Source organism: Camelus bactrianus, chromosome 8 (assembly GCF_048773025.1).
Source record: "Camelus bactrianus isolate YW-2024 breed Bactrian camel chromosome 8, ASM4877302v1, whole genome shotgun sequence".
Taxonomy (NCBI): Eukaryota; Metazoa; Chordata; class Mammalia; order Artiodactyla; family Camelidae; genus Camelus; species Camelus bactrianus.
The window spans coordinates 10529201-10601289 of NC_133546.1; the positions used below are offsets into that span (position 1 = coordinate 10529201).

The window sequence follows — 72089 nt, forward strand, 5'->3', positions numbered from 1 at the left end:
AATTTGATCTCTACCTTAAACCATATACTGACATTCCTCTCAGAAGGATGAAGACCTAAGTATGCATTGTGTTTGTAATAAGCACACAATTTAATAATAAATACTTTTAATAATAAGTGAAATTATAAAACCTTCAGCATAGCTTGATGGCATTACAGGAGCAAATGATTTCTTAAAATGAAGAAAAATTCAGTAAATAGGACTTCATTGAAATATAAACCTTGAATTTGTAAAAGATACCAATGGAAAGGAAAGTCATTTATGAGAAGAGATATTTGTAACCAATACAACTAGCAAAGCATTTGAATATAGAGGATAAAAGAATATCTACAAATCAATAAGAAAAATGCAAAGAACCTACAGGAAAATTAACAAAGGATATTAACAAGCAACCCACAGAGCAAAAAATCTGAGTTGAAATTAAAAATGCATTAGCAAAATTTAAAGTGACAACAACAAATGCTGGTGGGAGTTGCTGGTGGAAGTGTAAACAAATCAAACTTTTTTGAAGAAAATTTAGCAATATTGAGCATGGTTTAATTTAGAAATATTCTATTATCAAACAGGTTTATTTCTAAACAACTGTCTTAGAAAATGTCTATCTGCAAAAGAAGACATACAAAAAGATAGTCATTGTCATCCAATTTGCAAAAACAAATTTAGGAACAAACTGTTTTGCAGTAAAGCATTCAATAGTTTATACATACAATTAAGTACTATATGACCATTTAAATGAACAAACTAGACACACGAATATCAACAGAAAAGATACACCTAAAATGTTAATATTAAGCAAAAAAACTATGCATGATTATGTTTACTATATATGAAAATTTTGGAAATTTAAAAAACAAAATAGTACATATTGATTTTTGATATATAAATTTATTAAAAATACATAGAATGATACATATCTATTCTTTTAGCAAGAGAAAGGTGAGAATAATTGATGAGCTTTGGCTTTACTGTTTCATTCCTTTAAAAACTAAAAATTAAATGAAAATATGACAGAATTCTGGTATCTATTAGCACTTAATCTTTACTGTGAGCATAGATATTCTTGCCATTCTCACTTTTTCTATACGTGTAAACATTTCAAAACTTAAAAAATTTAAATTATAAGGAGAAGAGAACAAAGTTTTTTTTTAATTTGGAAATAAATGACAGTGAAATATTTACCTATTGGAATCCATGGGATATTGACTAAGCAGTATTCAGGGGAAAATGAAGTCTTAATGCATAACAAATGGCCTTAAAATTAAATTGATTGATAATAAATGAAATAAGCATTCAAGTCAAGAGGATAGAAAATGAACAATAATTTAAATTCAAAGAAATTAAGTAGCAACAAAAGTAGAAAATTACATGGAAGGCAAAGAACAAACAGCAGACTTAACAACAAAAGTAATTATTTGTAAACTTTAAAATAACAACATAATAAGCCAAAGTCTGGCAAATCTAATCAGGAAAAAAAGCAAAAATCTGAGTTTAAAAAGAAAAAAAAATAAAAGGAGAAAGAAAGGAGATAAAGCAAAGGATTTGGGGGAGATCTTTTACATTTGAATTTCATTAAACAACTTTATACAAATAAGTTGTAAAATACTAAAATTGGGTCAAGAGAAAGTTAATTCCCACATCCCCAGAGCATAGATATGTGCAATAGCAATATTATCAACTTATTCTACAAGTCCTCTAGAGCTTAGGGTATAACCCTATAACCACAATTCACACATACACACACAAGCATAAAGCCAATCCTATGTGGCTTTTTAAAATACAGAAATCAAAATCCTAAATAAAATATCTTAAAATATATTCAGCAATATACTAGAAGTCAGGACAATTCATCTCAAGACATGAGTATACAGATCATTTGCCCTTATTACACCACCAAATGGTGTCTATTTCTAGACATTCTACTGTATTCTATTTTACATTAATTACTGAGGCATTATACTATATTTTTATGATTTCATGCTCTTTCTCAAGTCTAGAGTCAAATGTTATCATAAAAAAGCCTGAAACCAGGGTAACACTTACCCCTATAATCTGGCTGTAAAGATCAAAACTTGGTTAGCCTACATCTCAGTACTGATTACTCTAATGTTCTTTGGCATGCACTGTGTCTTTAAATATAAAAATACTTAAAAAAAACTGTTTAAATTACATCTTGAAATATTTGTTCCACTCCATTGTTCTTGTTTTTCTTTTTCAGACTCCAATTATGTGTATGTTGCACCTCCTTTGTCTTATACTATTATATTTTTATATATTTATAGTGTGTGTGTGTGTATATATATATCTATATATATAGATATATATATATGCTATATTTAGAATGTTCTCCCTACTCTCTTTATAGTTTTCCAGTTTATTTTGATCACTATTCTTGGTCTAGCCTTTAGGTCTCTGTCTGAACTTACTACCTTGTATGTTTTCCATTGAGCTTCTCACTATTTCCTGTCTGTTTCTCTAACATGGAACATCTAATATTGCTTTTTTCCTAAGTTCTGCCAGGTCATGCCTCAACTCTATTTTCTCACCATCTTTTCTTTGAGTTATTATGTTTCTGTTTTGTGGTGTTTTTAATTTTCAGCCCCCTTTTAAAGGATTTTTGTAGTGGCAAAATCTCAGGATTTTCATCTAGCCACAGCAATCTTTTCTAGTGAGTGTTCCTCATGGCAGGTTGTGCTGTGCTTTCCCAACTTCCCTAAAGTATCTGTGAATCAGTGCTATTACATCTCCTTTTTATAAAACTAGACCCAGCTTCATGCCAGCATTTTCTTAGACCGGTCATCTCATTTTACTCTGAACTTTCTCTCCCATGGACCTTCTGCTCTGTCTCCCTGTGATTCTTTCCAGGCCATGCAGGTTTTGTTGTATGTGAATGATACTGGCTTCTTACTTTAGAGTGATGCCTCCTCCCGATTACAGGAAATACGTTTTTCCTGATTTTTCTTGAGGTCTGCCACCATTGGATTATCTTACATTTTACTTTTTCCAACATGATTTCAGAAGGACTTCACTCCTGTGATTTTTGTACTAATTTTGATTACTTTTGGTAAACTTTGTGCATTTTTTTCTGTGTAATACAATATTTGATCTCCTAGTTTTGGTGAAGATGGAGCTTCCAGAAGTTCTATTATTAATATTACTAATCCATTGCTTTTGTATAATACTCATGACAGAAACTGATGTGTCAAGCTGCTATGCCCATATGGGAGGCTAGTCAGGACCCTGGAGCCCAACTACATGGTTTGAATTCTAGCTCTGCCATTTATTAGCCATGTGATCTTAGGCAAATTACTGATTCTCCACCACAGAATCTTCCTTTCTAAAATAATGATAATAATACTATGTGCCTCTTCGAGGTTTGTGATGTCACTACCAGTTGTAGATAACAAAATCCACTACAGATGGTTTAAGCAGAAATGGATCAACTGGTCACAATCATCACTCCCTGGTACTAGTGTGATATATTCACACATTTGCCATGATCTCATGAAGGCAGTATGTACTTTCCTACTCCATGACCTTGACTTAGCCATTTGACTTGCTTTGGTAAATAAAAATAGTGACATGTCTGAAAGGGGTTTGGAATGCGGTTATACACATGGGCTTCTGCTGTCTCTATGAGAACACACATCAGGTCACCAACATTCTTCCTACCTGAGCTTCAAGGTACAGCATGCCCAATCAGACTTATTGCAAGACACTTGCCTAGCCAACTTATAGACTTGCAAGCCTAGAGTCCCCCAGCCAACTGACAGAAAAAGATAAACATGAATTTATACTATTTTAAGTCCTCAACCCCAAAGATCACATGTGGTATATCAAGACTCAAGGCAAAGAATGTAGCACACCTTTCTCTGCTAAATTTTACATATTTTATGACAAAATTTGAAGATCTATAATCCATGAAAAGAATGTTCATGTTTCAAGAGTCAGATTCATGATGGGTGTGGAGTAATTTGGAAACTACTGTCAATTAGTTCTGATTTAGAGATAAAATTAATCCACTTTCATAATTCTTTAGACTGAAAAGTGAATCACAATGATAAATCAAAGGGAATCCTGTAAGGCAAAATATGAAAGCTGATGAAATCACCCCCAAAGTATCTGAGTTCTTCATTCACCTGTTCTAACCACAAAAAAGGGGGGAAGTAATATTTGTGAAAGGATTGATAATCTAAAGAGATGAATAACTTATTTAGAAATACCTGCTGACCATTGCTTCATTTGTCAATAATTTCCTTATCTCAGTCATTGGGAGATTAGAAAAGTAAACAGAGAAAATATTTGTATCCTACAGTGACTTAGTAGAACCAGTTGGTTGAATAAAAATGGAATGTAAAAGTGTAGATTTTATTTAATAAATAAATTTAATGAGTTGCAAAATTTAATGAGTTGCACTGTTTAGAAAATGGCAGTTTTTTCTTAAGGAAACCATGAAGTTGACTATGTATCTGAAATTTTAGAATTGTAACACTGATCTCTAATGTACTGCACTATTATGTCTATAAAAGGTGAAGTTTTATACATACACAGTACAGGAAAGCCCTTGACATGCACATGAGCATTGTTAATTATCAGTATCATTTGCTTGGAATAAAAAAGCACAACAATCTGTCTGACAAAGAACCAAATTGAAAATCATGCTTAAATCTTAGAAGGATTGCTATAGGGTGAATACAAAATATCTATGCTGTGTCTTGTTTTAAAAGAACAGTGATCAGCCATAATTCTTAGTCCCTAACAAAGGAGACCTGCCTTATAGCACTTTTATTTCATGTAGCAAAATGCTCGGAAGTTCTGAGTTAGGATCAGATTCTCACATCTTATAGCAACACAAAACTCACTGGCAACCGATGGAAGTTTCACATTTGGAACAATGGTGGGTTTAAAACAACATGGAGAGTATAATGCACTTCCTATAAAAAGCACACAGCCTCTCCCCGCGTGTCAGCATTCAGGGCTACACTAAAGGTTATGTTTGCTGCTGCTCTCTGTTGTCCTTAACCACTGACATTTTACAAAGTCTAAATGCACTGTGTCTTGGGACTCTTTTGTAAAGGGGGCTTTCTAAGCGTAAATGGTTGTTGGTACAACCTCTATTTGACTTCTGACTTTCACCTCCAGTTCCAAGCGGCACAAGTTTTGCTGCCTTTGCAGAGTCCTCAGCAGTCCTCAGGCTTCCTTGGGGAGTCCATATTCCATCTGGCAAAACCATCATTGTAATTTTTCAAAGTAAGAATTGTGCCCACAAAAGCACGTGTTCTAAAGAAATAAGAGAGTATTGTCTGCTTGCCTTCTCTAGTGTCAGCACATTCAAAAGCCTTCAGTAAGTGAATGATCAGCTGGACACAGGTAATGGTTTGGGGTAAATATGAACTTGTGCTGGTGTATGGTAGGAGGGTCCATTCGAATGGAAAATGGATGGGGCTTTTGCTACGCAAGAGGCATGTTCCATGAAGTAACACTGGTGCAGATGCTAGAGGACTGTCTTAACGTGGGATGGACATCTATGCTGATAAAGAAAGGGTCAAGGAACATGATCTGCTTCATTAATTTGAATCTTTTCTTTGTAATAATCACCTAAACAGAATAGTCAAATAACCATAACTCAATAGGTGGAAGTAAACACTGTTCTGTGCTTTTCCATGCAGTTGATAGAATCCTGCAAGTTGACCTCTTTCCAAAGAGATAGGTTGTTTATCTCTTTTTGAAGTTGAGTATTTTCAACGAATACCTCTGGAGATGATATCTGAGGAAGTTCCAGGTAGCAATCCTCTGCCACTGACATCACTGCCAACTTCGGTGCCAGATGAGCCCAGCTGTTAGTCTTGGCTCTGCCACTTAGAGAAACTCTGGGTCTTGGACAGCTATGGGTCCTTTCTAAGTCTCCATCCACCCAACTGTGAAATTTCGTCTTCTGTATAGATCGTAACATACATCAACATTTAGCACTTAGACACTTAGCGCTTAGTAAGCTTTCAATAAGCATTAAGTGATTGTTGGATTTATTGGCACCCCTTGAAAGAACTGGAAATCACTTGTAATGAAAAGCAAATATGCAATGAAAAGAAAAGATTTTTTAAAATTACAAGACAAAAGAGGAAATAATTATACCAAAAATATAGTCAAAAGATAGTTTCTGATGGCCAAAGTCAAAGCCAAGTGAGATGAGTCATTCAGGACTCCTGTATCTTATGATAGGACAGGAGCACTGTCTCAGCCACAGGGCTGCCCTGACATCCCTACCACTCCCAGCAGTGTTGCAGCATCACAGTGTTTTGCCATCAATGTTCCTCTAGACATCGAAAGATAAATGAATCACCAAGACCAAGAGGTTAGCACCAAAATGTCATTTTGTTTTTGTTTTTCTCAGAAAGTTTGCAGAAAAATAATTCACCTTTGTGTACATAAAAAAAAGTCAATCCTTTCCTTTGTATATACAACCTATAAAAAAGGAAATCAAGAATTCTACCAGGAAGATTTCAATATAATATTTATAATAGGGCTGACATTCTAACTAGAGAGAATTCTCAGTCTTTTTAATGCAACTTCTCAAAACTCAAGTTTTAGAGTCTACAGCCTTCAGGTAATAATAGCTGATTCTGGCTCCTTGCTGTTTAGCCATTGAATGAAGACCTGCAACTCCTGAGCTTAATATTGGGTAACTCTCCCCCAAGATGACAAATAGATCTATTATATCTGTGTAGAAAAGGCTTTTCTCCATATTCACTGAATAGGTGGGAGTTTTATAGATACCTGATGGATTCCAGAAGTAACTTCACTGCCAAAATTCTGTTCGGTGATTACTTTTATATTGCACATACCTCCTCCACAGTGAACAGAATTTTCTGTCATTGAGTATTCATTTATATAATCCCATATATAGGTGATAGATTAATTAGACAGTCATGGAAGATAATAGATGGAAAGTTGATTCCATAAGACAGTCATGTTAGACCGTGCTCAGAAAGCATAAGATAAATTGCAACAGATGAACAAGTTCTAAGTCTAGAAATAATGTACTTCTGATCTCTCTCCATGTATTATTAGTCTGCTTGGGCTGCCATAACAAAGTGTCATAGACTGAATGGCTTAAACAACAGACACTTATTTTCTTACAGTTCTGGAGGCTGGGAAGTCTAAGATCAAGGTGCCAGCTGATTTGGTTCCTGGTGAGAGCCCTCTTCCTGGCTTGCAGATGGTCACCTTCTTGCTGTGTCCACACACGGTAGGGAGAGGGAAAAGAGAGTGGAAAAAAAAAAAAAAAAGAGGGAAAAGAGGGCTAGTGAGGATAAGTCTCTGGCATCTCTTCTTATAAGTATACTAATCCTATTGGACCGGGGCCCCACCCTCGTGACCTCACTTAACCCTAATTACCTCCTTTTGGCCTATCTCCAACTACAGGCACATTGAGGGTTAAAGCTTCAACATATGAATTTGGTGGGATATAATTCTGTCCATAGGACTCCCTAACCCAAAATAGAAAACTCCCCCATTGGGTTTGGCCTCCTTTCGTGGTAGGTAAGTGGACCTACCAGCTGAGCCATAAGGTGACCCAGCCAGAGAGTCAGTTATAGTAAGAAAAACTGGAAGATCCAGAGCTTGATGTTAAAGTGCCAGCCAGTCAACATTAGATGGTCCCCAAAACGAAAAGCCATGTGGCTTAGCACATCCATCACACTTTGAGAAATTCAGGGACGCTGGAAATACACATTTTCAGTTAAGTTGCAACGTAGAACAGAAGTCCAAGGCTTCTGAAAGAGGTATTGGGTTGGGGGTGAGGGCAGGGGGCAGTCAGAGCCCAACAGATAAAATAGGAAGTGGTCCAAATAGATTCCCAAGACCAGGCAATGCCCTCAGATAGAACTGGACACGTTTTGCTATGTTAGAGCAGCTTAAGGACACCAGATGAAGCGAGCAAATAGATTGCTAAGTTTCCATCGTTAAACTCCAGGACCAGTCATATTTAAAACATCTTAGGTGATTAAGATCACATGCATTTAAAGCAGAAGAAACCTCCCGACATCTCTGTCTGAGTGGACAGTATATTTACAGGGTAATGTACGTTGTCCTTCACAGAGCTGGCACAGAATAGTTCTGCACTACATTAAATGTGAATAAAACCCTCCAATGATGATGGCTGAAAGCAAAAACAAAGTATATTTATTTGGGCAAAATAAAACTCCCACAGTATCTACTACATTTTAATAAGATGGCATTTAACTTTCATCAAATTAGAAGAATCTCAAGAGAGGGACTAATTTCTAAGCAAAATAAAAAGAAGCATTTCACATCTTTTCAATTCCCCCTTTGTCATTTTAATGGTTTAATAAATGCATATTTATAGATATAATAAAATCCCTTTCAAAAATTTTGGATCATACATTTCTTCCTCATTCATTTTTTTCCCTCAAGTTTTCTGTATTCATTTTTAATGTTGCTCTCTTTTATACAAATATCAGTGGAAGACTTTTATACCAGAACTCTGGCTAACATTTGTCAGCACCATCTATGAAAGTTAAAACTGCCACTGTCGGTGATTAATCAAATTTTCTCTAAATGGGATTAATTCAGGTGGATGCAAGAAAAAGATTGTCAGGGTGCGAGTCCTTCTTCCTGCCTGTCCTCCGGTCTTTTTTTTTTCCTTCCTTGCTGAATTAAAAATGAGGCTGAGCTATAATCTCGTGTGGCAGATACTGGATCCTTCTTCTGATAAACATCTCAAATGCTAATGAACGTGGGCTGCAGTTCTGAAGGAGCAAGCCAACGATTTGACAGGAATCTGGAGAGTAAAAAAACGAAGAACTTTCTGACTTAAAAGAACTCTTTTTGTTCGCATTCGGTATTGTTTCCCGGAGAAAAAATTTTGCTCCACGGAAAAACAGGAAAAAAAAAAAAAATTCTGCTACATCAAAATGCGGAAGCATGAAAACCTGATGAGCTTTCAGATTGTCCTCTTTTGCATGCAAATCATATCAGAAGTTCTCATTAGCATAAATGCATGAGCAACTCTAAATGCTTTTAATTTCCAATCTCAGCCAGCAGAGGAGTAATTTGTCACTGTCAGGGTGAAAATCTAAAAAGAAAAAAGGAGAGCGAGAAGGACTCCATGCTAAACTGGAATCATATAAATTTTTGATTTGCTAATTGACGGATGCTGCAGTTCAATCAACTGCCTTGAAGGTGTAAATAATTCAATGTACAGTCAGAAATAAAAGCGTAATGTGCCTCTACCCAAGGTATGTTAGTATTCAGTGTGGCAGAACATACAAGGTATGTTAGTATTCAGTGTGGCAGAACATACCTGACCATGTCTTTCTCACAGATACCCCTTTTTGTCAAATTACGTCTTCTGAAAGCACCTGCACTCATACAAACCAATAAAAACACCGCTCATATACCCCACACTTTGCAAGGAAGAGACATTAGGACCAAGGAAACAGAACTCAGCAATCTTTTCACCGTTAAGCATCCCAGCAGGTTACAACCACGGTTTCCTGAACCACCCTCCATCGGTAACTCACTAATGCAATCATAACAAGAAAAGAAAGAAGGTACCAAATAAAAATCTTATCTCTGCCCCTGCTAACTTGCAATCTTTCCTTTCCTTTAATCAACTGCTTTAAATGTCGTATGTAAAATGTATTTACTGCAAAAATATCTCATTAGTGCTGGTATGGTAGGGATATTTGGAAAGCTATTCCCTGTGGTGTACGTTTATCATGTAGTTCTATAATCTTAATATCCTTACCTTCAAATGTTTTAATTTGCACCCTCCGAAAGTTAGTTTATAAACATTTTAGGAAAATATTGCTTAAGTCAAATCAAATGGAATAAGCATGACTAAAGTTCCAACTTATTGGAACTGCATTTTACCTAGAAATCTGTTTTATTTAGTACTAATCGTAAAACAGAACGATTGAGAAGATATGCTATAGCCATGCTGAGGCATTGCATTACACAAAGTGAACTGATGCTGAAATGAGAATGCCAGACCTTGTGAGAACTGCAAGTAGAAATTAACTTTAGACTAATCACCCTGATGAGAAATTACAGAGGGTGCTTGTGCCAACATTCAGGGAAATTCATTTGAGCTACCTTTCAGTTTTAGGATACAGACGCGCGCCTTAATTAACGTATGCCCTCAAAGATCTATAGCATACCACAAGCTATGAGAAAACTGACGTGTGCAAACTGACAAGCATGCCTAGAAAAAAGACACAAAGCTAAATTCAGTAAACTTAATTCAGCAATTCATGTAGAACATGAAAAAAATTAAGCCAATCGTCTCTATTTCCATGTATCACCAGGTCTCATTCTAGACTCTGACCCAATATCCTGGCTCTAAGAACTTGTTCTTCAACAATCCATTCAATCATTCTAGGTTTGTTTGGAAGTTCTGAGTGAGACAGGAGGGAAGGGGGCAGGGCACAACCATTAAAAGAATGACACAGCAACTAGGCACAAGATGGTGAAAGATTCTGCTTCCAGTAGACCTTGAGCCTCATTACGTGCGCATTTTAATACATTAGCATGTTAAATGACACACCACAGGCACCATGACACTTCCCAGGCTGACCGTAAAAGGCCAAAAAGTGGGCAGGGCCCAATTCCTGGACATCCTTGCCCCTCCCCTAGCATAGTTAGAATGATCCTCCCACTTATTAGCATATGAAATTGCCCAGCTGGTAAAAACTAACCACCCCCACACGTTGTGGCCGCTCTCCCTTCTGAGTGAAAAGAACTGTACCTTGTCTGTGGGGTGTGTATCTACCTGATTAAACTTACTTTCACTCTACTATGCCTCCCCCTTGAATTTTTTCCTGTGCGAGGCAAGAACATACATTCTCCAGTATCGTAGGGAGAGCAACTTGATTTTACGTAATGCAAATATACTAAGTCTTATGTCGTTTGTGTTTGCTTTGAGCTGTTTAGTTTTTAATATCCTTTCACACATTGCCCTTTGCTGATTCCTTGTCATTACCTCTGGGAAGATGGAGTAAGGAGATCCAACGTGTGCAGTTCTTAGCTTTTGAAGGTTAAGGGTCAAGTCTCAGAATCAAGCATCAAAATCTTTAGCTATTTACATCATAAAATTTATGTTAGAAACAAACTTGAATGAATACAAGATCATTCAAAGGCAGTTTTTTTTCCTGTCCCCAGACCAGATCAAATAATTAGCGCTTAGAAAGGAAGAGATGAGAGGAAAAGCAAAGTCAGAGACAGAATCAGAAGATACAAATGGACAAAAGACAGACCATATGTGAAAACAGAATTTTGACCCTCAACCTGCAGCTACCTGCCCAGAAAAACAACCACTTATGTGCAATAAATTACCCAACAAGCCAATTTGTCCTAAGACAGTCTTTCAGGAAGCCATGTAACCATCTTTAGTAACAATTCAGGAAGCCAAACAAAAACTGTAATTAGTGGCCCCAAATGGCCAAGACTTGATTGATAACTGACAGCTTCCCTAATTTTTGTCTCCACTTACAGCATAGGACCAATTGAAAAAGCCCACTGCACACCCTGAACTGACCACATGGATCCCCTGCTTCTGGTTGGCCACCTCCAGCCTCTCGGTGCCCACAGCCTCCAGCGGGGCACACCCACAGCCTTCCCACCCTCAGCCTGTCATTGAGTCTCTGCCAAAACTCAGGTGATGGTGCCTGACTCTCTTGCCATAGCAAGCTCTGGATTAATAGCTTTTGCTTTTCTCATTTAGGTGGTCTTCATTCATAAATTCCACAAAAGGGAGCCAGGGTGCCCAAGCGGAGCCACCCCTTCCTTGGGGGGGGTGCTGTTCCACCTCTAGGTCAGGTTCTGGAACCCAAGAGCATGGAGGACTTGAGCCTAGTTTCCTAATGGTTCCCAGGAGTGAGAGGCTTTACAGAGAATCTGCCCAGGATGCGGGGAGAACAGAATAACACCTACAGCATTTTTGAGCACATTCTGCTGCCAATACAAGAGGCCCTAAAGGACTGACTAATTTCCATCTCCCCCTCGAGCTAACTTAGCCCTGCAGCTCTTCCTCCTTCTTCCTCTCAGTAAACCCTGAATCGCCCAGCCAGCAGTGGCTAGTCCAAAAGAGCAACCCCCCCCCCCCAAAGATCCCTTTTCAGCAACTAGTCCCCAAACTGGCTGAACTTCTGCTGACCTCTCTTGGCTACGGCTCTATAAAAATTCCACCCTTTTCCCTCAAGGCAGAACATTCCTTCGGCACCTCCTCTTGCTGTGGTGTTTTGAATAAAGGCACAGGGCTGGGCTAGATTCTCTTCCACACAGGTCTAAATGCTTTACATGCTTTATTTAATCGAATTTTCATAACAACTCTGGAGGTGGGTGTTATTACTATCCCCATTTTATGGAAGGAGAAACTCTGGCGTGAAAAACTTCCTTGGTGGTAGTTTCTAGGACTCAAGGTCTGCAAAGAAATATGCTGAATAAGTTAATATGATGCGAGGCTTTCTTTACCTCATCACTGTTGACATTTTGGGTAGCTAATCTTTTGTTGTGAGAGGGCCAAGGACTGGAAAGAAGGAGAAGATTAGCATTTCTTTCTTACATCCTTTTAAATATTTTGTTTTGGTTTCACTTTTTAAAACAAGCGTTTATTAGTTTTATAATTTGCAAAGCATCAACGAAGGAAAATTTCAAGAGAGAAGAAAAATCACCTTTGTGTTCTCTGCAGCCACATCGCATTACTGGTTTATACTGAGCTCATGATTAATTAAACTTTACAAGCCTTCTTTTACATAAATCGTTTTGTCTCCTCTAACCTGTACTCATAAAATTGATTTTTCAAACAAAATTCAGAGCCTTGTACTTAATCTGTGATAAATTTCACATCTTGTGTTTTGGTCTTTCACTGAAAGCCAGCAGTTGTTTAATTTTGACTCTTTCATTCAACTTACAATCTCTCTTTCCTGGTTATTTATCATCTGTGATTTTGGTCCTAGCATTTGATGCTGAAATAGTGCCTCTGAGACAGAACCTAGGAGCCCTGCGTTACTTACTAGAGACCTCCTGGCCGGAAGTGGTCATATGTGCATAAACATTATTTTAAATAGTTCCACCAGTGGACTGTCTCTGCACTTAATCATCTATCTGTGGGGCCCCAGTGCCCCATGACTAGTACCCTATGGGGTTGTGCATACCCCGCACGGTCGTAGGCGGTGGCCCTGATCACCCAGCTCACCATCCTCCAAGCATATCCCACCAGAATCATAAGTGCCATGAGGTGATGCTATCCAGAGAGAAAAACATTCTGAACCTAGAAATATCCCACCAAGAGCCAAAGGTGGGAGGAGGAGAGGTACCATCGGGAACTTTTCCTTCTGCATAGACAAAACCAGGTGTGAAATGGGCCTGTCTTCTACTTTGTAAGTGTCTCGTGCAAAGAGCATTAAATGTATGAGTCAAACAGATAAGATCTGGAAAATGAGGGGCAGTTCTTTCGCATGACCCTATTTTTGAAAATCAAATTTGTAACCATCTCCAGTCTACTGGAACCACTTCCAGTCACCATGGTTTCTCAAAAAACTGCCAGCAGTGGTGCTGTGCTTGACTAAGCAGATTCCCTCGGGAGCCCTTAATGTAATTTTTGGCCGACGAGCATGCGTTGTCCTCCATAAGCAGCATCCTCTTCCGTCACTACCTTCACTTTTCTACCCTGTTAAATCCTTCTCATCTGGGGGAACCCTGAGAATACTGTGACCTAACATCCTCCCTTCTTCACTTCAAGTTGGGCCCCCATTGAATCCAAACATGGCTCTAACCTGGTACATGGAACACCAGATGTATGAAGTCTCCCGGTGAATTTCACTTGCTTATTTCCACCAACGCATAAAGTCCGTGCAGAAACTGAGAGTGCCCGTGTCTCCCTTGCTCAGACCGGTGTATGAACGTGTTAGACAGTTAACACTTGATGAATGAATGAGCAAATAGATGAAACTGAATTTTCATACATTGAAAACAGGTGCTTTATGCTTTCTTCAATTTCTTAGGCTTTGATTTCTTTCAAAATATTTGTTCAAAGATATCTTCCCCATTGGAACACGATTTTCCTCGACGGAACAGGCTTAGCAGAATTGAAGCTGAGGTCCCGTGCTTTCCCTCTGCCATCTGTGAGCATCACACCATCTGCTGCAGGCAGAGAGCCTCTCTGTTTCTTTCTTGTTCCACACGTAGTTTTCAAGGGTTTTTTTTTGTTGTCTTTGGCTTTTTTTGCAAGCCTTGGCTCATTCTGGGCATCACCCCCAGAAATCACGTTTATAAACGTGCACCATTCATCAGGAGTCAGGATCAACTCCTGTCACGTCTTGTACGTGTCCTTCTACAACGTGAGCTCCTCAGGTAGCTGTAGGCAGCCCCTCGGCCACATGAAATTTAGCCAGTTCTCCTTTCTTTTTTCATCAGGATCCTTCGCAATTATACTGTTAGAATTTTACTTAGCAAAAACCTGAGCTTTACTTACTTATAAATGGTCTCTGACCATAATATTAATACCCATATTTTTCATATGGTATCACTATTTAAAATTCATTTCCTAAAATCTATGACCACTATTTTTGTTCTTGGCCATTAACAATTTTCTCTTTCAAAGTCTGTATCATTTCTACCTACCTAGGCAGTTTTTCTCCTGTTTGTCCAATTTAAGAATCATTCGTAGAGTCAAAAAGACATGCGTTATAATCTGACTCCCAACATTTTCCAAAGAAGAGCTAGTTTTGTTTCTCGCAAGGCTCATGGCCTGCGTTTTCCCCTCTGATGCTGACTCTGGAGTTACAGGCGGTGAAGGTAGAGGCCCCCACACCTTCTTTCAGGTGGGAGACCAAGTTACAGCCATCAGCTGTGTGTCAGGACTTGACACGGTTTTGACAAGGTAGTGAAAGTCACCTGGAAAACGAAGCACTAGATGTCCAGATCTCCCGCCACATCATAACCAAATTTGTGCAAAAGCTAAGTGGGCAAAATCAGCCTGAATATCTACTTTCCCCGTAACACACCCTATACAATGTTTATATAAATACATTTACTTGCTTTTCTTACACTTTTCCCTAAAAAAAAAAGAGTCACTATGTGTCACAGAAATTTATGTTGGTTTTCTAAGTAACTAAGTTCTTATTGTTCCAAATATATGAGGACAACCAAAATTATTTTAACTAGTTCTTTCAAATATAAAGTAGTACCAAGGAAATTACTACCATGCAGAAGTCCATGGTGAAGGCTAGGTTTGAGAGGAATAGCAAACATAAAGGTACACACCAAACAATTCTCTTATTTATTCTTTATTTCCTTTCTGGTTTCTCTTTCTAGGGCAATGACAATCCTAACAATTTTATGAAGCCAATAAAGGGTGACTGAAAGGGATCACAACTACAATGGTAGCTGATGAGCCAGAAAATCTGTGTGTGACAGGTACCACAGAATCATCTGTTTTAGAGGTCACGTAACATCCTAGCTCAAATAAGACAGACTGCATAGACAGTCAACACTCCAACTATAGGTGAAGGACTGAAGTCATCATTTAATTACCCACTACACATGCCAAAGAATTTCTTTGCAGATAGAAGGGAGATATTTCTTCTATTTACACACCAACAGAGTCAATAGAAAATTTAGATTGGAAAGCAAAAATTGATAATATATTTATTTACTCTTTTTTTAAAGTGAATGTAAAAATTTGGCTCTGTTTCCCAAGAGAGAGTTCCTGTAACTCCTTAAGCAAATTCCCCTGTAGGTGAATAATTTAGCAGAAAACTTCAGAAAAGGTAAGTGTTCATCACTAGAGGAATATGTGCCCTATTGGTCATCTATGAGAACTAGAATAAGTAAACATAAGTTAAAATTAATGATTAAGAGGCATCCAAATGTATTCAGATTAAATGAACTGAGAACTTTTTTCCTTTGGAGAGATAAAACAGTTGTTACACACCCCTCTGGCTTCTTTTTAACAATGGCTATAACATCCTTCCCTTTCATGAAGTGCAACTATACTTTCTAACCACAATAATAGGAATAATATAAATGTTATAATGAGTCTGGAGTTTAAGTGCATCACTGGGAAATCATTTGAATGTAGAAAAAGAGAGCTTTGTATAATAAGAGAAATTCAGTTTTATCGTATGAAGTTGTGTCATATTAAGAATATTCATATACTCTATTTTGCAAAAGACTTAGAGTCCTAATTCAACAGCCTATTGTAATCATGCATATAAACAATATTTTCTTTAATTTGGAGAGTAACATTTGTTTTGCAAAACAGAAACGAGATCTTTTAGTACAACTAGAACACACCGTATGTAGAATTAATCGGAGGATGCCCCCTTGTAATTGCACCAGTTTTAATTTATAGGACCCATTTATTATTTCCACTGTTTTGTTTTCTGATGAAAGTTTCATGCTCTGCAGAAATTCAGTGCAATGAGGCAGGTCTAGTATTATTTTTCGTTGTGCCGGGTTATATCCAATCTTTTTTATTTATACTAAGTTGTTGTTTCAGATGATTCTTAGCTTTTCTTTAATCTTATGGCTCACTCTTGCAGAAATGTATGCACATTTTTTATTTTATGAAAAATGGAAGGCAAAATTATGCATTATGCTGGTCTTGCAAAAAAAAAAATCATTAGCTTTTGCCAAAAGCAAAGCAGTTGATCTCTTGCCATGCTATTGTATACGACTGCTAATTTACTACCACGCATTGTCCTGTGATAAACAAAATGGTCCTTCAGTGATGCCAAAAGGCAGACAATTCTTTGATAACTCAGCAAGACTACCTCTAACTACTTCCCCAAAGGGTCTTTTCAAGGAAACCACATCCATGGCTTTTTCAGAAATGCCTGGGATTTAAGCATTCCTCGGGCAGATTTAATTGTAACATTAATTAAATGATCCTCTCGTTCACTAATTAATTATAGAATTATAGAATGATAGGGTTGAAAGGGACCTTGAGAGATCAAAAGAGTTAGCACCTACATCCTCTGCAGGGACCACATGTAAACGATTCTAGACCCATGGAAAACGATCTTATTTTTCAAACCTTAGCAAGGAAGTGTAGTTTACAAGATCTTTTCATGATCTAGTCCAGGGATGAATGCACGGAGCATGAGAAAGTCATTCCAGTACACTATTCAGTTGCCGTTTTCGGAGTAGCCTGAGAACATACCTGAAGCACATCCCCCAGGTCGGCCAACACTGTTTCCTTTCCCTCGGGGACTCTTCTCCGTCCAGGAAAAATATGCCCACTGTTTCATTTTGGAAGAGAACTGAGAGAAAATCAGGCAGGGGGAAAAAATGTTTACGTTTAAAATGACCAAACCACTTCTGAGGTTATGTGAATATTTTAAATTTACATATTCAAAAAGGTCAGAAAATCTCCCCAGAAAGGAAAACTCAAAGAAAATCATGCCTATTCACTTCATAGTTCAAACTGCAAAACACCAAAAGTATGAAGAAAAACTTGGAAGTCGTCGTCAGAAGAAGAAAAGGTGCAGTACATACAGTGGAGTCACAATGCAAAGAACCAGAAATTTGTCATCAGAAACCATGGAAACTAGAGATGGTGAAACAATATATTTAAAGTACTAAAATTTTAAAAAGTTGTCAATGCAGAAAATTCTATGCCAGGTGAAAAATATTCCTGGACATAAAAGTGAAACAAAGAAATTTTAAGATAAAGAAAAGCCAACAAAATACCTCACTAGCAGAACTTCACTATAAGAAAAGCTCAAGAAATGTTTCCAGGAAAAAATTTAGATCCTCAGGAAAAAATGAAAAGCGTTGGAAATGTTAAATATTGGACTATTTTGTCTCAGTTTCCATAAAATACCTATGACTGTAAATAAAAATTAAAACATTATTTTGTGAGGTTTTCAATGTTTGCAGTTGTAATATTTTACCACATATATACATAACCATTATATAAGTATTAAGGTGATCTATACGATTGCAAGTTTTCTAATTTTTACATTAAATGATACAGTGTTAACTCTCCTACATAGTCTGAGAAAGATTAGGGATATACATTGTTGTTCCCCAAAACAACCATTTGAAAAACTGCAATAAGATACAGCTAGAATGGCAATGATGTATAGCAATATGTAAATTAAAATAGAATTCTAAAAAATGTTCTTTTTTTTTCACCTTCATGCATTTATTTTATTGTACTAGGCCTTTTCCATTATGATTTAAGATCCCCAAAAGAGAGATCCCACATTTTCTTCATTTTTGTTATTTCAAAATATGGTCATTTATATAGGTAAAAAATATTCTAATAATCAAAAAAAAAATTTAGGGAAGGGAGAACATAAAAACAATAACAGCAAAGTAAACAAACAAAAAATTAAATGGATGACATATATCCAAGCATATAACTAATTATATTAAATGTTAATGATATAAACACTCTTAATTCCAAGTCAGAGATTGCCACAGTCAGTTAAAAAGTAAAACTACCACAAAATGCTGCCTATAAGAGGTGCATTTTATATATGAAAACACAGTTCAAGAAGAGAGAGAATTGAAATTACTATTATCAGAAATAAAAGAGGGATTATCAATTCAGATCATACAAATACTAAAAAGAATTTTTTAGTATTAATAAATTTGACAATTTAGGTAAAATAGACAAGTGCCTTGAAAAATACCACCATAAAAAATGACAAAAACCCCCAGAAAATTTGGATATTCCTATATCAATTAAAAAAATTGAATTTGTTACTTAAAAAAAGCACTTCAACAACAACAACAAAACACTCCAAAAATAATTTTATTGGTGAATCCCATCAAATATTCAGGGAAAAAATAATACCCAGCTTACACATTTTAAAAAACAAAAGGAAGAAATACTAACAAATTCATTTTCTGGGTCTATAAGCCCAAAATTTACAAAGCCAATATCCTTCATGAACATAGACACAAAAATCCTTTGCAAAATATCAGCAAATAAAATCCAACAATATATTAAAAATATAATACATTAACAAGTAGGTTTTATTGCAGGAATTCAAGGCTGGTTGAACATTTAAAAAATGTAATTTACTCTATTAAAATAACAAAGGAGAAACTTCATACAATTCCAGTAAATGCAGAAAAATCAGCTGACAGAATTCAACACATATTGACAATTAAAATTTTCAACAAACTGGGAATAGAAAGTTATTCATCAATCTGACTTAAAAACACACACACACACACATAGCTAATATTATACTTAATGGCAAAAATACTGGACATTTCCCCCTAAAATCATTGAGGCAAGAGTGCTCATATTCATGACTTCTATTCAACACTACAACTGAAGCCTTAGCCTTTGTGGTGAGGCAAGAAACAGAAATACAAGGCACCACAATCAGAAAGGGAAAAGTAAGACTGTTCCTGTTTGCAAAAATCCCAATGAATCTACAAAAACACTTACAGACCTAAGTGATGAAATATGACATGTTCATGGATTAGAAAACCCAATTATCACTAAGATGTTAGTTATAACTAAACTGATCGATGAACTTAACACAATTTCAATTAACGCTTTATTTTTGTAAAAAATGTCAAACTAATTTAAAAAATATATGACAACAAAAGAACCTAGATTAAAAGAAGAACAAAGTTGGAGGACTTCATCTGTTAAAAAAAAAAAAAAAGCTTTTTACCAAGCTACAATAATCAAGATAGCCAAACAGAGATAATAAAATACAATAAAGAGTGCATAAGTATATCCACACATATATTGTCATTAATTTTTGGAAAAGGTGCCAAGGCAATTCAGTGGAGGAGAAGAATCTCTTCACTCTATGATGCTTGAACAACTGGATATTCCAGATTTTTTCAATCAACATTGAACAATTCATCCCACAACAGATAAAAAACAATTCAACATAGATCATAGACCTAAATGTAAAACGTAATAGCATGAAGTTTCTATGAGAAATGGGAGCAGATCTTTGTGTCCTTGGGATAGGTAAAATTTCTCAGGTCACAAAACCCACAGTCCATAAAAATTTTTTGAAAAATTTGACCGCATCAAAATTAAGCTTTCATCTTTGAATAAATGACACTATCAAGTAAACAAACAGGCAAGTCTGGGAGAAACCATTTAGAAAACATGCAGAACAGAGGACTTGTATTTGGAACCCTATGTATAAAGAACACTTACGTTCAATAATAAATTAACAACTCAGTTTAAAAAATTGAGCAAAAGATTTGAAAAAGAAGACACTTCCCCAAAGGCAATATAGGAACGGCCAACATATTTGTTACTGAGTCCAAGCTCATACTGCTCACTGCACAGCCAGCCAATAAGTCAAGGGACACAGGCCAATAAATCGAGAGATGAGTTGTTGGGGCATCAGAAAGCCAGGAGACTGAGAAGACAGCGGAATAATGTCCCAAAGAACCATCTTACCCTAGTTAGAATTCAGGATTCTTTAACACTGAAAAGTTAGGGGGCGTTGTTGGTTGTTGCAAATGTCTTGGTGTCAGAATCCTTTGTTCTTGCAGCTATCCAGGTAGGTCAGGTCATAATGTTCCTGTAAACCTCCAACAAAACAAGCATTATTCTCTGTTCTGCAACATTTTATCTCTATATGAATGGAAAAGTGTTATACCTTGAGAACAGGCTATCTTGTATATTTCTGGCTATAGACAACATTCTTAACTTATGGAATACAAAGGTTCAAGTAAAAGAAACAGATCCAATACGGAGTCAGATGTGTTCTTGCCTATCACAGGAATGGCTAAGAAACATACAAAAAGAGATTCAATATCATTTGTTATCAGGGAAGTATAAACTCAAATCAAAACATGATACCACCTAAAACTAAAAGGCTGACAGTGCAGAGTGAAGGCTGGCATAGGGAGCAACTGAAACTCACACAATCAAAATATGTGCAGTTTATTGCATGTAAATTATCCTTCAATCAAGTTGGGAAACACCCCTACTCTACCTTGTCCTGGATGAAAAAGAATCCAGTATAACCAAGATAACAAAGACATATATTAGAGTCTGATAAAATAACCAAACTGTCATAAACAGGAAGTATTCTAACTTTGCTCAGCTATGCAAACAAAATAAAGCCACATGGTTAAAACACTTACATCGATGCTTTAACTGTCTTGGTTCTGCTTTTACTCAGAAGGTCCATGCGGTTTATATCTCCAGTAGGAACGCTGCAACCATGACTCATTCTGCAATTAGACTCCTCAGTGTGAACGTGGCAAAGCTAAAGAACTTGGCATCACTTTCCTGCAGGAAAAAAAAAAGAAAAAAAATCCCTGACAGAAACAGCACTTCTATTTTGTGTCCAGATGTTAAGTTTATTAAACTGAAAACATTCTCCTCCCTCTTCACATTTTGCAGGCAGTACTTCAGCTCTAATAAATGACCTATTTTATACTCACAACCAGACAATTAAATGTATCAAAAGCCTATAATAAAATAAAATTTTCAATGGTGAATTCCAGTCCCCTTTGGGTAAAAGAATTTAAATTTTTTTTCTTTCTGCCTCACAGATACACAGAATCGTTTATATAAACAAAATACGTTTATGCAAATGTTATAACTCATATTAATGAAGATAATGGGTCTCCTGAGAAAACAGTGGCCAAGGATCAGGCAACCTGAAATTTATTTTAATTTGTATTCTTCTGGAAAAGGCAGAAAAAAAACATTTTCTCATTTCCATACCAGTTAAGATTCAGTATTCACTGGTCAGACAAACAAATTACCTTATATTGATATGCTAATTAAGTCCTCAGTGCATATTACTCACACCTAGTGTGATATATAAATCTTATTAATGAAGAGAACAGAAAAAAGCTTAAAGATTCAGAATAAAGTAACAAAAATATTGTGACAGTGAGCATGATATAGTAGAATATATAGTTGTGGATCTGAGGCTGTTACCTGATTTCCTTGCTGTAATGTCATCTGCTAATAGTCATGATGGACCTCTCAGTTACGGCTTGGATGTTTTAGTCTGACTTTGTAATTCAAGCAAACTTGGCATGACAGGAATGATGGAAATGGAGTCCCAGCAACAGACATCTCAGGAGTGAGAGCAGGTACAGTAAGCTGGAGGCAGTGGTAGAGACATGGAGAAGACAAATATGAAAGCTCTGACATCCTCCAGATCTGAGCATCCTTGCATGGATTTAAGAATATGCAAACGTAGAGAGAGGCAAAGAAAAAAATTGGTCCTGTTAACTGAACCCAAACTCCAGCCCTAAACAGCCTGAAAGGATGAATTCTAAAGTCCAGCTTTAGGTGTGGCAACGATTCAGAGCCCGGGAGAAGGCAACTGACAGAAAATAACATTCTTTCAAAGCGATGTCTGGAATGTCTTAAGCAGAACAAGAAGTTTTTATTCCACAGTTTGAATTTTAACGCACGTGGAGAAACTTATTTATTCCCACTATCTATTGGATGTTTTTGTTTTTCTGCTATAACAGAATCCCTGGTTTTGGATTGGGAGCTTCCTTTTAGGTGTGGCCATTTGATCACATTCTGGACACTGGGACAGAGGTGAAGTGGGTGTGGAACTACAGGAAGGTCCTGAAAAAGAGAGACGTGTGTCCTTCTCCTCCCCTTTCCTCTTTCCTGCCAGCTGGAATGCACATGTGACAGCTGGACACGGCGCAGCTGCCCAGCACAGGATGCACCCTTGGAAATGTCCGTATGCAGCAGGGGAGGCAGAGAAGAGGAGGTTAACCTGGGTGCTGACGCGCTCACGGAGCAGAGCCTTCCCCGCGTGCTTACATCTAGTCTTTATAGCAAAAGAGAAATCAAAGAAACAAATAAGATAGGAGTTTATTTTGGAGATGATTCTTATTTGCAGCCAAATCTAATTCTAAATGACAAAAAGCCTAGAAGTGCAATTTCTCAAATGGGTTAATAGATGCGTAGGGGTGGGTTTCAGAAAATAGCACCTTAAATGTCTTCACTCTTTTGGGTGGTAGAGGACATGAGAAGAAAGGCTGTGGGTACGTTGATAAAAATTGGGAGTGATGAGAAAGGGAGGAGTGTAACAGGAAGGGTAGCAACTCTAAAGACAAATCTCAGGCTCCTAAAGTATGTTGCGATGAAGAGTCTCTATGAACAAAGGTTCTTTCTTGTGCCCCTTCCTTCTGTCCTGGGGGTGTATATGTATCTCCTTTCTCAGGAGGTTGTATTCAGACTGTTATTCATGAGGCCATATTTAATCAATTTAGTATGAATGATGACCACAGGCCTGCATGACTGTAAATAACGACATTTGCGTATGTCATGGAGGTGACATGGTGTAGGAGTTAAAAACAGATTGTGCTCTCAGACTGGCGGGGTTTGAATCATGGCTTCACCATATACATCTGTGAGATCTTGGGCAAATTCTTCACCTGTCTGATCCTTGGTTTCTTCATTGTAAATGAGGTTAATAATAGTATCAGCTATTAAGAACTGAAGAAGCTAAGCTGTTACACATAAAGCACTTTAGAAATGTCTGGCACAAAGTGCTTTAAACTATCTCAACATTATTTGGTGATAATGATATTGAATTATCAATACATTTCTGAGCTCCAAGGGAAACATTAAACCCACAGGATCCTATCTTTCTGTTCTTGAGAAATACAACTTTCCTCCCTTTTCCACCCCTCCATCCTCCCCACAGCTGTGTGGGTACAGAGGACCCAGCGAAAGACCCAAGGCCCTGGGACTGGTGAGGCCACGGCACAGGAAGAACCTGGGCCTCTGAATGGATGGAAGGCTGCCCTTCAATCAAAGCCATCAGCATCTGCAGGAGCAAGAAACAACCTTTCACCGTGTCCATGCACTGAGATTGGGAGGCTTGTTTACTGCACCAGCTGACACTACCCACCCTCACTGTGCTTGTCTGCTAGGGCTGCTGTAGTAAAGCACCCCAAACTGAGTGGCTTAACAGAAATCTATTTCCTTATGCCTCTGGAGACTAGGAGTCTGAGATCCAGGTGCTGGCAGGGCCATGCACCCACTGCAGAACCTAGAGAAAGATCTGTTCCAGGAGTGTCTCTCGGCTTCTGGAAGTTCCTTGGCTGTGGCAACAGACCTCCAATCTGCACATGAACTCCTAGTTCACATCACCACCTGAAGACTGTGTGTTCGTATCCCGAGTTCCCCCTTTTACAAGGCCACCAGTCGTATGGGATCAGGGCTCACCCTCGTGACCTCATTTTGACTTGACTACCTCTGTAAAGACCCTATTTCCGAGTGAGATCCCATTCTGAGGTAATGGGGGTTATATAAATAGCTAACTTCACATTGTCACTGGCACCTATTTCTCCAAATCAGTGGAATATTGGATGCCAGATATAAAACCTATCGTGGTCTTCCCTGGGTTATTGTTAAACTAGAGAAAATCTTGTTAGCTTAAACTAGTTGCTTTCCCTATCAGAGTCAGTCTCGAGCTATGTTTTATTCTGCATGTTAACACCTAGCCAGTGTTTTCTCTTCACTATCCATACACACGTAATCCTCTAAGCCTTCGGCACCATATGTGCCTAGCATTTACCGGTCCCTCCAATCTCAAAGAATTATGATGAAGGCTCTGAGAAGTAGTTCAGAAAACATTTTCATAACAATAATTAGGATTGCCTTTTATATCTTCTACAGAAAAAGTCAGACAACTAGAATTTCCATGTAAAAATAATAAGAAAGGAATACAGCTCTGAAAAAAACAATCATTTCATGGCATAAGAATAAAAGTAAATACTAAAATGGGTAAAGTATGACCAACACAATCACTCGAAGTCAAGGAGGCCACAGGGTTAAGTGGCACCGGAAACCTCTTGCATCCATGTCATGTGGCACATCCCACACATTCTGTAAGGAGAAAAAGAGAATTTCTGGAGCATAAGCATGTGTGTTTGTTCACTTAGTCTGTCTTGCTCCCACCAATAATTTTAGAGTCAACTTTCTTCTCCAAAAGACTGCCTTTCTTGCAAATCTATTCATAGTTTTGCAAAAGTTCATTGTTTAAATGTTCATCTTTGAAGCATTTAATACTCCCTAAAAAGTTTTATTTGGTCTTTATCTTAACATACAACAAAAATCAGAAGAGCTCAGATAACTGCTTTACCTACTGGCACAACAAACAAGAGGCTAACATACAGCTTATTCCTATAATTCACTTTAGAGAAGACCAAGTAGAGAAAATTCAGGCCTTAGGCAGGCTATTGCGTAGATCCATTGCATTTTAAGTCTAATAACTTTTTCCGAAGCACAATAAAAGAAGAGCAAACCATTTTTATTTGAATAAAATCTACTTCCACAAAACACAGAATTACCAAACTACTTCAAAGGCCATTCACTGAATACCCCAAGGATGATTTTAAGTTAAAATTTTGAGAAACAGTTGAATCAATGGTTCAGAAAGAGAGGCAAAAAGAATTTTACTTACAATGAAAAACATATTGAAGAAAGAAAAGGAAAAAAACAATCACCTTACTTATTTCTAGAAAGGAGTTCAGAGAAACCAGTGTATCACACAGAGTAGAACTTGCTGAATTTAGACCTTGAGGATACAAAGGCAGAAGAGAGTCCAAAATTCTCTCCTTGTTCCACAAATTTCATAGTGTAAATTAACTATTCACATATTAAGGCAATGACTAATTAGTGTCTCTCTTGTTCAAAGATCTGGGTTGGTTAACACGGTGGTCCCTCTGAATTGGGTTAGAAGATTGGAAAGAACAATATGATAGAAGGACATTACCAGCGTTAGAGCAAAGGGTGGACCACAATGGAATGAGAGGAAACATGAGAAGTGATGAGAGGGTTGAGTAGGAAATCTCCCTTTCTGAGCACAGCGCCTCATTTTGCCATCCTTTCTGTGATATATTTTAGTTCCCAGAATTTATGCAAAAAGAAATTGGTTTGAGGATGAACACAGTATAATCCTAATTGATAAATAACAACAGGAAGTTAAAGAACATATCCATTGAACTTATCTCAAGCTCCACCATTCTGAGCAAGAAGGGAAACCATTCTCCAAGCTGAACTGATATAAGTTGATGTGTTACAACTTATATCAGGGTAGCTGAGATAAAAGCGAGGATTATTCAGGTGTTCTCAATCACTTTCCATATAACACAAAGGCTGAAGGAGCAAAATCTTTAATACGTCTGATTTTATTTATAAGAACTATCTTTATCTTCTCTCTCTATACTACTTCCTTCCCCTCTGCGTACTGTCATGTTCGTCTTTCCTACCTTAAAAATATCTTCCCTCTTCAAGGAGACTCCCTTGGTTTTCATACAGCCTTTTACTTTCAGTTTATTACCATCACTTTCAAATGAAGTGGTCACCCTGTTTCTTTTCACTTGTGCCTCACCTAACTCTCCCCTAATCCTTTGCAATCAAACCTCTGCTACCACTCTGCTCTCACTTGCCGTCCCAACAGCCTTCTCTTAGGACACCTGCTCCTTGAAATTTTTCTGCAGCTTTTGATGCTGTAGCTCTTTTCCTCTTCATTTATACCTTTTCCCCCTTTCCTTTTCTGGTTTTAAAATTTCTGGTTCTCCCAATAGGTTTCTGATAGTACTCTCTCACCCCCTTCATCTCCTCATTCTCTTAATACAGACATTTCTCCCTAGCTTCTGTACATATCTTCCTCCCGTCTCTCCTAGAGGACCACAAGCTTCCCCAAATCTATATCTCTGCCTTCATTTCCCAGATTCTTCATTACCAACCACTGGTTGCACACCCATCTACCAACCCTCAACTTTTATTATGAGAGCAGTCACACCTCACTTAACTTCCACCTTGCCGATACTTCTGCTTAATCTTGAAGTTCTCATGGATGAATTCTTTTCCCCAATCAGTAGACGCCAGCTTTGGCTCGCCACTCTTTTCCTAGCTCACCTACTTTAGACAACCCCCTTCTTTATTCATTTATTTATTTAGCAGATGCCTAGGTAGCGTTTATCACGTACCAAGTATTCCAGGCATTGAGGCTACAATGTTAAACAAACCAGGCATGATTCTTTTCATTATTTCTTTGTGATCATTTGATTACAATCTGGAAGGAGTTTAAAGATAAATAAAAGCTTAGAACTCTGAGGTATACAATAAAGGACATGTGGTAATACTATTAGAATAATTAGGAGATTGACCTAATCCAGAAAGTCAGGGAAAGCGTTCCTGAAAGAAGACGGCTGAAGAAAAGTGGAGCCTGGGTGGGCTCGCTGCTCAAGCCCCCAGAAGCCTTAACCATGACTCCGGGGATAACTGCTCCTCAGACAGTAACATTTAAGGTAAGAAGATTGGAAAATTTTTTTTTCTATCAGTGCTTTGAATTCTTACAACCAGTAGGTTATTGTGATGGTTAGTATTATGGGTCAACTTGACTGGGCCACGGAGTACCCAGATATTTGGTCAACCTTATTCTGGGTGTTTCTGAAAGGATGTTTTTGGATGAGGTTAACATTTAAATCAGTAGTTCAAGTAAAACACACGGCCTTCCCTCATGTGGGTCGACCTCATTTAATTAGTTAAAGAGCTGAGGCGAACAAAACTGTTGACCCCTTCTCAAGTAAAAGAATTCTCCCTGACAGCTTTCAAACTGGGGCATCAGATTTTTCTTGCCTTCAGACTAGACCTAAAACATCAAGCCTGCTGGCCTTGGGACTGGAATTCAGTCACCAGCTCTCCTGATTCTCAGGCCTGCAGACTCAGACTGGACCTTACATCATCAGCTCTCCTGGGTTCCCAACTTGCCAGCTCACCCAGTGGATCTTGGAACTTGTCAGCCTTCATTAACGTCTGAGCCAGTTCCTTACACATGTAGTGTATGGTTCGGTTTCTATGGAGAATCCTGACTAATACAGCTATAAAGACTTCTAATAAATTCTTGTCAGGCAATTTCTCATTCTGTGTTTATGTTAACCCACTCCATAAAGAACGAGAAAAGTGAGTTATCATACCCGCTTGCACTGAGTACAGTTTTAGGAAACGTTCTGTTTTTGTTTGGGAAAACATCTTGATGAATTTCTAAAGGGAAAAAGTGAGACCCTATTGGAAAATATCAAGGCAACAATTCATCATGGGTAAACTGCTTTATATGAAAACAGGAGTGTTTTGTTTTTTTGTTTTGGGGTTTTTTTTTTGGCATCTGGGAGGGAATGGTGGGGAAGGAGCAGAGAAAGGAGGAAGAGGAGAGAGGAGTCAAGGCTATAAGGGAAGGGAGGCTGGGCACCTTGAGAAACAAAAGGACCAGGAGAAGTTCTGGTTGAGGAACTGGAAAAATTTAAGAACCAGATGTCCAAGATTCACTACTATTTATGATTCTATGCAGAATCCTACGTATTCCTTCCTGTTCCCAACAGAGCCTCATTTTTGTTCATGTATCTGATGACCCCGCATTTCATGGGCCAACCCCAAGACGCAGGCAGGAAATGCTGATGAGTCTAAACCCATCACTGTAAATATATTTGTTTGTTCCTGACTAGTTTAGACATAGGCACGAGTATGTGCCAAAGCCATGGCTCCTGAACAAGTGATTAATAAAGAAATGCTTAACACAGGACTCACCCTTCTTGCCTACACATTGTTTGGACGTTGACAGAGCTAATGAAAAATTCACTGATCCTGGAACAAGTCTACCACAGGGTTTCCTATGTGAGAAAAGAATTCCTTTCTGTTTCTCATTTTCACTCGTTTCCTGTTATTTGCAGCCAAAGACAACCGAACTGCATGAGAGTTAGTTACTTATCAGTGACCTGATGAAAGAAATGTAAGAGAATGAGTGCAAATAAACACGCTTGATACATTCTAGACTGAAAATTTTATGACTCATAAAACAATTTTTTCTGGCAATTCCCCCATGTTATCTATCAGACCATAATTTGTTAATCTATTTAAATATCCATTAGATAATAAAACTGTAAGATACTTATGTGTGTTTTTTAATGTCTCTGAAAAGTAAATAATGAGTGGTATAAAAATCATTTTACATTGGCAACGTTATAATATTCCGTATATTGGTAGCTAGTAAAATTGGTATAATGACATGAAACTTGTCTTAACCCACTTTACTCCTAAAATTGAGTAGTCTGTAAGACTTCCCAGACTTCCCAAAGTGTTCTGATTTAATCATTCTATGCTTCTAAGTACTACCTCTCATTTTCATTTTAGGAGCAGAACGTTGTTCACATTCTATTAGCAATGTATATTTCCAAGTTTTATTAGGTCTTATAAAGCTACAATAATTAGAAAAATAATAACATCACTGGGTTCCGGATACTGAGCTAAATAATCTGCTTACACTACTTCATTTCAACCTCATACCTTCTAATTTTTCAGATGAGAACCCAAGGTTTAGATTTACAGTAACCAGTTCCAGGTCCTGAAAATATAACCCAGGTCTGTGTGAAAAATTGTGAGTCATTTAAACAACTAATTAATTAATTTTTAAAGCCTCATAAAAGCAGTGTAACTAGAGTTTTCTCCCAAATTGTTTTGTAAGAGAATTGTAATTTTTTTATTTTAGGGGAAAAAAATTAAAACCAAATAAAACCAAGTCTTTTTCAAAACATTTTTCTAACATTGATGTGGTTGTGGAATAAAAGTAGCACAAAGATAATTCAAAAGTTTATTTAATATTGTAATTAAAATAAAAAAGGACTACAGAACTAAGAGGTAAGTTTGCCGTATTTTTTGTCATAAAACACTGTCTAGCGCCTTCGCGTATCAAAAAAATTTCATGATGCTCAAATTTGACATTGGTCTGCAGAAGTCCGCCTAGGTATTTGGTCCACTGTTCATTCAGAATAATTTTTCAACATTTCTTTTGAAATCTCTAGAGACTCAACTGTAATTTCCAAACAACACAGAAAGAATACAAACAAACAAACAAACAAACAAAACCTCTCAGCCATTGTGTGAATTCTTAAGAAAACGTATTAGTGTGAGCTGTTTTAATGAATGCCAAACCTAGTGTCTTCCACTGAGATTTTTCTCTAATTATCAAATTGATTATGACAAAATTCAGCTCTGTAGAAACATATTTATTGCAAAGTCTGTAGCTCTTACATAGATGGGTCCTGAACTATTTTTGTTGATGAAGTATAAATGTTCTATATGCAAGAAAGCTCTCTTCTTTCAGCAAAAGCAAAAACTATTCTGTTCATCTAATTCAAATTTTTTATGCTAAATGCATTGAATTCAAAGTTAAAATTACGGCATTCTCAAGTCTTAGGTTTAATATTTTTAACAGAAGGAGCAGTGCAATTTTAGTAGAAACAGAAAATTTTGACATAGGTAGAGACCTGTCAGGCAATAAAATAAAATAAAATTGGTTTGTTAGAAGTTGTGTTTAGTAAGTACATGCTGGTTATTAGAGATTTCCTTGTCCAGGTTCTCATAATTAATCCCTTTAGTTTGAATGTAAAATCTTGCTCATATATAACCACCAACCAGAGAGATGACAAGAAACCACAAAATAATATAATGTATAACTTCACAAAAATAGATTTGAAAATAGAGAGAAAAACTGACATCAAAGCAACTGACAAGAGACTAGTTGAAAAATGTCTGAGACCACATACTTTCATCTCTTCTGCTTCACAGACACTCAATAAAATGAGTTAAAGGCATAAAAAGCTATAAAACTAGAAGAATCAAGAGAACAAGAGAAGACACAACAGTAAATAAAACTGTAATTTGGAAGACAAAAAGATGACTTAGTAAAATCTTGGAATCTATAACCTAAGAGCTTACAGAATAATCAATGAGAAGTGTGCCGGTATACTCCACAGGAACCTGGAAAATCTCAGGGTGTGGAAGAACCAGGATTGCACAGAGTAAAGATGATGTGTGTCTGTTAAAACTGGGGTATTAGTTTAAAGTGTATCTGTGATGTAGTTAGACCCCTAAGTATCCTCTCATCCTGCACATTCAAGCATAGCTCCTTTCTCCCATATGCACATAGGAATAGAGGAAACTAAAATTCAATTCAATGGAGGAATAAAAGCCGAGGGAGACAGATTCCTGTATACTAGGCATGGCAAAAAAGAGTGTTGGGGAATGGAGAGCAAAACAGAAGGACTAAGTGAAATTCTGACTCTGAGACAGTAGGACATAATCCCTGTCTCCCGCACTGCCCTAGGAAGTGGAATAAGACAACAAGAAAGAGCACTTGGAAATTGAAAATATACTGAAAATAAATTTTCAATAGCAGGATAAAAAATAAATTTTGGAAAATCTGCCATAAAGGAAAACAAAAAGACATATGTAGATTATAAGACAGAAAAAACTGAAAATTAGAGGATCAGACCAAGGAGTCCAAAATTTGATTGGTAAGAGTCCTAGACATAGAGGAAAATGCAGGGGAAGAAACTGTTAAAGAAACAATACAAGAAAATTTCCTGCACAATTGAAAGAAAGAAATTCCCAATATCATGAACAAAGAAGCCCACTTTACAAGTACATAATAAAATTTTAAAACAAATTTAGGAAGGAAAAAGCAAATCTTCTAAGAGTTTTTAGTAAGAAAGACAAAGAACCAAGAACTTTAAAAGTCTGCACAAGAATCTTCATAGCATTTTTATTTAAAAAAGTAAAAAACCGGAAACAATTAAAATGTCCATTATGTCCACCAACAATAGCACTAAATCCAACAAATTAAAAATTGAGCTGCTGCTACTTGCCACAAAATAGATGGATATAGGAAACATGATGTTGTGTCTAATATGTTGAACACAGAATGTTATGTATTCATGATGAATTTATTTTAAAAATTTTTTTTCTAGCTTTTCTACTGAAAAGGCCTGGAAATAACCACCAACTCAGTAGCAAAGAATATCCCTTACACCAAGATTGTGATCCCCACAAGTATCTCACTAAAAAGAACCAGGGTTCCCTGGACAAATGGCTGATTCCAGATCAGATGAGGGATCCTTGTCATACTCGAGAGCAGGAAGTTATCAAGGCCAGAGGGTCATGTCGAAAGGATTTAGACTCCAACTTGGATAAGCTCCCTCTGACTAAAGGTGAGTCAGCTAAAACATCAATAATCACTACAATCAGCTGAAACACAAGTATGTTTAAATCTATAAACTTAAAACGCTATTTTTAAAAAGCTATTCACAAATTCATTATTTTGAAAACTGATAAATAAAGAGAAAGCATCAAATATTTATCCCACTTTTCCTATATGACCGAACCTCAGGGCAAATGTATGGACTCACGAATCATTACCAGTAGCTGACACCATCACTTAAAGAGAAGAGCCAGTACTGATGGAAGTGCACACCACTCTGACACAGGCTCGCAAAAATTTAAACAAATAAGTAAAACCGAGTCTGACTGAGCTCTTAGATCATACTACAATTTACAGGATATAAAGGGACAGAGAAATGTGACATGGGAATGTAGTCAGCACAATTCAGAACGTGAGAAACTCTATAGGACAAATTGTGTAGGTTTTTTAATGAGCAAATTGCAGAGAGAAGGGAGAGAGAGAATCCGTAGATTAAAGATTTAAGCTATGGTCAAGCTTATTGCAGTGATGGATTTATTTGGATCCTAATGCAAAGAGTATGCGTGTACATGTGCATGCGAGGTAATAGAAAACATGAACGCTATTTTTTAAAAAAAAGAACGCTATTAATATTTGATAGTATTAAATTCTTATTGTCAATATTTCGATGTGATAGTATTGTTGCTATATATTTTTAATGTAACTTGTTTAGAGATATAAACTGAAATATTTAGGTTAAATGTATTTGAAATGATACGATATCTAGAATTTGCTTAAAATACTCTGGGGAGTACAGTAAGGAGACATGGATAGATGTATAAATAAGACAGCCCATGTGGTTAATTGTTGAAGCTGAATGATGGATATATTGAATTATTAACCATTTTCTCTACATTTGTGTATGTTTGACATTTTTCCCCAACAAAAAGTTATATCAAACTGCCTTTTACAAAAGCTAGTAAGTACAATAAAGACTTTTCTTTCAAAAGCACAAAGAAAAGAAGAATGAAAAGGAAAACTAGATGAGGGAGACTTTTTAAACTATAAGAAGAAATGAATATTAATAACTTTGTAAACAATTTGAAGTAATACATTTCTTGAAAGTGGCTCAAGAACAGAACCTTGAGTAGACCTTCTCTACGGAAGGAATTAAAACCACAGATAAAGATGTAACCCCTGGGACAACTAGGCATAGACAGCTTTATGGTAGAATTCTAACAAATCTTCAAGTAACAAAAATTTCCCAAATATTTCCAAAAATAATATACAACTTCCCAAATCAGTAATGTTGCTACCATAGATACGCTACATCATGAAACATTTAAGTGCCAATTAAACCAAAGGCAAGACTGAGGTGCCCTGTCATTACTACTATTCGGCAGTATACTGAAGTTTCTACAAGTAAAACAAAGTAGTGATTAAAAAACCTTAAAGGCATAAATATCAGAAAGGAAGAACATATGTCATGATTTGACAGTGATCTAAAAGTCTTTGCAAAATCAACTGTCAAACATTAGAATAAAGAGCTCAGAAATACAGACAATGGAAAGTCCACATGGCCCAGCAGCCATCTCCTCCTCACTGAGGGTACAATTGGAAAAGTGGGAGAGAAAGAACTACTTTCAACAATTCATACTGATTCAGTTGTTTCCTGAGTACGTATTTCTTACTAATAGGAAAAACTGAATCTTTCTTATTCAAAAACAAACCATTCAGTGATGTCAGAAATGAAAACTAAGAAGTCCAAAGCAGCACAAAACAAAAACCAAACTAACAAACACAAACTTAGGTGGCACTGATGCTGAGATCACTGGCACGTATTTGTGGCATGCACTTCTAATCCTTTCTGATAATCAGACCTGTATTTAACCATTTCTTCTTTTCCTCTCCTCTTACCCAGTCCCCTTTCTTCTTAAACTGGGCAAATAGCCAATGCTGCCTAAGCTGTGCCCACAGGCATTGATAATTCACTTTCCCCTTTGTTCTCCATACATAATAATTTTCAAATTCTCCCACCAAGGTGTCTAGTAACATTCTAAGATTTTGCCACAATAATGAAACATCTTTGAATCTCACATCTTATTGTAAAGTTCATTCAAATTTTATATGTTGAAACATACCTATTTTAATATAAAATTACTCAAACTACTTAGAAATTGTCTCCCCCAAAACTGTGATATAAAGAGCCACTGAGAAAACTTGCCACGTTAATCCTGTCACTTCCTGCACCCACTCTGCAAACTCTAGGATCAGAAGCCCTACTTTTGCTTCCAGAGCTGAAACTCTTATCAAACAGCATATCCTGTTTTTTTCCAAAGTCTTTCCCTGTTCCTATTTCCTCTTTCTAAATGTTTTCTAAATTGGTCTTAAATAAATGTTTGTTGGGTTTAATTTAGCAGAATTTCTTCGCTTTGCTTTTAGTGCTCCCAACAGCCTGATTATCCCAGCCTGTGAGAAACTGAAAAGGTATTTTAGTCTAATTTTAAATGCGTTTTTTTGGTAGTTTTTTGGTGTTTTTTCCCCCAGAAACAGCCTCATCTATAGCTAATTAAATGGTAAGTTAGGGCTAGAATTTGGATCTCCTAACTTGCAATCTAGTTCCCTTTACACAACACTGAATGGCCTTCACAATCATTTTAAAAGGTGGAGGGAAAGTATAATGTAGAAGAAAAGGGCAGTCTGACCACCCCTAGATAAACTGAACAAAAGGGAATTATTGAAAGAATATTAAGAGCTCAAAAAATTGACAGGAGGTCTGAGGATCCAAGCTTGAAAACCAAAAGGGTGAAGGAAGGAAGCCCCTGGACGCTGGAGGGGAGAGCTTCAGGGCACCTCCGTCCTTGGGCACCAACACAGGGCAGGACTTTGCCTGAATGATCACGTGTGCCAACTGCTTCCCGTCAGCACGTTCCAGGGAGCCAGCGCCGCCACGTGGAGACGTGGAGGCATCACACGTCTACTGGGCTAGCGGAGGGCCACGCACCTGATTCAGGGTCCCTCCCACAGTGTCCAGCGGGGCTGAGGGCAGTTCCCCGTAAGGAAATAAAAGTGCTGGTAACAAGATGGAGATTAAAAAGTGCTGTGAGGGGAAAAAAGAAATCCAACCCAGTCACCCCATCTAGCTCACAGAATTACCATGATGAGGGAATTAGATAATGTATGTAAAAATGCTTTATAAACTGTGACAAGCTCTACAGAGGCATTATGATTAAATGTTACTTCTTCTTCAAGGTAACGTTTTAACAACTCCGTTTAATACCTCCTTTCTAAAGGTGAAATTTTCAGGCAGGCTAATGAAAGATATTTTTCTGTGAAGAGGAAAATTCCATTTGACTCTTCAAGGATCATACCACATAAATATTTTAACCCATGCTCATCTTACTGCAGAGGTAGGCTCTGAATACCACCACCTGAAGGGCTGGTCCACAGACAGTGCATAACAAGTGATGTCCTACAGGTTCAAGGTCCATCAGCATAAGGTCTTATAAGTTTGAATTTACACACATTTTTCTAAACAGCATTGAAAATTGATATGACTTACAAGCCATATTTTGCTCTGTGACAAAGTGTATTAAAGCAAAGCTTGAATTAGTCGCCCACGGAGTGCTGTAAATTTCAGGATGGTGCCTGGAAGGGCCCAGCACAAAATGAGTTAAAACTTGCCCTACAGAAAGGAAGGCATACTGTCACCCTCGTTTGTCTTTGATGCCTGTTTTAGTTTTCTATTGCTGCTTTCACATGTCTCCACAAATTTAGCAGCTTAAAATAACACCCATTTATTATCTCAAGGTTCTGTAGTCAGATGTCCATGATTGGAACGACTGTTTTCTCTACCCCAGGTTCACAGTGTCAGGTAGCCAGGCTCTTATTGGAATGCTGTGGGGAAAACACACATATGAGTCTCCATGCCAATTCTGGTTGTGGGCAGAATCCAGTTCCTTGGGGGTGTAGGACTGAGGCTCCTGCTTCCTGGCTGACTGTCAGCTGGAAGTCACTCATAGCTCCTAGAGGCCTCCTCCAGCCCTTGCACACAGCCAGCTACATCTCAGAAGCAAAAACAGCAGGGGGAATCCCCCTTGTGCTTGGGGGCTCTCTGTTTTCCTCATCTGCCCTATCTCTTTGGCTCACTCTCTCTTCTGCTTTCCTTTTCTACTTTCAAAGTTTCATGTGATTACATTGGGCCCACTTGGAGAGCACAGGCTCCTCTCCCTCAAGGTCCACTAGTTAGTAACCTTAATTCCACCAGCAAGTTCCTTCGTAGTAGCACCTACTTATTGTTTGATTGAATAGCCAGAGATACTGCGTGGACATCTTCAGAATTCCACCCACCACAATATGTTTTTTGGGAATAACCAGAAATGTTTGAGAAACTGGAGTGCTAAATGCCATTAAATTTCTGCCAAGCATCTCAAGTGAGTAACTCAGGGTGATAGTTTCATAAATCATTATCAGAGCTGGCCCAAAATTGTTAGCAATTTTCAAATACCATCATGAGAAAATATCATAATTTAAAATCCCTCACTGTATCAAAAATTGGTGTGATCAGTGATGAAAAACTTTCAAATTTTTTTTATATTTCTAATACGTAAGATTTTCCTTAAAGATTTCAAATGGACATATTCAGTCATAAGTCACACTTATTTCTTAGATACTAGTTTATCTCTCCAAATTCCCTTTCCATTAGGTTTTATGAGATACAGTTTCCAAGGATTTGAGTTTATTCAAAATCTCTGTAACACAAATTCAATTATATTTGCCTTCCACTTCTAAACAACTAGCACATGGGGCAGAAAATAGATACACCTCATTTTCCCCACATGGATTCCTCAATACAGTTACAAACACGCAGATTAATCACCGAATCAGCAAATATTTATTGAAGATCCATGGAGCAAACAATGCCATTTCTCAGCACTTAGGATTACACAGTATATAGAAATAGACAGAGAAATCATTTCTGTTCTAAAGGATTTTCTAAGGCCAGAAAATATATAACCAACATGAATAGTGGGTTCAAATAAATGTGATTTTAAAATGAGTTAAGAAGGGTATTGGGGCATTGGGGAATACTACTGTAGGTTGCAAAAGAAAAATGTTTAATAGGAAGAAGCTTCTTTGAATGGGTAAGTCCACAAGTGGTTCTGATATAGATTAATGCTAGCACTGCTGATCTAAGGCTGTTTTTTTGTATGTTGAGGACTTACTGAGAAGAGAAGAAGAACCATGGAGAGGTGGACCACCGCAGCTGATTTACAACTGTATGAGAGCTGGCTGGGAGAAGGAGACTGTGTGATGGAAAACTCTCAAGGTTATTATTAGAAGATTGTATTTGATTCAGAAGACAGTGGGACTCCCTGACAGAGTTGGAAAGAACAGAGAGATATAATCAAGTCATCAGGCCTGAAATAGAGATTTATCGCACAGTGCAAAATAACTAAAAAAAAACTGGACTCTGAGAGCAAGCAAGGAAGATTTATAATCCAGTAACAATTTACCAGTGGTCGAGGGATTCTGCTGTGGTGATGGTGGCAAATGGTTTGATGATTCTAAGTAGAACAGTTAAAGCAGAGAAGTGGAGATGTAACTAGAATTAAATGCTAGCAAAATAGTATGACTACCCTGTGGTTTCAAGAATGTTTATTTTGTAAGATGTTCAATAACTTTCACTAACTCTAAGTTCCATTTATTTATTCAACAGGTGTAACATATAAAGAGGACTCTAGCACATTCTTCCTGTGTACAATCCACATTTTAATATTAAAAAATTTTTCCATGAATAATTCACACTTTTCATATCTAATCCCCAGGAAATCACACAAGTCTTTTCAAAGAAAGCGACGTCTGTACTGAGACTGAAGGATGGATGGGAGTTACCAGATCTGGGTGGTAGAGCAATCCTCCAGGCTGAATAGTGGACAGAAATGAGGAAGCCTGGATTTGTAACTTGATGGCCCATTAAGCATAATCAGGGTGAAGAGTGATAACAACTTGAACTGTGGCAGCAGGAGGGAGAATGGAGAGAGGAGACTGGATGTTTAGGGACGAGAATAAGATAAATAGAACTTGATGATTGGCTGGAAATTGGCGACAGGTGAGGAAGAAGGACCTATCAAGAATAAACTCCAGGTTTGAGATTTGCAGATACTAACTACTATATATAAAATAGATAAACAGCAAGTTTCTTCTGTACAGCACAGGGAACTATATTCAACATCTTATAGTAACCTGTAATGAAAAAGAATATGAAAATGAATAGTCATATGTATATGTGTAAATGAAACATTATGCTGTACACCAGAAATTGACACAACAGTGTAAACTGACTATACTTCAATTTTTACAAAAATGAAAAAAAAAGGATTAAGCTCCAGGATTCTGGATGTTACTACTGAGGTCAATTTTGTTGGAGAGGAAGTTTGGAGGATAAAATAATGAGTTTGAGAAATGGTGAATTTGAGATACTTGTGAGACATGCAAGGAGAAATGTCTCAGTTGAATCTATGGTGGCCAGTTGGCTATGGGGTGGGAATTCCAGATAGAGGCCCCGAGCCTTGAGCACAGAGACAGTGATGGACACCAAAGGCGTTGCTGTAACCACACAGGGAGACCAAGGGGAGAAAGAAGAGATGAGAACCCAGACAGAATCCCAGGGGACTGGTACTTAAAGATGCCATCTCGGTTCTGGAAAAGAAGAGCAACAGGATGGGTAATGAGCATCTCAAAGCAGGAGTCAGTGGCTTCCTCGGATGACTTTCCCTGGGGTTCTCAGTGTATGAAGACAGAATTTGTTAGTGCATTCATTTAACACCTACTTTTGTTCAAGACACCATACGAGGCCCTAAGGAGTGTGCTCAGAACCCCTGAACTGAAGATAAACCTGAGAGTGTTGCCCTCAAGACCCATTTTCTGATGCTGTGGGATAATCACACAGTCAACCCAAATGGAAAGTTCTGGCTGAGATAGATAATCTTAAAGGCCATTCTGAATCATAGGGAACTGCCATTGTGGGCATAAATTTGCAGTCCTTCAAAGTGTATTTTGGTTTTATATATATATATTTATTGAAGTATAGTCAGTTTACAATGTTGCGTCAGTTTCTAGTGTACAGCACGATGCGTCATCAAGGTGTGTTTTGTAGTTAATTTCTCAGGAGGCAGTATTATTTAAAATTAACCATTCTGTGGAAAGTTCTTTGTGACTGAGGGAACTGATTGGTAATATTTTCTCCTAAAAATGTCTAGGCCACTTTGGTTGCTTCATGCTCTGTGGCACTGAGTTCCCTCCTCCACCTAGCGTTTCACCAGGAATTTTCCTTTTGAGAACGTTTGAACCCTGAGAATAGGCACTCACCCCTACAGCCTTCCTGGGAGCAACTGGATTGTCATTATTGTTGAAGAAAAATATTGAGTTGACCTCTTCATAATTAATGCCAATTATATTACCCACATATTTGATATGATAAGCATATAAATATTATTTCCCTCATAGTAACATCTCAGATGTGCAATGGCTTTAAAAAAAAACGTGCACACACACAAAAGCTCTTTTAACCATCAGAGTAAGATGTCAGAACTACCTCTATTTTACAAATAAGAAAATTGAGACTCTAGAAAAGTGATTGCCAAGGCCACTGAGCCAGCATATGGCAAAGTGACAGTCTGATTCTGGATATTTAAATCTCAAGTCAATTATTTTTCTAACTAAACAAATATTTTAGGCTCCCAACATATGGCACCCCACAGTTTCATTCTCCACAGTAACCATATTATTCTAATTTGGGGTATAGATTTTTCCCCTTCTTTTATGCGTTTCTAATCCTTCTTCCTGGCCTTTTAATTAATCTTTTATGTGGTTTAATTATGTTTGCTTTAAATCACTTTCTGAAAAAGGTAGGGTATCACAAATAAATTAATAAATAGACAGACACATAAATAGATCATACATCTGAGGCTTGCTGATTCCCCTGGCAATAACAAAATTTAAATCACATTTAGGTGACAGAGAGAAAAAGCAAAAAATATCAATATGAACCAGATTTTCACACATCTTCAATAAGGCACTTGTTCATTTCTGCTAATGAAGACAATTCCCCAATTAAAATTAATCCTAATCAAGAAAATAATCCCTACTGCTCCTGCTTATAACCCCGAGTGCAGAGCCTCCATCCGTCTCCTCTCTCTATTTAGAAGCACTTAATGAAACTGAGGGTCTAGTGAATCTGTAATTTCCAAACAGAAGAAGGGAGGAAGATATGAAAGCCAAAGCTCGCAAGGAAACTGATCCAACACCCACCCTCCAGGTACGAAACAAATTATTCACGTGCATGTCCAATCTCACCCTTCTTACCTATGCTGTGTGTCTCTCCCTATGTCCTTTCTCATTTCACTCATTGTCACTGTCTAAATTTCCACCACTTACAGATTATCAGCATCCTTTAGTACCTCTTTTTTATTCATGTAAATATTGCTGGGATTCATTCAGTCAACGAATATTGATTGAAACCTACCAAATGCCAGGTGCTGTGCTAATAACTAGCAAAATGGCAGCGAAAAAAAAAAAAAGACCCATTTGGGGATGATGCTACGTGATCAGCCATTCACAATTAGTGAAACTTATTTAAATATATTTGCTTTTTCTTAACTGGCATACATGTGAGATTATTTTCACTGAGGAAGAAACTACTAAAGTAGATTGTGTGGGGAGAATGTCCTCTCTGATATGAAATGGGCTGCTTGTCAACTTATTGCTTCTTAGCTCCAGATTCACTCTTCGCTACCTGGGCTGTGATAAAGGACCAGACTCTCAGCATCTCTCCTTCACAGTGAGAGTGACGTGAAGCTTTGTCAGTAGAGACATTGAAGGGATATTGAAGGAAGAAGGGGCTCCCCCTCCTGACCCTGTGTGCTGTTTTTTTTTTTGTTATTTTTGTTGTTCTTGCTTCTACAGGGTCATGGGCCTGGGTGAGACATCTGGTGCTGCTCTGCCTCTGAGCTCACAGTCCCTTGGTGACCTCATACCCTGGCCTGGGTCCAGTGGCCACCTTCCTCCAGCCCTCGCAATGCAAATACCACACACTCCTGGCCCAATGCCCACAATAGCAGTCTGAGCCCCTCCGTGTCCCCACCCACCAGCCACGGCTCACTCACACCCCAGACGTACAGAGCCCTGAGTTGCTTATACTCCCACGAGGTTGCTTCCTGTTTTCCCAGTCACTGGACCAGCTCCGGCCTGGGCAATCCAGTGAGCGTCCCCACCACTCAGTGGCTACAGTCATCAAGGTCCGAAACCCAGCCTGGGAAGGGGAGACCCTCCTCCAAGTTTGTCCTTTCAAAGATACTCTCCTTCACTCAGGACTAGAGCAGATTTTTTTAGAGTTCAGTTTACACCTTTATAATTACTTTCCTATCATAGCTTATTAAGACTTTATATTAAATTTTCAGTCTTTAAATTGCTGTGTGATTTCTGTCTTCTGGTTGGACCCAGGCTAATACAAAGGGCTTTTGAGACAAGATACCAGAAGAGTAGCCAATGGTGAAAGAGGAAATAAAAAGATGCCAATAAAAACTTCCCCAATTGCAACAGTCTGCACAGAGCTAAGCCCGACCTCAGGACACAAAAAGGAAACTTGACTCTTCTCTTGCTTTTCCCCTGTCTACATTGCCCTATCCCAAATGGCCCCTTGATTTTAGGACCCCAACCTAGAGATGAGGAAGGGATTAGTCTTGGAATCTGACCCCATTTTTGTATTACGTTTACTTTGCAAAAACTGCTTCAAATTCCATACAATCAATTTATAAATAAACCTTTTATTTGGGAGGTGAACACATTAAAATGTGTATATTCCCCATAACCATAACCATATATTGAAAACTACATTTACAGATTAAATTCTAAAAAACTCGGGCAAGATAAAATTTATGGGGTAGTATGGGCCAGTAGAAGGAACTTGGGCTTCCGCATCATGTCAGAAGTTCTGAACTCTGATTCCACTGCTGACCAGCCAGTGATCTTGAGCACGCGAACCCTAGAGAACCTCAGTTTCTCCAACTGTAAAATGGGGAGAGTAACCTCCACCTCCTAGGTGTGCCACAGGAATTACACATGACTACGTATGTAAGTGCATCACACCCAGGAGATGCTACACATCAACGTTGCCTTCCCCCTTTATCTTCGGTTTTCTTTTGTATCGAAACTTACTGTTTTCAATCTGAGTGAGGATGCTTCTTATCCTGGGATCCACCGAAACACAGGGGCTGCTTGAGGCTGTGCTTCCACCTTTGCAGGTTCGCCCTGTGAGATTCACTCTGGAGGAGCAGCAGGTTGAAGGGCTGAGCTGCTTTGATGTGGCCTCGCTCACTGCCTGAGTCAGCTGATGCTGCCACGCTGGTCCTCCGAGCATCCAAAAAGCCTGTATCAGGGAGGTTCTCTTCACACACAGGGTTTTAGGTCTGACATTATTTCAGCACTCTAATCACAGCATTATACATGTTTTCTGTAAGTGCTTTGAGTTTAATAAAATTTCTGTCGCATATAGGACTATGCAACGTACGTAAGTGATAAAGTAGCTCCAGTCTTTCCCGCATGAAATCTGTTTCGGGCAGAACCCACTCTTCTTTTAGGGTAGAAAGGAAGCCTTGGAGGAGTTACAATGAAATGGCAATAAAAAATGTCAGAAATGTTAGTCAAGAAATGCTAAGAGACCTGGCTCAGGACCCAATTAGGATGGAACAAAGATATATATCTGTAACCTACTTAAGCTGAAGAATCTTTAATTAAGCTACTGGAAAGCCAAGGATTTTAAAGTTCAAAGGCTATGTCGACTTCTGTCAAATTCCTTTCAGAGAAGGTGACAAGAGAACTTACTTGTAGTCAAAGAGAGTGACGGACATAAATAAAATCCTGAAGGAAACTTTAATGTAACTGAAGCGGAAAAAAAAGAGGGACAAAAAAACCCAAAAGTATACTATTCTTTTGTGTTTGTACATTGACTTCCCTTTTGTGCTGAAGGAGGTTGCATTGACTATTTCTTCTTCAAAAGCTGTCACAGATACCACTTATTAATAATTATCTTTGAGCATGAGAACTTACAAATAATTACATTTCTCAATGACAATAGTCCATAACGGATTTGAAATCTTTCAGGAAATCTGCCTCCCTCAGAACAGCCAAGCACCCAGACTGCACTGGTGTGGCTATAGTTGCTCCTGGTTCCAAATCATATACTCACATCTGATTTGGCAGGGCTTTGTAGCATTGTTGGGAATTTTTACTTTTTTGCAATAAATATGCAAATAGTAATACCAATAATAATAAAAAAAAAAAACCACCTCTTGCATCTATTTGGTCCCCAAGTCCTATAGCTGCCACCTTCTCTCCATCCTTGAGTCCAATCCCTTTTCATCCACAAACCACTGACTTATTTCAGAGGCTCATCCTCCAGCTCCTGGACAGTTTAAAAAGCCTCCTATAGTCAAAAGGCTCCAGTCCCCTCGTAACCAGAGTCATCTTACTAAAATTTACATCTATTTACATCATCTCCAACTTATCTTCCATCAATGGCTGTCCATCGCCCAAAGAATTAAGTCCAAACTCTTTAGCACATGTCTGAGGTCCTTCATCCCAAGGCCCCATCAGTTTCCCCATCATCACCTACTGCTACTGTTCCAGAAACTGTCTATGCCCCACACTGAATTATTCTGCCATGCCTGCTTCCCTGCCATAGGATAACCATACAATGTTGATTCAAGGCAAGCTAGCAATTGGCACTGTGTCAAATTGATGGTGATCTAGAGAAAAGACTGAAAGCATTGTAGGGTAAGAGCTCATCCAAATAACCATCTAGCAATTAAGCAGACACATCTCCCAGGAAGCCACTTAGTGACCATCTGTTGTCACATGAGCATAGCCCTTGGGAGTCCCACTCCTTCACCCCAACCAGCTTCTCATAGCATTCCTTACAACTACAATCAGTGCTCTCCCTGGGAGGAGCTCGATTAAATACAATTTCACCGTCTTCTAATTGTCGAGTGATGTTTTAGCACCCTGGATAGAGTGGCACCCTCAAAAGCTGCCCATCTGATCAGCCCTTTTATCCGTGATGACAAATCCCCACCCATCCTTCAAGATTCAATTAGCACATCACTTCTGGGAAGATTTCCCTACCTACCCTCCATCTCTTTAGCTGAATTAATTAAACACACTTTAACAGTACATTCTACTATCAGTGCTTTATGATTTCTATTCCAAGTGTTTTTCAAATATTGTCTCACTTTTTCCTCACAATAGCTCTACAGGTCATGTGCTATTATTCATGTCTCGTTTATAGATAGGAGATCTGCCATGTAGCTAGTAAATGGTTAAGACTCAAATCCCGCAGACTAGTGCCAGCATCCTCGCCCCAAGTCTGTCTTCTTAGCTGTATGCTTGCCTTCCCACTCTCCTGCTGGGGCCTCTAATGATTGTCTCTGTTATAGCTGGCATCTAGTCATACATTAAGTATTTGCTTACAGGTTGATTTTTCCTCTAGATTTTGAGGTGTTTAGAAGTAGGGTCCTTACCCATCTGTGTATCTCCAAGAATTTACTGAGACTTAGTAGGCATTCTCTAAATATTTGTCGACTCATTAATTAATCTGTCAGTTTTCATAAGTAAAGCCTGTGTTTGGATCTCTATGTTAAGGATCCAAGAACTAAACTTATCGTGGTGATCACTTTGAAATGTAGAAAAAGTCAAATCCCTGTCATGTACCAGGAACTAACATTGTAGGTCAATGATATTTTGAAAGCAAACAAACAAACAAACAAACAAACTCATAGAAAGAGAGATCAGCTTTGTGGTTACCAGAGGTAAGGAGTAAGTGGAAGAGGAATTGGGTGAAGGTAGGAAAAAGGTACAAACTTCCAGTTATAAGATAAATAAATACTAGAAATGTAATGTACAGCGTGATGAATATAATTAACACTGCTCCACATTACAGATGAAAGTTCTTAAGCAAGTAAAGCCTAAGAGTTCTCATCATAAGGAAAAGGTTTTTTTCTATTTCTTTAATTTTGTATTTACATGAGATGACAGATGTCGCTAAAACTTTTGAGGTAACCATTCCGTGATGTTAAGTGAAATCATGCTGAACAACTTAAACCTATAGAGTACTGTTGGCCAATTACATCTCAATAAAACTGAAAGAAGAAAAGGCGGGGGGGGGTGTGGAATTTGTGTCTAATGTGAGGAGGGTGGCACACTCATTGTCTGAAACCCACTCTTTGATATACAAGTCACACGGGAGACCATCCGTCATCTTCGTGTTCTCTGTTGCTCTGAAGGTGACGTGCCTAGCTAAACTAAATGGTGTAATAAGGTTCTAATCCTGACATTAAAAAAAAAAATTCTAAAAGGTACCCTACATATTCCAGAGGGGCTGCATTTCACATGGGAAATGCAGAAAAACTGAGCATTTACTCACTTGTGTCTTCAGAATTAAAGCAAATGGATAAATTCTACTTGCTAACGTTAAATTCAATTACCAAGTTACATGGGCAATTGTAGGATATTTTCTAAAGCAACTTTTATAATGTAGCCTAAAAAAGCATATTAGCAAAAAAATATTTTTGGTGTCATCAATACGATGAAAAAAATGAAGACAATTTTCTAATAATCACTTCTAAAATAATTACTACAACACATGGATAATTAAGGCCAACCAGGGAGATAAAAACCTTCAGATTCAAGATGTGAAGAAATGTCAGAGGGTGTGGAACAATTGTTTTAATTTTTTCTCATTTGTAAATTCATTTTATGCCTCCAAGTGCAATATAAATTATTTACCAAAATTAGCTGTAATCACTTACAGAGACAAGTACAAGCAGTTCACACATAAACCTGTATGGTTGCTTTATTTGCATGTAAACTGTGCAAATGTCTAATTAGAGAGGCAACTATAGAAGTAAACAATGCTCAATGCTGCAAAAAAATCCTCACTCCCTCCCTTCTTCTGATTTAAGGAAGAGGTAAGGAGGAAAGAGCACAAAGGAAAAAATTTCTCATTTGAAAACATCTTCAGAAACCATATTTCAAGATAGAATTAGGTATGACTTTTATCCAGTTTCTGATTCTCTGCCTCAGTTGTCATTCAGGTCTATGAAATGCGCTAGAAATGTTATTTGAGACTTGAAATACCCACTCTGAGATGTCTGACCACAGGCACACACACTGTATCTTATGAGGCTGAGATCTTCCCTTTCCTTCTGCTTAAGCACTGGCCCCGTGTCTGTCCTCAGACAGTAGTCACAGTCTCAGTCTTCGTGTGATTCTCTTGGACAAAGACAAGGACAACTTGCTCGCTCCCCAAAAAGATACCACGAGAAGTGTCTTAAGCTAACCAGCTGAGCGCTACAGTTCATTATTTGCTAACTTATCTTTCCTGTTCTGTTTTCAAGGGAACTTTCCCCCTGTTTTCAACCTAGGACCAGTGGGAACAGGATCCTGCCTGGGCCTGCATACCCCTATGCCTTCCTTATTTAATCGCTAGTGCATTTTTTACGTGAATATAAATGCAAGGGATTTGGAATGATGGAGCATAGTCCATACGGTGTTGGGAGACAGATCAATGATGAGATGAGCCTTTCTGAAATCCAACTGCCATCTAATCGCATTGCTTCATGGCCACATCTATAAATGACACTGGGAAACAAGTCCCATGCACTGTGGTCAAACCTTGGAAATCTTCTGTTATGGTAACAGTAACTGCCTTGCGTGTTCCTCAGGGCAATGCCCGGCCATAAGGGAGTTCATAAAAATGGCGCTGGAGAGATTGCCGCTGTATCCAGTGCACTTTTGCCGATGAGAGACTGAAGGCGTTCAGTGTATTCCTGGCAAAGCTTAATTTCCATTCTCAGAGGCAAGTATAGAAATTTAACAGTGTATGTGATGCATTACAAACACATACACTGGAACTTGAAGATTCTGTGTTAAATGCATCAATAAGAAGAACTATTATTGTTATTATTTATTATTTACACTTGGGCATCCACTTTCCATAGCCGTTCTGTCTTTGTGTGTATGCATGTGCACACACAGAGACAAACACTTACTCAGAACGTGTATAAATGTGTAGTTTATGTTTATGATTTGGGGGAAATCTTTTTGGTTGTTAAGCTCTTCCTGGTGAATAGCATTCTCAGTATAACCTCAAGTTCAGCAAGTCACATACAAGGAGGGTAGACACGCCGTGGGGCCAGCGGTAAAAGCTAAGTCAATTTGTAAGCGTTGCCATGCCCGTGTCTTTAACTTTGCCAGTAGCTGTAGGCTAGACTGCATTTCAATCAGTTCGAGTTCAGCTGTCTGTTTTATTACACCCAGGCCAGTTAACACTTTGGGGATTTTTAGTCCCTTCAATGACAAATGTATATTCAGCCACCACTGTGAGCAGTGGCCCGCAATGCAGGTCACCAAAGGACACCAAACTGAGGAGGCATGTCAGAGAAATGTTCAGAAAAATATCTCCATGGGTGCCTGCAATTGCCTCTACCTTCTATCTTTTCAATCTCTGAGAAGCACATGAACCTGTTTTTTCAAGTTTTGTGTATATATCGAGAGAGAAAATCTGCGTCTCTTACAAAGAAAGAGCTAGATTGCCTAAGATGTGTCTAACAAAACTTTATACAAATTTAACCCATTCAGATGACAGACAACAAGATTTGTATGCTACCTAATGTGGTAGTTGGCTGGATGTGATTTTTTTTAAAGACATATCATCAAGTCTTTTCACAGACGCCACTCTGAGATTCTTAGTCCTCGAGGCTGAAGTAGCTGTCCCTAAATGGCACAATGCGGCGGCAATGCTCAGTGAGCCACTGGGAGAAAGCCACCTCCACCGTGGTGGCGCCCGGCCAGCACAACTGAGAGAAAAAGAAAAATGTCTTCCTACGGGAAAAGTGTCCGCTGCGCTGCTTCAGAACAGACACGGAAGTGGCCCTATATATTTTCACCTTGATGCCTGTGTCCAAGCTACACTGGCGTACTCGAATTAGCTCTGTAAAATTCTTTTATTATATCAAGGAGGTAAGAAATTTTCATCAAGTCTCGTCAATCAACTGAAAACTTTCTTGCTGCTGACCCTGGATCCGGCTCCATCTGTTAGAAAAGTCCAATTAATTTGTGCAAGATGCAAATTTTATTTAACTGAAAGAAAGTCTGTGAAATTTTAATTGGTGGCCTTTACTGGTGGCCCTCCCACCGCCGAATTGCACATCCAAATACATCTTGTGAGAGTTGAGAGCAACAGTAACTTTGATTTGCTTTTCTCAGTTCTTATGCCTCCCACAGCAGAAGCTAATCACTTGACAATTAATGTCAGAACGTCAAGAGAAGACATGTTTTTAATGCCTGAAGTCTTTTTTATATTAGTTTGTGACATGCATAATTTTTTCCTGTCCTAAATAATCTTCTGGGCCTAAGAAATAAAGCAGAGTATTTTTCATGCTGAGGTTTACCTATAGGACCACTTGGCAAAAGCATGTAACCAGAGTTGTCTTAACCAAACCCAAGTAAGGACGTCTCCTCAGAAAACAATCCAATATGGTTTGATTCTCTTCTATAAAATTTCCAGTGAATGGAAAGATCATAGTCAAATCAACCCTCATTTAATATTTTCTCCCAGAAATAAACATTAAAAAGAGGCATTGAGTATTAATATGTCAGAGTCCAAAATGAGTATATATCTGGAAGTATTATGCATATGTATACTGTGTGTGCTGTTATTCAGTGTTTCCCTTTCATGTTCTTTTTGCCAGAACTTGGCAACACTTCAAATAATTAGGGAAAGAAAAAGATGTCTTTAGGGAATATCCTTCAGTAATATTTTGTTTCAAGGTGCATGGATTCAGTGACATGGTTTTCCCTTCTTAAAATCCTTGCTGGACACAGTGTTCCAAGCACCTAGTCCCACAAAGGATTTCATGTAAAGCTGTAGCATTTAAAATGGCTCTCTTTGTTGTGAATTCAGTTCATTTTTTTTTTAGAGAAAAGTGAGGATCTATTGCCTTAAAAGCATGATTAAACCTCAGAAAACTCTTTGACGTTCCATTTTAGGGTGGGATCCCCCCAAAAGTCTGTGGATCCTCATGAATCAGGCACAAAAGTTGAATTATACTAAACTTTTGACTTCTTTGCTGTCTGGTTCCCCTTACTCCTATCCAGTCTCCCCCAAACCACCACTTAATTCCTTAGAAAATTCCTCTCTCCCTCCACTATCTCTTGCCATGGGAAAAAAAATCTAATAAATTAATTCGTTCCATATGTTAGCGGTTAATATGTCACAACTGTCAAGGATGTTTGCCTGGTCCATGTAGTTTCTCAATAAATATTGCAGGGGCCATTCTGCAGGGATTTTGGTGCTCATGGAAAACACACCATGGGGCAAGATACACGGGGCTTATCTTCTACTGAAGCTGTGGTTACATGCCTTTCGTCATTCCTGATTTGTTTTGGTTTTGTTTTGTGTTTTTTTCCATTTCTTTATTCTCTCTTGATCATCTTTTCTAGGGGTTTTTCTATATTGTCAGTCTCTTAAAAGGAACAGTTTTTACCTCCATCAATGCAATTCATTAAACTTTGTTTTCTATTTGACTAATTAACTTTTGGACTTCATTATTTTCTTCCTTCTGCTGTCTTTGCGCGTACCCTGCTGTTCCTTTTTCTAACTTCTTGAGTTGACTGCTCGGTTCTTTAATTTTCAGTCTTTCTAGTAGACATATTTGGAGATTGCACCTGTCCTTCTGAGAGCTGGTTGACTTGCATTCCACAAGTTTTGAGGTGTAACATTTTCATTAATTTGGGGTTTTTTGAGTAATTTCAAAAGGCATGTCTTATTATCTTGTCATTTTGATTCTGAATTCCAACTTTATTGGTCAGAGGACGTGGTCCATACGATACTGACTCTTTGGTATTTGATGATACTGTTTTGTAGCTCAGTGAATGATATTTTTGCACATGCTCTGTGTATTTCTGGAAGGGCATTCTGTAGCTGTGGGCTACAAGTTTCCATATATGTCCATTCGATGAAGCTGGCACATTGCTTTTGTTTCAACTTCTATGGCTATATTAAGTTTTCGCCTTATGTGTTTAAACATCCCAGACACACGTATTCCAGTGTGATTGTGGATTTGTAAATCCACAATCTAACAATTTTACATTATGAAATTTGAAGCCATGTAGCTAGCTATGAACAACTGCAGGATCATTATATTTTGTACAAGAGTTATTCCTCTTACTATTACTCCTAATAAAGTTTTTGCCTTAAAAATCTGTGTCATTCTGATATTAACAAAGCCACTCCACCTTTCCGCTGGCTAAGGTTTTTCTTGCATGTATTTTCTCATCTCCTTTACTCTCATTCTGCACAATGATGTTTTAGATGTGCTTCTTGTAAACAGCATATCTGACTTTTTGAGAGAATCTCTGTATTCTAAGGGCAGGTTTTGTCTATTTACATTTACTGTGATTGTTGGTACAGTAAAGGATATTGGCGGCTAAAGAACATAACTTTTCTATGATAATGTAGATGTAGCACAACAAAGAGGGAAAATTGGACAAAAAGTGGGAAGAAGGTGAAAAGGAGAAATAAGTTTGCTGACTGCCTCACACTGTCCACTCCAACAGCCTGAAAAGGTGTTGGCCCCACAGTAATGAGTTTCCTGATTGCCCAGATTCTCACCTTTAATATAATCCACGACTAAAAGATACAAGGGCCCTTGAAGAGATGGCTGAGTGCCGCTCTGAATAAAGAGAGTACAATGTGAGCCTGGAATATCTTATTCTGCCAAAAAGCAAGACCATTTTCAAGATCAAGGGGGCCCGTCAAAAGGACACAAGAGCCAACTTGAATGGGCTCTTCTATGACCAGAATTATGTCAATTGGAGCATAAAAACAAATAATGATCATAGTTGATAGAACCATATAGAATTTATGAAAATCCATGTGTTGATAATAATACTTTTTTAAAAAGAAAAAGCAAAAGAAAATCATTTGTCATCAATAGAGGCCACTCTTAAGGTAATTCCTTACTCTGAAGAATGTTAACTAAAGGGGAAGAAGTAATGATTTACTGTTTCAAGCAAGAATTTTTACAATAACCAAGGAGTCTCAGTTGATTAAACAAAAAGCACTACTTTATAGAAAATGCCAGGTAATATATTTAGAGGAAAATGATGGAATTAGAAAATCATCACTTTATAAACTTAATTGAGTCAGGAAAAGATTATCAATTGTTGTTAATATGAAATCGGTGGTTAGTGGGGAGCTGAACTTCTCTTAGATACCAAAGGAGCACTAGACCTTCATAAGGAAAAACAACACTGGGTTCTACCTAGGAAAAAAATCAACTCTAAAGGATTTTTGCACAAGTAAGCAAAATGAGTATCAAGGGATGTTAAGAAATTATGACTATATGTGATCCTGTTATTTTAGATATATAGAGATATGTTCCCATTTTTTAAGAAGCAATCTGAAGTAAAATTAAAAAAATCATAAAATAATGGCTGTGTAAGAAAATGCAGTATATCCCTCATGTCTTTAATTCTCTGTGATATCAACCTTTTCTATTACAAAAGCAGATTTCACTTCTTTAGGTAAAAATTAGTTATTTTATGCAAATCTATAAAGATGTATATAATATACATATATGCACATTATATTTCTTTTATTGTTAGCCCTTTAAATTTTAACATACATAACAAAATGTGTTATGTAAACATAAAGTCTAAAGTTAATCAGTTTCCCTACACTCTTCACAAAAAAATAGAAGCCCCTAGATACAACTTTATCACTAATCCTATCTTATATGTTGTTGCTCTGGATTTTAGACTTTGTGTTTATACTTAATAAATCAGTTGTCATCATCATATGGTTACCATCATCATCATCATAGTTTGATTTCCCAGATGTTTTCATCTTGCTGATTAATCATTGTTTCTTGTATCCCATATAAGATAAGTTCACAATTCTTCCTAATCTTCATCTTTTGACAGTTCGTTCAGTATTTTTCCATGAGTGGTAAACTATCTCAAACGTTTTTTTTTTTCCTCTCTTTTTAAAATTGAAGTATAATTGACTTGCAGTGTTGTGTTAATTTCTGATGTACAGCATTGGGATTCATTTATACATATATTTATATAGCATAGTGATTCATATATACACATATAATAAATTTTGTTTTTCATATTTTTCATCATAGGCCATTACATGGTACTAAATTTAGTTCCTTGTGCTATACAGTAGGACCTTATTGTTATCTATTTTATATATAGTAGTTAGTATCTCCAAATCCCAAACTCCCAGTTTATCCCTCCCCACCCTCCTCTCCCCAGTAACCGTAAGTTTGTTTTCTTTATTTGCAAGTGTGTCTCTGTTTTGTAAATAAGTTCATTTGTGCCCTTTTTTTTTTTTAGATTCCACATGTAAGTGATATCATGATATTTTTCTTTCTCTTTCTGGCTTAAATCACTTAGTATGATTATCTCCAAGTCCATTCATGTTGCTGCAAATGTCATTATTTATTCTTTTTTATGGCTGAGTAGTATTCCATTGACTGAAAATGTTCTTATTTAACTCCCATGCTTAAATCATAGTTGAGCTGGGTATAGAAATATGGTTGAAGATTATTTCTCAAAGCTCTTTCAAATCTTGTTTGTTTCCTGCTTTGCTTTTGTTGTAGTTGGGGAGTGTGCAGACAACTCCACTGTTATTAATTTGTAGGTATTATATTTGGTGTTCTGCTTTTTTCACTAAATATTTCTAGATCTGAAATTTTCTTTATCCTGCCATGAATTCATTGTGTTCATCAAATCTGGGAAATCTTTTACCTGGTGCCTTTGAATATCACCTGTCCTCCATATTCACCAGCTTCTTTTTGTGCATCTGCTATTTACTATGTTGAAACTTGTCATTATTTTCTCCATATCTCTTACCTTCCTTCATATTTTCCATCTCTTTATTACCTTTTCATGCTAAAAATTGCACAATTCCTTCAACTATATCTTATAGATCACTAATTCTGTGTTCAGTTATTTAACCTGGCTACTAGATTTTTCATCTCAAAGACCATATTTTTAATTTCATAAAAATCCATTAGTTCCCTCTTCTAACAGGACCAGTCTTTATATACATAAACATTTATTTTCTATTACATGTCATATTGCAATCCTGTTATCTCAAAGTTTTGACATTTACTATTCTTGTTTATTTAGTATTCTTGTTTATTTCATATGCTGACTTCTATCCATAGTAGACTGATCTTGAGTTCTGAAATATTGTATTGGGAGCTCATTATTTGGCAGATGAGGACTTTAATAATGAAACCTCTTATGATCTGGGTTACAACAGTATTCCTTGTGATTCTTCCTCTGCTAGGAGCCCCAGGGCTATCACTAGCCTTGGACCATTTTATGTTAATCTCTCAGTTTAAGGATTTCCAGACAACTCAGTCAACATAAATTTAGTCTCCAAATTATGGTAAGGCTACACCTGTGCTTATCAATTCCCAGAGCCCAGGCTGAGACACACATTTATTTTTGTCATCCTCCCCAGCTGACATGCAGAACTTTTCTGTTTCCTTTTCACTGCTTATGGAGCCCTTTGAGAGTCTTGGCTTTATGAAGCTATAAGCTATATCAGTTCCTCCTCTCCTTTGCTAAGTCCCAGTTTCTCTTATCTCTATACAAGTGTTCCTATGACAGTCAAACACTCCAAGGTTGTCCAGTTTCAGTCCACACTCTCACAACAGTGGTTTTCATTTCCCTCTTCCTTTTTGGCTCCTATATCATCCTCCCATTGTAATTCATCTCTATATTTCAAAGAATTTTTGTTATATTTTATCTTGTATTTCTAAATGTTAGTTACAGGTGAGTTTTCAGATGATCTAGTCTGCCATATTGCCAGAAATAGACATACTGATTTTGTTTTTTTTTTTCTTTTAAACTTATGTGACATTAATTTTCCACATTGCTTTTTCACATTTTTATCTAAATTCCAGCAGATGAAAAAAATAATTTATGCATACCAACATTTGAGTCTTCATTCATGAACATCTCCCAGGATAAGTTATGTTCCTATGAAGTTCCTGGTGTACAAATTCTCAAAATCGGCTACTGTTACTTCATTGACCTACATTTGGCCAATAAATTTATTCCTGAAAAAAGGATATTAGGCAAGGGAAGCCCTGTCTTCTTTCATTTGAAATGCTCCTGGTTTTCATATGTTAATCTTTATTATTGTCAGCTTTAATATCTCTGATAGTGTTGTCTTTTCTATCCCTTGGGAATTATACTTGATTTGTCTCATTTCTCAGACCGCTTCCTCTGTACTCACGTGTTCTCCTATTTTTACCTATTCCACTGAAAGATAAGCCTTTTATTCTCTTTTTAAGTCAATGATCCCGGAAGCTCTTTCCCTCCCTGGATTCCACTAGTGTATCTAAGTGACAAGATGCATTATTACAGCTTTAGCTACTCTTCTTAATCAAGCTCTACTGGACATGCTGCCTCAGACTCAATATTTTAATATCTTACAGCACACATTGTCCTTTTTGTTCATGATGATATATTCAAAATCCTGCTATTTCTTTCTACAAAAGAGTATGTTGTCTCCTTGTTCTATTTTTTAGCATCAAGAAAATTATTTTCGGAGACAAAGAATCTTCTGACACCTGAGGTCCTGATTCCCCATTCCCCCTACTCTCCTCTTCCGTCTCTGCCTCATGTATGTACCAACGTACACAATTATTATTTTCCAGATTAAATTTCCAGAATTCTGAATTCAAGGTTTTCCAACAGTTTCAACTTTTTCCTTTCCTTCTTTTTCCCTTCCCTTCAAATTCAGGTTTCTAGAATACCCTAACAATGGTTAGTTTGGTATTGCCAAATAAAAAAATTTTAAAGCTAGTTTTCGGTACCTTATCTAAAAAGATGTCTCTAATACAAATCATCAGCACCATCCCAGAGCCAAATGGGAGTGAATAAAATGTGTACAATCACCTCTTCTTCCCCAAACCCCTCAAAATTATATGTACAGGATTTTTCCTCCTCATCCTTGCCAAGTGCAGAATCATTTTCATTATCTTTTTACTCTATCAGATAAGCATTGTCTAGAATAAAAGCAATTTCCATATCCTTAGTTGTACCGAGGGAGTATCTGAGAGAGCCTCAACAGAAGGAGATCTAGAAGATAAATCAATTAATAAATGTAAATTAGAATTAATATTTGACCAGCACCACACTACAAAGGGCAGAATTCCAGCCCTAAAATCTCCTATAATTCTTTTAATGAGAGGAATATGGAACCAGAGAAAGGAAAATGAACTACTGCATGTGTACGTGTGTGTTTGTGTAAGCAAATAGACCATGGGGGACAATCAGAAACATTTTTAAAAATTTAAAATAGACATGTACATAGAAAGATACTTTTATTTTGATTCAAGAATGCTGAAAATTTCCAAATACGTTACTGTATCTCCTTTTCCATGATGAAGAGGTAAAGGATGACACTGAGTAAATTTTTTAAAGGGTTATTGTGGAAATTAGACAAAACAAGAGCCAACCATTATTTTTTTCGAAGGCTCACTGTTACTGATTTCAGATAGCTACCCAAACTCCGTCAGTCGTTCAAGGCTAAAAGACTGTTTTTCTAAAACTGATTTTTGTCATGTGGGTTGAGTTTGAGGGCCTGTGGCTATAATTCATACTACCACATTCAAAAGATGCAATTGAAAAGCTGTTGTGAACACTGCTTCAACCTCATAACACAACTCCCAAACAAGCACATATTCTCAGAACCTGAACGTGTCCAGGCATCCAGAATCCACAAGATGGCATTAGTGTTCACTTTTTTTTTTTTCCTTTTTAGGGAAGTTAGTTTTACAACAGTCATTTAACTGTCTTTTTTTCTTTTTCCTTAAAGAAAAAGATAAAGATTTTTCCTCTTCTGTGATATTTTAAATGTGATCAAGTGATTAATTTTATATTTCTGGAAACACTGCAATAAAAGAAAGTTATTTGCCTACATCTTCTTTGCATGTGCGTTTTGGAAGTTGGTCCTCTCGTTCTCCAGACTTCTCTCTCTCTCTCGGGATAAGACTCGGAGACTGTGCAGTCCAGTTCAGTCTTCGGTAGCCACATGTCCAATCTAAATTTTAATTAATTAAGTAAAACTCAAAATTCAATTCTTCAATAGCCACATGAGGCTAATGGCTGCCATACTGCACAGCGCCACCACAGAGCATGATCATCACCACAGGAAGTTCTACTGGACAGCACGGACTGAAGGACGGTGGTGGAAAGACCTGAATGTATTTCCAGGAACTCTTATGTCCAAATCGTATTTCCCATCAGTGTCTTTCCCTGTGATTTGCACATTCTGAAATGTAAATAGGGGTGCATATAAAGTTGAAATAAAAACGTAAACTTTTGCACACCTTTGTGTACCATGTGCTCCAGGAACATGGCTGCATCCTGTAAAATACCCACATGTGAGTCATATGTTTAGAGTGGATAATTTTGGACATCTTCAGAGTTGCCATTGTCATCCATTATTTTTTAAATTTCACTTGTATTTTCGAAGTCCAACACTGTTGTGGTTTCAGAAACACAGAAACAAAAGAATAGAGCTGAAAAGAAACCTGATGGTCATCTTATCCAGCTTCCTTGTATGATTCATTAGGAGACAGGACCGAAGAATGAGTAATGTAACAGACAGTTCCCTGGTACAGGAGACCAGGAACAAATTCTATTCTGGATGATCTTATCTGAACTCTTCTGTACTTAACTTTTGTTACACGGAAAATGAAGAATTGGAAAAGGTTATATGGAAGTTTACTTTCAGTTCTAAATTTATCTCTTGTATCATATTTAGTGTTAGGAATTAAAAGGGTTTCAAAGTCACAGAATAAAAGACAGTACACCTACCTTGAGTGTTAATTGTATTCAAAGATTTGAGGAGGAAAAGTTAAGTACTTTGCCTAGTAAGTGATTTTTCAATTATCCTTTTATCTTTAAAAAATGCAGACGTGTTATGAGGAGATGAAACATGAAGCTACAAAGGGATATTAAGCCTGTCGTGGGCTGTTTGAGATACACTCCCAGCTCCCTTCAGGAATTCTCATTCATCCTTTCTGCCTTTAAGGACAGTCTTTATACATCTGTGAAATGCTTCCATGGGCAACTGCACATGAGAAAACATTTCAATAACAAGTTTGGAGACTCAACCACGGTTTGAATGTCCACAAGTCCAGAAATTGTTTCATTTGGTTAAATATACAATAAGGTTAAAGTTAGTTCACAATAAAATATAAAGTAAAAATGTAATACTTAATAGTGATGATGGTGCTAATTAGACCAGAAATCTGGGCTAACTAATTACTAAGCTTTATAAAAACATATACTCTGAGTTTACTGGAAGCTAAGCAAAAAGAAAGTAGAGTAAGTAATAGCATTTTCATTTTGCAATAAATGAAGGACAATATTGTCAAGGGAAGTAGACAAATATATCCAGATTCAGAAGAATCAGAGGGGTCAAATGCAGGTATGTTTTTATAAGGAACATCAGGATTATATAATGAACCCTGTATATAATAGCAATTTTTATAAATGATGGAGAAATACTCTTCATAAAGTCGTTTCTTATCTTGACCCTGGTAAACATGTCACTGTATTGGAAATTTGTCAAGTTACTTGCACAGAAAGTTGAACACTAATATGTTCAGGGCATGTAGCTTTTCAGGGACCTAACTTTATACCTGGGTAGATCTCAGAAAGTATGAAGACATGAATGACCACTTCTTTTTTAATGGTAAGTACTTTTTAAAAAAAACTTTGCACATTAAAATGCCACCAATCCCACAAGAATCCTTGTTGTACTAAAAAGAGTGAGTTTAGACATATCCTTAAATATAAATTATTTAAGACAGAGACCATACAAGAGACGTTACGTATCCCTAAAATGAAACAACCAATATATATTATTTATCCAAGAGCCCATTATAAACTAGGACTAGGAATACATTGTTAATTCTTATCTTAGATTTTCAAATGGTAATAGTGATTATACACTGATCAGTAGATGATTTTCGCCTTGATTTTTTTTATTGTGATTAAAAAAAATAACATTAAATTTACCTTCTTAACTATTTTAGGTGTACAGTTCAGTAGTGTTAAGTATATTCGCATTGTTGTGCAACATATCTCTAGAATTTTTTATACTTGCAAAACTGAAACACTCTGCTGATTAAACACCAATCCCCTCTTCTTCCTGCCCCCAACTTTCGCCCTCACTTTCAATTTTCTGTTTCTATGATTTTGACTAGTTTAGCTTCTTCATCTGAGTGGAATCATACAGTATTTTTCCTTTCATGACTGGCTTGTTTCACTGAGCATAACATCCTCAAGTTTTATCCATGTTGCAGCATATGCCAGGATTACCTTCTTTTTCAAGACTGAACAATATTCCATTATGTGTATATACCACATTTTCTTAATCTATTTATCAATCAGTGGACATTTGAGTTGCTTCTACCCGTTGGCTATTGTGAAAAATACTGCAGTGAACATGAGCATGCAAATATCTCTTTAAAATCCTGCTTTGAATTCTTTTGAATATATACCTAGCAACGAGGTTGCTGGATCATTTGGTAATTCTATTTTTTGAGGAGTCTCCAGACTGTTTTCCATAATGGCTGCAACATTTTATATCCCCACCAACAATGCACAAGGATTTCAGTTTCTCCATATCCTTATTAACACCTGGCATTTATCCTAATGGCCAACTTCTATGTTGCCCTATCAAATATCAACTATGCCAACCAGTCTTTTGATAAGAATATTGTATAGCAAGCAATTCAAGATGGAGATTGTATGGATACCCCAAATTACAGAATTGTAAGGATTGCAACAGTCTGAAATCCATACATCTAATTAATTTGAAATGGCTTAATAATGGTGAATAGTTCAATAGTGGTGCCCACACTAGATAGCAGTGGTCTTTGTTGACGTGGTAGCCTTCAGTGATGCAGCACAGTGCTGTCAAAAGACAGCTTGGGTTTCCTAGTCCTGCCCCTGCCACTATTAAGTCGCAGGATGTGGGAGAACACTTAATCACTCTGAGCTCATTTCCTACTTTTGTGAATTGGGAATAATGATATCTACTGCACTGCACATTGTTGGCATGAAGATTAAATGGAAGGATGTAAGTAAAGTGTCTGGCACATAATATGCTCTCAACAAATGTTAGCTTCTTTTTGCTTAATCCCCAAGTTCATTTCTCATGCAAGTTAATATATTGAGAGATCAAGACCTGAATTTTTAATAAAGGTCTGATGGAAAATTTCAGGAGACATTCAAGAGGTACTGTAATTTTAAGAAAGATTTTTTTAATAGTGGTCTACACCAGACCTTCAACTTGACACTACCCTACATGAAGAGGAGTCTACCACCAAAAACAAGATTTAAGTAATGCTTTCTGGAAAGAGTTTCCTTGTTTTTATCTTTAATATAAGATGTTAAATCAAAAGGGCTTTCATAAGGGAGTTGTCTTAGAGTCTTAAGCAATTAGGGTCTGAGAATCTATACTCACAAGCCTAGATGAGGATGGAGAAGGCCTCACACTGATGTCTTAAAGAGTTCACCAGTCCATTCTATTCCGTAAATGCAACCTATTTTCAACAGATCAGCCAGAGGGATGACCTTAAACTGTGAGTTAAATCTTGTCACACCTCCAGTGGCTTCCTAATAAAAAGTTATTAAGCAATAGATGGCAGGTATCTTTCTCCATTTTGATCACTACTGTAAACTTAGCACATAAAATAGTGCTTTAATAACTCTTTATCAAATGAATATATAAATGAGTAAAGGAATAAATGAAATAGGCAAACTGAAAGAATTTCCCTATATTGTGCCCATGTTCTGACTAAACATTCTACCCATTTTTCTAGGCCTTCCTTGACTTCTATCCAAAGTCTCAGAAATAGAGTCAGGAAACCAGTTAATCTCTGGTGATGGAAGTGTCACTTCCTCCCTGATGTTTGAATCTACAATCAGTACAGACATCTCTCTCAAAAGGCTGCTAGGTCTGAATGCTGTAAATTATCTTTAATTCCTCCCCAAGAGAGACCTCACTCTAGCTCAGCCTGTAAGTCAATGTAAGAACTCAGGGCATTAGAGTGGGAGGATGAGCATGTCTAGGACACCATTAGTGCTTTGAGTTCCACCTAAGCTACCTGTCACAGATGCAGACAAATAAGGATATGTTAAATAGTCAATTATCAATAAAGTTTTGCTCCTTCTACGTAAACAAGTTTACTCCAAGACTTATCTTTGGGTTTCACGTCACTGTATTGAGTTGTAGCTGTGAGTTGGATCAAACATTTCTCTTGCTGGATAAGACATCATTGCCAGAACAATGGCCTGTTGGGAAACAATCTTCCTAAACTGAGTAATCTAACAATATAGTTTGATTAGGACCATTTCTATTCTTGACATTCAGGCACCTACAATGACTGTGTCAAACAAAGGGTGCCTCATACATATAATGTTTAACCAGTTCTCTACTTGGGACTTTCACATGCCCACTGGCAGTGTGTGTGTGATACACAGAGATTGAGAGAGAGAGAGAGAGGGAGAGTGGGAGGGAGCGTACTCAGAGCTGGCTTGCCAATTAATCCATCAGGAAATAGAAATAGATTCTCATTGGTTTGCATTCACATAATTTAAACATGATCTGACTGATTTTAACTCTAATCACCGTGACCAAGAAGTCCTGAACTCAACTAAATGGATGTGGTTGGGTGATGTTCTTTCAAAACCACAGAAAGAAAAAAACAAATGTATAAGGAGAGAAGAAAGGTTACTAGATTGAAGTATCAATAAGGTAAATTTAGAAAAAATAAAGGCCTTAGAATATTGTTTTCAGAATTGAAAGTGCACACATATCACCTGAGGATCTTGTTAAAAACGCAAGTGTCTGTTCAGTAGACGGGTGCTGCTACTGCTGCTGGTCCACAGATCACCCTTTGAGCAATGGTTTCACACATGCTGACAATAGGCCCAGCTCCCCAGACTGAGAAAGGAGCCATCCACACAATGCAGGTAAATGCCGGCAGTGATTTGAGAAGGCCCTTGAATCACTGATGGGTCAGTGACAGACCACGATCGCATTATGGGAAGAAAGCATCATATTATTAGTGTGTTGTAGTTCAAGCTCCTTCCTGTCACAGGCATGAATCATTGCTGCTTAGGCCGGGATTGTCACCAAGGGTCATTATTGCTTAAATTCCAGAGCTACACAATGAGTCTTGCCCCTAGCACTTCCCACATTTATAGGAAAAGGAATCAGAACCCTGTGCAGCAGCACCATATAAAACTCAGTGATCAGAGTGATTGACACCAACAGGGAGAAGCTGGAACCACTGGAAGTAAAAGCTGTTAGAAGTTCATCCACCTAAACTTGAACTTTAGGAAAAGCCTTAAATGAGGCATGTCGGAAGGAAGGCTTGGAGAAGGTCTGCACCACTGGGAGGCCTGCAGCTTGCCACTGACTTGCCTCCTAGGGATTCAGTGGTCGCCTTGCCTCCTCTAAGTACCAAGTCCCATGCTGGACCATTGTGAGCATTCTTGCCTCTCCCCGGGGCACATTCCGCATCACAGGCTATGCACTGAATAACACAGAACAAAACAAAGGAGACCATTATGTGAAAATTCCTGGGTGGAAATACCAAAGGAAACCACTAAAAAAAAGTTTTTCAACTTTTAGCACTTGAATAAAATTCATTTACTTTTGAGCCCGCCCTACAGAATTCTCTGCAATGCCCTGTTGTGCTGCACTGAGAAACAAAGCAAAATCAGTTATTTTCCTAACTGACTGAGTGGAAATATAAGTTGGAGTAGACATGAGTATATCTGGAAACAGGAGAGTCATCCACCTACAGTAAAGAGAAGACTCACAGACCTTTGAATTTGGCAGTTCAAGGTTTGACTTGCTTGTTTAAGTAACAAAAAATAAAATGATGTGCCTTAGATTATCATCATGCTGGACAAAATGATTTGCCTATGACACATCAGACTGAATACTAAAAGAGAAAAAAAAAAAGATTAATTCTTTAGGATTTGTGAGAGTCAGGATGACTTGCCTGAATACTGAAGTACGAGTTCTGTGGGTGGGTAGGATATTGTAATAGGTTAAACCCTATGGGCATTGGAGTTAAGTGGGTGGGAGGCATTGAGGGCTCAGGAATGTGTTGTGGAAGAAAACATAAAGAAAGACAGAGAGCCAGGGGCTAAATTTTAAGGAAGGTTTATACTTAGGGTTGGGAGGAGGTATTACGGAAACAACAGGCCAGTCACCACTCGGAGGGTTGGAGTACTCAGATGTATTACACCGGCGGGCTCAGAGGGGCTTCTGCTCCAAAGCTCTGAGCACCTTCAAGATGTGCACATGAGGTTTTATAGGGTAAAGTACAAGCTTGGGGTATTCGGCCAATAGGCATGGAACAGCTTTAGCAGCATCATCATCACAAAAGTGGAGGCGGGGAGGCAGCAAACCAACATTCCAAAGCCAGATATGTATCTTTGAAAATCCAGCTGGCTAGCAAAAGAACATGAACAGCAAACCAACACTAATCAACCTAGATTTACAAGTTAGTCTAGCAGAACTCAGATCAGTATTCCAATACTTAGACTTGTTAGCCCAGCCCAGCCTCTCCTTCACATTCCTAGACTTATGAGATATCTTGTTAGACCAGCCCAGCTTTTCCTTCACAGAGGGAGAAGAGCCATGAAAGGTCTATAAAAGGAGTGGTCAGAGTCGAATGTATTAGCACAGAAGTCAAAGGCAAGACAAAGGCATTAAATATTCAAGAAAACTCAAGAAGCATGAGTACCGACAAAAGGTCACTGGAGTTCACAAGTGGCTGATCATTATTTTACCTTGAGTATGTAGCTTAATCAGAGTCAATGTAAATGAGATTAGAAAGGGTTAAACTTAAAAGATGAAGTGTTGGCAGGGAGATGGAGAAGTTTAACCTTGTATGAAAGAAGATTAAGAGGGAATAGAAAAATTAAGAGATTTGAGAATAGGGTAAAGAAAACATATTTATGTCAACATTTCATGGAGGGGGTCCATGCCAGAGAGCCTCAGTCTTCTAGGTGGTGACATGGTCTCATTTCTGAAAAGGGTACGTGAGATGGAACTATAGGAATATAATGGGCTTGTTCTGAAACAGTTGGGAAATTTACATGGGAAGGATACAAAAACTGCTGAGCAAAAACATAAGCCCATTTAAAGTGGGTATGATTTAGCACTAAAATGACCTTAAAACTCACTTTATAAAAAAGCACTGCTCATTTCTTTGATTTCTTGGGGTTTTTAATTTTATCCTTTGGAGTATATCCTTTGATAATACTTTTGATGGAAAAACCTTTCTAAATAAATGTATCATGTTCATTTTTCTGTGCATAGTCTGCTCAGCCAGAGTCAGAATAGTAAACATGGAAATAAACATAGCGGAAAAGAGTCCTTGAGAATGTTCTGTTCCAGCCAATGAGACCATTTTTTGCTTCGCTGAAAATGCAATACTATATTATCACTCAGTTCTTACTCGCTGCCTCTCCTGCTCTCCAGTCTTCAGAGGAAGAAAAACACATAAAGATTCTGTAATCCTCCTGGCATTACATAGCTAACTGGTGATAGACAAAAACTGCCAAATCTCTTGTTTTAAGACCCAGTCCTCTGTACCTCAGGCATATCTCCCTATTTAGCTAGAACGCTTAACCTCTTAACAGACACCTGAGTTCACTCAACATTTGATCTTTTTTGTAATCAGTTGTCTTAATGGTTAATTCTAGGAGGATTCACCAAAGGAATGTATCATTTCAAAAATATTTAGTATACTCAATAACAGTCCTACACAAAATAACCCCAAAAATCATTCTTTTGATTATTTTATGAGCCACAGTTATGCCAAATGGACTCTCCCTGATTGCCAAGTCTATGCAGACTAATTCTTGGTATTTTTTCACAAGTAACTTGTGTGTACTTATATTATCTTCATACAAAAATTCGTCCCTGGAGATTAACAGACTCATATTACTATATATAAAATAGATAAACAACAAGGACCTACTGTACAGCACAGAGAACTATATTCATTTTCTTGTAATAACATACAATAGAAAAGAATCTGAAAAAAAAACACATGTATGTATATCACTGAATCATTTTGCTGTACACCTGAAACTAACATTGCAAATCAACTACACTTAAAAAAAAAAAAGATTTGTCCCTGCTCCATAGTCACCAAAATGTGTATTGGTATGTGAATGTCAACATTGGTATCATTGGCCCTGGGTTACCCACACTCTTTTGCTTAGCATCCTTTGTGATGGAGTGTATATTCATGCAACTTTTGACCTGTTTAAGAATATAATCTAAATAAAAGTCATCATTTCTATTGTGTAAATATCGTGGCTTATATGGAAACTAAGCCTACAAATTTGGACTCATTAGCATGATGTTCAAGCTGGTCTAGTTAACTCCCAGGAGGCATTATTACCCTGAAATATTTTTAGTTGTAAATCAGACTACAGTCTCATGATAATATATCAGGATTGTTGGAGAGGGTAGTGCTCTAGGAAGATTTCAAAGACAAAGCAAGGAGACAAGATCAGGTACCACAACATAGGGAGAGCCACTGGTACACACCAAACATGCACAGAGGTCCCAAACATAGACCAAACATGTAGACACAGAGCATCCTCGTCAACAAAAGGCTGAAGGTTAGAAGCCAGTAGTTTACGGTGATTTGTGCTGGTTGATCCCTCAGAGCAAAGCAATGAGGAAATACACAGGCAGGAAGGAAAGACAATAAGGGTTAGAGAAGCAGACATGCTTCACCAGAAGCCAGGGGAACCCAGCGTGAGGTCAAGTTCCGCCAGAGCCAGAAAGTTCCTCCCAGGGAGAGATATCAGCTTCTGTTGCAAACAAACCACTTTAGAAATTAATGATCAAAGCAATATCCACTCTTCCATATCATGTGTATGTGGGCCCACCGCAGTTATTTCTGATGATCTGGGCCAGGCTCAGCTGATCCTGGCTGAGCTCTCTCACGTGTCTGTGGTCAGCTGGGGTGCTGGATGGGGCTGGCTGGTCTTGGATGGCCTCGCCTCAGGAGATGAGCTGTTCTCCAGGTTAGCCAGGGCATATTCTCACAGTGACGTACAAGAAAAGAGGCCATGCAAGTGCCTTTTCAAGCCTCTGCTCATATCTGGTTTGCTATCATCCCACTGGCCAAAGCAAGTCATATGGTTAAGCCCAGAACCAGTGTGGAAGGCAAATCAAAGAAGATGGTGTAAACTGGAACCATGAATGCGATCAATATACTACCCATGTCAGGGCACTGGTAGTTCAAAGCTAAGTGACAAGGACAGGTTAAGTGCAGGTACCTCCTGGTGAAGAAGAGCCTGGGAACTGATGCCTGAAAGGAAGTATCTGGCTTGGAAACACTTTCTCAAAAGTAATTAAAGGAATAAGGACCACTCAAATCCTGGCTGCACAGTTCTACCTGCTATGGTTTCAGAATGCAGAGTGGAAGACAGGCTAGAGATAAAGAAAATCTGGCTGACAATGAGAGTTGTTAAACACTGGAATGGATTACTAGAGGAAACTGTAATTTTCTTTTCTTTGGAAAGACTTAAAATCAGACTAGCTCCCTAGTTATGTGGTATGTGATCTTGGACAGAATCAGAAAGATGAACTAAGGGAACTTTCAGGGTCCCTCCAGAACTATTATTGTCATGCTGAACCTATTCATACAGTGGAAGAAAGACTTGAACAGCCTGCCTTTTATTCCTACACTTAGCAGGCATTTATTACAGACCCTCTCTGGGCTTGGCACTCTGCTTGGTGCTGGGGTTGTAATCTCAACCTTTAAGGAGATCACAGGCTCTGGTCAAAGGGTGGAGCAAAAATACTCCATCTACATAAGTGCTAACACATGGGGTGATAGAAGATGTTATTTAAAACAGTGAATGTCTTCAAAGGACAAAGGCTACTGTGAAGGGGAAGAGCTCTTGCCCTGGGTCTCAGCCTCTCTTTTGAGCTTCCCAAGAGAGCAGAAGGCTTTTGTGTTCCACTGAGTCCATTGATGGGTTTGAGATACACAAAGGGAAATACAGCAGAGTTACAGGTTTGGAACTGGAAGGAGCAGAGTTCTCCGCATAATTAAGTGAGCTTCTGTTGTTCTCTGGAAAATCTAGGCGAGTCTGGGGGCAGAGTAGGGATGGGAGAGGGAAGGCAAGAATCCAGGCATTACCTGGGGCAACATGGCCGGGGGACGAAAGGGTATCCAAGAACCTCACGATCCAACCTTTAAATCTCTCCCCACTTCCCTCTCCTGAGGACAGTGATAAACCCTGGAAATAACACAGGAGAAAAATCAAATCAAAGGGCAACTCTGAGGAGCGATAGGAAGAAGGCAAACCATCTAGGAGCCCAGGACTGGAGGAACAGCATTACGTCTGGGCATCTTACAACCCCCTGACCAACAGAAGGTGACCCAGGCCTGGCATTTTCCCACCCCTCAAACTAATGACAGACGGTGTCCAGGTAGTCTAGAGGGGATGAATGGACGCTCCGGTGAAAACAGGTTACCAGGGGCAGCGTTCTCCTTCCCCAGTGGTCCTGGGACTTCCCTCTTCCCCTCGGAGACAGCACTGGTGGAGGAACTGGACGCCCACAAAGTGGACCCTGCCCCACAAGCATGCCCCCAGGAAGCCCTCTCTGTCCCCAGGGACCAGACACTTTATTTTCTCATCGAGAGGTTCAGGACAGGTGACGTGTCTGGTGACATTCCTTCCACTCTTTCAAGGATCACCAGCAAAGACCTGTTGGAGTCTCGTGGCCCAACTTAAAGAATGGCCAAAGGAAGGATTTCAAATAGAAATGAAATGAGAAAGAAGGTATCCATGCCCCAAAGAAGGAGGAAAAAAAAAAAAAAAACAGTGAGAAAAGCAATACAATAGTTTATCCTTCTCCTGGGGAGTTTTCTAAAATCCAAGCTATGATTGAAATTAAAATTATAACACATCCAATACTTAAGACAATGATATTTAAAGTGGAGAAGGTTAAGGGCAAATGGAAGTGAGGTTTCCACACTTAACTGGAAATGGCAAAACGTTGATACCAGTACGTCCTTGATACAGCGTGTATGTGAATTGTAATACCCAGAGCAGACACTAGGAAAACTATACAAAGCAAAATACTCAAAAATACTAAAATTGCATCAAGGTGGAATCTTTAAAACATGTTCAAGTAACCCGCAGAAAGGCAAAGGGAGGTGGGGGAATGTAATAACAAGAAACAAAGGAAATAAACAAAAAATAAATAAAATCTTAGATCTAAGCTTTAACATATCAGTAATCACTTGAAGAGCAAATCGTTTGCATTTGCCAGCTGGAAGGCAGAAATTGGCTTGCTTGTAGGTGTAGAAACATGAAGACTACAAAAATCATTAACAGTGATTAGTTCTGATGGAGATCTGGTATGAGAATATTTTTCACTGTATACCCATCCCCGCACTTGAAAAATTTTAATGTATGCGCTGGTTAGGTTTTCTTAAGTTTGTGCAAAAATAAACTGAAGAAAACAACTGGTTAATAAAAGGTAAGGACTATCTAATAAGTAACATTATGTTATTTACTGTAGTAGAGGAACGACGGCCCCACCAAGGCAGACCACAGGCCATTCGTAAAAGTCCCACTTTATGTGATTAATCTGCATTACTGTTGCTCTGGAGCCGAAGGAGAATCACGAGAAAGGATCCGTGCCTCCACTTTGTGTCAACGCCACGACTGAGATGTAAGAATAGCCATGAGGTAAAGGACAAAGAATAGTTCAGTAGAGGAAGAAGAGAGCCAAAGTTGCCCATCAAAATATCAGTCCCCTGTACCCCCACCCCACCAGGGGGTCACAGACATCTTGATGCAGACATTGAACTTTGACAGTCATGTGTGGTTGTTCAAGCTCATCTCATTTTTCATCTCAAAGAAGAGAGTTTTGATCTGACCATTAGGGGGCAGCAGCATGACCTATGTCTTGATCTACGCCACTTGTGATCACTAGTAGAAAGACAGGATTAGATGGTTTGACCAAAAATGACGCATCCAGAGTTCTCAAAAATTTTCAGTGACAATGCCCATTGACAAGATTTATTATTTTAATTACTTAAGTATGATTTCTAAATTATAACCTAAGAGTCACGTTCCTTAGATACAAGTTACTTAAAGTGCCAAAACTACGTTTGCAACACATCTCCAGCCATTTCTGAATTCAGCAAGAGAGTGCCCCATGAACTGAGCCCTGATGACAGATTCTGTTCCCTCTCTTGTGACAGTAGCAGTGGGTGAGATAGATGACTCAGAGCGTTCACACATTAAGATTTTCCCCATTAGCTATTTATAGGGAAATCTTTTAAAAATGTATATGCTTAAAAGTTTAAAGTGTGCTACTCGGAACGTTGCATTGACAGATAGATAGTCTGTAGGTTCTTTCACTCCAGACTTAATTTTATTGCCAAAGGACACAGAAAAAGCAGGCTGCTTCAAGCTCCTGGTCAAAACTCTTAAATAAAAAGAATTTTTTTTTCTAGACCAAGAATAATCATATCCAAAATCCCTAAATTAAAAAAAAAATAGGAATTTTTTCCCTAGAAGCAATACAACAGTAAAAGAAAATACACTTGTAAAGTTGATTCAGATCTAGGAAAGAAGGGGTATTTGGAGATACAGGAAGAATATTTATATTAAATGGAAGAAATGACAAGAAAAAAAACCAAAGGGGAACCAGTCTTATGGACCCCATTGGCTATCCTTGTCGCCTGTCTCTTCCATCCAGTGGCCTTAGAAGTAGCCATTTCTAAGTGAAGAAATTACCATAATGGCTGCCATATTAGGATTCCATCTACCTCTCTTAAGTGATGTTCATTTGATTCCTGCAGGTAACCACAGTGCATTAGTCAGCACAGTGAGGTGGAGAGAGGCTTTCTATAAAACCAAATGAACTATTTAATTGACAAATCATTATTTCATCCTGGACGAACTACTTTTGGCCTATGCATGTCTAACAGTAACAAAACCCAGGCCAGATCTTGCACTGCCATTCACCAGGAGGCTTAAGTTTCTTAGGGTCTACTCACTTTCCTGAAAGCCAAGAATACAATCTTTCACTTAACTCCCAACCAGCAACACCAAAACTCATTGCCTAATGCTGCAATTTATTTTGCATGACATCCCTCTTCTTATTCCGTATTTAATTCCAGTACCAAAATACTTACAGGAGGCAGTTGGGATTTCAACTCTTATGACTCATATTGTTTAAACCTAGAACAAAATGCCCTACACTAGTGCATGCAAGACATATGTAAGTATTTTGAAGATCCAAATTTCTTTACATCAACGTATTCTTCCCTTTCTGCTTCCACTAAAGTACTAGATGACATATGTGAAGGACATGGGAACACCAGGGGAACCCAAGTCTGAAACATTTTAGGAGAGCAACACATGATAAAATCACTTTGAATTCAACAGTTACCAGGGAAGTCTAAAAGTTCTGTATCAGCTTTGTTTCAAATACACAAAGCTTAATTTATCTGACTTCCTTAAATATTTTCCCTGTATTCAAGGAATTTATAACTGAGGAGTATAACCAGCATAACAAATTTTTCAGTGATGCAAGAGTATAAAGAAAAGAAGAGTGGAAAAGAAGAGAAAGGAACAAGAGTCATCACTGGAGAAAGGAAGCAGTGATTTACATGGAATATTTAGCATGGGATGTTTTACCTTTTAAGACTTGCTGTGCACTATAAAATCCTGTTTAGAAACTATGGCACTAGAGGAAGGAGGTTTAGTGTTATGAAAACAAGCAGTAGACTAGGAGTGATAAAATTAAGTTTCTGATGTCAACTAACACCAAATGTGTGACCTAGAGAAAGTCACTTAACTTTGTATGTCTTAATTTCTTCATCTATACAATGAACTTTATATGTCTTAATTTCTTCGTCTATACAATGAAGACCTAGAATTATTTCTAAACTTTACACAATTGGGAACATGTCTTTTAAAAAAGTACTAGGAGTCAAAATTTTAAAACATGCATTTTGGGAGAAGTAATACATTGAATATCACTTCCTTTGGGGGGAAAGTTTTACATTTGACATTTTGCAAAAACAGTTTCTATGAATAAAAAGACATCTGTGATTTATTCTCTAAAGTAGTTTGCATTATTAAAGGTTAGAGAGGCAGGTAGGACTTTAAATGTTTCTGAATAATAATTATCTTTAAAAATTTTTTAAGTTATCTCTTCTTCAGACAAACTGATAATAACTTTTTTAAAAATATCTTGAGATCCATCAGAAGACATAATACCTGTGCAAATGTTTTGTCAACTGAAAGGCAATACAAAATATAAATATCACTGTTATTATTGTTAGTGCTAGAAAATTCCACATATGCTGCCGAGTCCTTAGCTTTATGGCTTATTCCTTTATAATTTGAGTGACAATAAAACCTAGGTGTTATATTTGAAGCAGGTTTCTAAGGTGACCTGTTTATATGAATGTTCTTTCTCCTTAGCTTTTAGGGTATCTGGTAAACCCAAATACTGTCCATGATTCTTCAACAGTTTTATTCAAATACAGTACTAGTACTGATTTTAACTTAAGAAGCAATCTATTGTCACTCATGTAGCTCTGGATGAATGAGTTTTAATTTGGCCCTCAAGAGTCAGTCTAGCCAAATAATAACAGTGAAAATGCATGAGAACAGCAATTTCAACCTGGCTATTTCACAGACAAGCTTATTTTATGCATCAATAGCAAATAAATCAAGAAATTGGATGGACTTGCTGAATGTCTTTCACTGCTCTAAGTAAATCCATCTACTGGCGTAACAAGCAGTTCTGAAGATTGGAATGTAAGCAGAGAAGAAATATTGATTGATTGCTTTATTTAGAGCAGAACTGTTACCCTACCTATGCACGGAATTCAGCATATCTTGCTAGTCAGTACCATCTTGTTGCTATAAACTTAACTGCAAGACAGATTAGACACTGGTGTGTGAAGTCTGGTCCCATAACTTAAAGCCATCTCTAATAGCAGAATAGCTCCTACCAAAGGCATTAACTTTGGGGAGATGCGAGTGACTGCTGGCTGGCACATTAGATTTCCATAATGCAACACGACAGGATAGCTGAGCATCTGTGGGAATGTCAAAATTCACTGGTAAGAGCAAGTTGTTTCCAGTCGACCTTGTAGATACTCGAAAGAGGAAGAACGCCAAGATTAGGCTCCATGTTGGGCGTTTAGACCTTGTTATGTCCATATAACAACAAAGCACCCTCTAGAAAAACCTCTCCTTCCCTACCAGCAATTCTTATCATTGCTGCAATTATTATTTCACAAGTAGAAATAATACAGATAAGCTCTCACCCATCATCTGAGACCTCATAGATGTCCTACTGAGACTGAAAGAACACGAAAGAATTAAAAGCATAGAAAATACCTGTATTAGCGAGATAATTGCCCCTTAGAGAGCTGTGCTTAGGTGCTTACTGCACGATGGGTAGCATTTTAATAACAGTACCAGGCCTGAAAAAACCTGGGGAAGATACTTATCCACCTCATGAATTTCTGGGCTAATCTACAAGATTATCCAGACCATCCAAGTTTTCCAGTTGATGTTTCTCTGGGGTTGACCCATCTATTTTGATGCTTTGCTTGGACAATTTCCAGCCAGCATTCCATTCATGAGCATTTGAAACGCTTGCCTATCCCTGGTGCCTGAGATTTCAGTGCACTTCTCATGCTCCAAGCACCATTTCCCGCTTGTAAAGTGTTGATGCAGATGCGTCTCAGGGAACTTCAAATGTGAGGGAAACAAACTTTAAAAGGAGACAGAAATTCAAACAATAACTTACCTGAGGCCAAGAAACCAAACTGTCCTAAGTAGGACAGTGACTCCTGACATTCAGGGAGAGCTAAATCCCAAGAGCTTTGTGTGGCTATAAAT

At 37.8% G+C, this 72089-nt stretch overlaps 2 long non-coding RNA genes across 2 annotated transcripts; one reads left to right on the top strand and one right to left on the bottom strand.

The window, feature by feature from the left end:
* Positions 1 to 18765: 18765 nt before the first annotated feature.
* On the bottom strand, positions 18766 to 21613 carry LOC141578461 (uncharacterized). Its single transcript, XR_012508846.1, has 2 exons — positions 21109 to 21613; positions 18766 to 20548 (listed from the first exon to the last, which is right to left on the bottom strand). It is a non-coding gene; the product is annotated as an uncharacterized LOC141578461 (long non-coding RNA).
* Positions 21614 to 27135: 5522 nt separating this feature from the next.
* LOC141578462 (uncharacterized) lies at positions 27136 to 37570 on the top strand. The gene is made up of 3 exons (XR_012508847.1): positions 27136 to 27273; positions 31768 to 32007; positions 37195 to 37570. It is a non-coding gene; the product is annotated as an uncharacterized LOC141578462 (long non-coding RNA).
* The last annotated feature ends 34519 nt before the right edge of the window (positions 37571 to 72089 follow it).